This window comes from Rhinolophus sinicus, chromosome 17 (genome assembly GCF_057876585.1).
Source record: "Rhinolophus sinicus isolate RSI-liver-muscle chromosome 17, RSI-T2T, whole genome shotgun sequence".
Taxonomy (NCBI): Eukaryota; Metazoa; Chordata; class Mammalia; order Chiroptera; family Rhinolophidae; genus Rhinolophus; species Rhinolophus sinicus.
The window spans coordinates 81,643,877-81,715,965 of NC_142517.1; the positions used below are offsets into that span (position 1 = coordinate 81,643,877).

Sequence of the window (72,089 nt, forward strand, 5' to 3'; positions counted from 1 at the left end):
CAGGCACAGTAATCTCCTGGGGCTCATTATGATATTGAAAAAGAGGTAATGCACTCTTGCTACATTCTATGTATTTGTGCTGTCAGATTCAATTCAATTTTACAAATATTTCACAAATACTTATTTAGGACCTTAGGTGTAGTGCTTGTGCCAAGCACTACAAATGATGGAAAGGGACTAGAACATCAAATTTATAATTTAAAAGGTCTTAGCCCCCAAAATAAGTATTATGCAAGGTCAAGTATGGCCTAATAAGAATAAATAAATTGCTAAATGTTTCAAATGAGTAAGTATTACTATCCTCCTCAAGATAGACTGGAAATGCATCATAGAAGATGTAACATTTGAGACAGACCTTGAAGAAAGGACACCATTACAACTGTAAATAAAGATGGAGGCAATTGTAAGGGGCATAGATTCTTTATAGAAAAACCCTTATTAGCAAAAGCATGTGCCTGAGTAAAGGGTGTTCAGAAAAATTTCTGCAATTCGTTTTGGCTATAACACAGGGTCCATTAGAATTCTGGAGGAAGAGACTTCAGAGCTAGACCAAGGTTTTATTTGAAAGGACCTCAAATAATGTCAGGGTGAAGAAATCAGGGTGAAGAAGACAGAAGTAGAGATGGAGATAGACATGAAGCTGGGGTTATAAGGAGGTATGGATATAGGTATAGATGTGTGTGTGTGTACACACACACACATGCACGCATATGTGGTGTGATAAAAAAACCTATGGCAAATGCTGTTGCTGAGTGTCACCCAATGGAAAGGCAGGGATCTTCAATAGGGGAAGCAGCCCATCAAACCCTAGTAACAGTGCGTGACAAGTTTCAACTTGTTCAGTGCAGTCAGTTAGGTGTGAGCTACGGTTGAGAGAAGGTGTTTTAAATTGTGCCATAAATCATCCTCCGTCATGACAATGCTCCGTGTCACACATCGCTTCTGGTACAGCATTTTCTGTTAAATGAAAACATTACATCCTTATTCACCGGATCAGGCACCGTGCAACTTCTGGCTCTTACCAAAAGTAAAAATGACCATGAAAGGTAAACATTTTGAATCAAGTCAGGACATCGAGGCAGCTGCAACAATGCAACTAAAGGCACTCATGAAAGAGGACTTCCATAACTGGTTCAGAAAGTGGCAGGAACGATGGGATAAGTGTTTTTGAAGCAAGGGGGAGTCTTTTTTTTTTGGGGGGGGGAGTTAATGGCAATTTGTCTTTTATTGTAATAATTTTTTTTAAATTTAAACATTCATCATAGTTTTTGATCACACCATATGTATAGCCATACATACATATATATGTGTGTGTGTATATATATATATATATATATATATATATATATATATATATGCCAAAAGATGTATACATATTTTAAGAAAGGAAAAAACTGTTAAAATTGTGCTGATGGTAACCACTTTGAGCACCTCTTGTAATTGCAGAAGTCAAACGTGACTTGTATTCATCTTTTGTTATCGGTATATATTGAGTATTACCATTTTAATACAGTTTTCCTTTCTTAAAATGTGTTTTTATTTTTTGGCACCCTCTGTATGTGTGTGTATATATATATATATATTATATTATATATGTATATAATATATATAGTATATAGAACGATCTGCGATCTCTCTCCTCTCTCTGTCTCTCTCTATGTATGTATGTATGTATATATATATATATATATATATATATATATATACACACACACACACACACATACACACACACAATATGGGCATGCACATGAACAAATAAAGAAATGCATGTGTATGTATACAGATCTAGACACATATACCATATGTGCATAATCTAATAGCAATGACAATCCATTAAAAGTTATTGAAAAAGGATATGATTTAATCTGAGTTCTGTTTGTAAAGAATAACCTGACAGCTTTGTTTTGGGAGTTAGAGTATCAATAGGATATAGAAGATAAGTAACAATCTCATAGACACAGATAACAGTGGTTGTGAGGGTAAGCGGGGAGAGGGGTAGTAAATGAGGGTAAACGGGGTCAAATGTACGGTAATGGAAGGAGAATTGACTCTGGGTGGTGAACACACAATATGATAGATAGATGATGTATTACAGAATTATAATTATGCCCATCCCAATTAAATTTTGCGGTCTCCACCTATGTAATTTTACTAACCATTGTCACACCAATACATTTTAATTAAAATAAAGAGTTTTGGAAAACACAGAGGTGGGTAATTTTTAGGTAAGGGTTTTAGTGTATCAATAAGAAAGTGTATGGATTTCAGTATTGAGAAAGGAAGATCCGGAGGGGACCTGAAAATGCGTCACTCATTATACTTTGAATATGGATTGAGATGAAAGCTAACATTTGAGGACTTTTTGGGCACAAGACATTCAAAGTCTTGTTTATTTTCATGTATTTCCCAGCCACCCACTGGGCATTATGATATGATATTATCTTATAATTATCTTATAAAACATTATGATATTATCTTAACATAATTTGAACTTTGGTAATATGCATTTAGAGCCCTCATGTGAACAACACATTCCAAAAAAAAAATTTATATTTACTGATTTCTTTATCTCACTAGCTTCATTTTTTTTAATTCTAAGAAGATTGAAAATTTTCTTCCTGTTCTGCAACTTCTCTTTCCCTTTCTATGCCCATCCCAATTAAATTTTGCAATCTCCACTCTTAGCTTTCTGATTAGTGAAGCTTTTTAGCGTACCCTACAATACACAAACACGGCTGCAAAATGCTTTTCGGGGTATCACAGACAGAGGCAACTTCCCTCTGTTCATTATTCATGAAAGTATACTGAGCTAAGAACATCCTCTTACAATTTGGCCTGATCTTCACTGTCTTAACTTCCTTCTCATTTTTTTTAATCATTGCTTTACCATTTCTGTTTATTTCTCTTTGTGATATAACAGTTGAACCACAAAAAGAAGTGAAATTTGCCATGACCCAAATAAAGTGGAATGAAAGACCTTTTGATGACTAGCAGAATTTCTGGCATTTGTCTCTGTTCACTCAAATACAAACCTGCCTGCACTGCAGAGTTAAATGTAATATGAGTGTTCAGGCTGCACAGCTGTATAAGTATCAAAGTCGACGTAACCAAGTCCTGCTTAGAGGAACTACACTATTTCAGTGCTTAATAATTTCATAAAGCTACATATAAGAATATAAAAGTATGTAAAATGTTTTCATTTGTTTTTAGCTTTAATAATTCTGGTACATGAACACTTGTTTAAAATTATTTGTATATTTTGAACAACATATACAAGTATTTTAAGGAGTATATTAGTACTAACAACTAAAGTTCTTAAAATACTAAGGCAATTATAATTGCAAAAATTTTGAACATTAACCTAAACAGAGCTACATCTCATCTGCATAATTTTGCGACTGTCTCAATAGAAAGAGAACATACATTAGTATGAGATTTAAACATTTCTCCTCAACATTTTTGCCAGTGAATCTGTAACTTTCTTATTTCTTAGGCTGTAGATAATTGGATTTAACAAAGGAATGATAACAGCATAAAAGAGAGAATCCATCATATCTTGGTCATCTGCTTGTACAGATCCAGGACGCACGTACATGAAGAGAAGAGAGCCATAGTATAAAGACACAGATAAGAGATGAGCTCCACAGGTGGAGAAGGCTTTCCTTATGCCTTGTAGAGATTTCTTTTTTAAGATTGTAAAGAGAACAAGTGCATAAGAGACAAGAACAGTCACAATTGTGAACACCTGTATTGATCCAGAGAAAATAAAAACCATCAGAACATTAATTGAAGGGTCAGTACAGGAAATCTTAAACAATGGCAGGATGTCACAGTAAAAGTGATGTATTATGTTAGAATTACAGAAGGTTAATCTGGATAAAAATCCTATGTGAATTAAGGCATGAAGAATACCACCTACAAATGATGAAAGTAGCAGCTGGATGCATAGTCTATTGGTCATAATCACTGGATAAAATAATGGTTTGCATATAGCCACAGAGCGGTCATATGCCATTGTTGCCAGCAGAAAACATTCTGTGGTTGCACTGAATGCAAAGGAAAAAAATTGTGTCTTGCATTCAGAGAGAGATATCATCTTACTCTTAGCTAGGAAGTTGACCAGCATCTTGGGGGTGACTGTGCATGATATCCAATTATCCACAAAGGCTAAACTCCCAAGAAGTAAGTACATTGGAATGTGAAGTTTAGGGTCATTGCAGATGATAGCAATTAGACCAAGGTTTCCCACAATGGTGATGAGGTATATCACCAAGAATACCAAAAACAGAGAGCTTTGCCATTCTGGTTGATATGTAAGTCCTGTGAGAATAAATTCTGTCAATAGTGTTCCATTTTCAGTATCCATGTCATTACTGGATGGCCCCTGAAATGAAATGCGGTAAATGTAAAAAGAACGTTCACTAAGATTGTATAAAAAGAAAATTGGGAAAAAGTAGTTGAAGTAACACCATACATAATCAGAATGCCCTTGATTTATTTACTATTATTGCTATAATACATGGAAACTAATTTGGTGAATTGACATAATGGAAAATGCAATTATTCCAGTTCTAAAATTGTGCAGGAATTAACAAATTTAGAAAGAAAAATGACATTCTAAACATGAGCTAAATTTACTGGTATTCTTGAGTGTGTTAGAGAAACTAGGTGTCTGGGACATGGATTAATGTCTAGGGAAAAGAAGTTTGAATTGTTATAAATGAATGCCATGAGAAGGATTTTGAACTTCATTCCTCAATCAATAATAGGCATGTACTGAAAACTTTTATAACAGGGAGTGACATTGAAAGATATTTTAAAAATTACAATGAAAAATATTTTTAATTAAGTATTTGGTGGTGGAGAAAATATGCTGCGGGGTGTGGGGTGGGGGAACTAAAGTCAGGGACTGATCAGGAAGCTGCTACTATTGTCCAGTAGTTCCCAAACCAGATTATACATTACAATAGTCTGGAAAAATATTTGTACAAAATATAGATTGTGAAGTATTACTGTAGACATTGATTCAGTGGGTCAAGAGTGAAATCTAATAATCTGCATTTAAAAAATGCCCTCTGGTTGATTCAAATGCATATGAAGTTCTTAGTCTATATATGATATGATATTGGGAGTAATGAGGAAGACAAAAAAACAGATCAAAATTAATCAGAATGTAGACTTATTAGGATTTGGTGACATATTAGATGTGAAGTGGTTAGTCAGTAAAGGAGAGAGGAGACACTTATATGTAGATGGTCGTCAAAAATTCAACTTGAGAGCTCAGATGCATTGGATAGTTTGTGAAGAGATCCTCCGCTGAACATCCAGGTGAGATATGCTTAGTAGTATGAGTCTACTGAACCTTACTAGAAACAATGACGAGGAGTCATTGGATAGCTGAAGGCACACTTAGGGATGACCAATCCATTGGAGAGTGTGCCTAAGGTGAAAAAAAGAAAAGTATGGAAAGAAAGTTGAGTAAGTTATATTAAAGAGGTTATAGGTGGAAACACATTATTTTTAGATTGCTAACAACAGATCCCCTTTTTTACCACATGAATCTTGGTGTCAGGCAAAGGCAACCACTCGTTTGGTAGAAGCCAAATGAGCCAGAAACTCACTTTCCTATGCCCTTTGCACCTAGAGTGAGAGGACTTGCTCTAGGTTTCAGCAGTCAAACTCACCCACACTGGATTTGGAATATGGGGAGGGGGACCCAAAGGGACAGGGGAAAAAGAGAATTTTGGGTTTCAAAGTCAGCCAAGGAAGCACTGTCAAGACCCCAACAAATGGCATTGTCAGTGTGAGCTGTGGGTCCCCAAATTCAGCAGCAGTGACAGCAACTCCCATTGAGCTGTTGACTGGCTGTATTGCTTCCTTCTGTTCCTCCTCAATTTTCAGCTGATTCCTCCAATTTCCTAGAATTTCTAAGTTTCAGCCAATTTCCATTCAACTATCTGATTTCCTGTTGCAACCAAGTGCTCTGACTCCAACCAAAGAGAGATAAGGGAGAAACTAGAAAACGATACTGAACAAAGTGATCAGAAAAGCAGAAGGGTACATGGAGAGCTGAGTGTTGTGAACATAAAGATAAGCTACTCAAGATCATAATGAAGAACAGCACTGATTGCTAACATGAATGCTGTGGTAAAACAAGGAGTGAACAGAAGTCATTTACAGTGGGAAATAAGAGATTTTTAGTGTATTTAGTGAAAGCAGTTTCCATTACATGATAGAGTTGAGGCCAGAGAATAATGAGAAATGAATGGGAAACATGGTACACATGGCACACAATGTGAGGGGAAAGTATCTGAATAGTCCACATAATGTGGAGAACAGTTGACATTTGTCTACTGCCTGTAGACAAAAGTAAAAAATTTTTCCTGTACAGCATTTTAATAAAAGTTTTCCAAAGAGAAGAGAGGAAAAGAAGACATCAAGAAGAGAAAGGGGACAGGAAAAGTGGAAAGGGGAAATTTGGGTAGGTGAAAAAAAAAAAGGGAGAGGAAGAGAATAGCAGAGACATGGATAAATAAAGGTAGGAGAGAGACAGAGGAAATGTCGGAGAAAGGCTGAAGAGGAAATAAAGAGGAAGGCTCACAGGTTGCAGATAAATGTTTGTGTTAACCTTGGTTTTCATTTAAAGTTGTCAACACTGGGAATCCTTTCTCTCTTTTTTATTCAAAATTTCAAGTTATTTTCCTATGAAATTTGTGTATGAAAGAGAGATTTTTCATTTTAAATTTTACTTTACAAAATTTGTGTTGTTCTTAATTATACTAGCACTGCCTGAAAGTTCTTTCCAATTTTAATAGTTGCTTAATCTTTGTTGTTACAAATCCTACTGGTTTTACTTCAGAGCACTTTCTTCTCCACCAGTTTTTTTAGTAGAATAAAATTGATCCAAAGATTGGAACCTATTTCTGGCAATATAAATAACCAGTGCCAATAATTATGGTTGATAAATTTATTTTTATTTGGAATGAGCTTCCTGCCATGTAATCCCAAATCAGTAATTGAAAATTCTCAAGTTCGATTTGTGTGTGGGTACTTATTAAGTCATAAAGCTGGAAGGAGCAGTGCAGGAACATTTTCTGCTATATGTATATAAAATACTCATTGAAGTTATTGTCAGAAGTGGGTGAAATGATAGAGGAGTTAATACATAAGTGACCTACCTTAAAAATTTAATCAGAGAATGTGATTAATTAAATAGAAGGGATCTTTTAATCAGAATAACCAGAAAGATTTCTTACGAAAGAAACATTATGACCTGATATTTAAACCCAGTTTAAATTGTTTAACATTCTAGTTTACCAAAACTTATAAAGTCATTCTAGTTATGTCGAAAAGATAAGTCATTTTTAAAGGGAACAATTAAATCTTACAGGTATTTTTCTTATTCAGATTTATTTACAAAAATAAGATATAGAAATAAATCACTAATTGCTTTATGTCTTTCATCTGATTTATTTGGCATCTTGTGAACTGAATCTAAAATATTACATCTTATACAGTTTTAACTCTTTATATAAAGAATAATGAATTATAGAATTCATTTCTCTCTTACCCATATCTTGTAAGAAATTGTGGAGATCCTTTCAAACTGTTAGGCTTTCTAAAGTAGAAAAATATACAATAGCACTAGACTAACAATAACATAGGTAGCAACTCTTTGCACACTGATGCATTTTGGAGTCTTCATTTCCCAAGCTCAGGAAAATGTTGTATATATATTTGATTTAAACACAGGAGTCAGCCAATTATACAACTGTGTGCTATTGCCAGAAGACAAAGGAGTACAGAACTAAAATTCCCCTAATAGCACTCAAGGACTCCCTTTAGGACAAACTAAGCTGTTCTTCTGGGTATTGTAGATTTGAACATGTATAAAAGTCCACGTTGTCCCACAGGAGAGTATGGACTCTGAAATTATAGACATCAAGTCGTACACAGTGCCAGTTGAAATGAACAGTTGAAATTTCACTTCATGCCTCTGTTTATCTACCACAGATAACACTTCTGACATGTTTATGCAAACTTCAATTTACCTAAAAAATTGTGATACTCTGAGTGCTTTGATGAGTATGGTCTTGTCTGAGTTAATCATACATGATTTTAATGAGGCCAAAGTTCTAGCTTCCCTTTAGAAGACAACCCCGAGTTGTCCTCATGCGAATTGCAGCTCACATTCCAGACCTATTTCTCACTAGCCACTCTAAGCTGAAAACTGATGAAAAATCTTACTAGGCAAACGTCAGTGGAAGAAGCAAATGGTAACCAAGACAAAGGACCACAGTGGGAAGTGGCCTAGATCAGTGCTTCTCAAACGTCAATGCCTGTGAATCTCTTGGAGATTTTCTTAAAATATAGATTGTTTCAAAAGGTCAGGGGAGGGGCCCCAAGGATCTTTATTTCTAATAAGGTGATGTCTCTGGACATTTGCCACCCTTAGGGCTTTCCATCATTGGAGAATCCAGATGATCAGAGAGCTATATCATTGGAGAAACAAACAAACAAACAAAAAATGCAAAGAGAGAAGCAAAGAGGAGCTAGATGGAGCAAGGGAGGCCAGCATGGGTGGGATCACAGGGGGTCCGGAGGCTAGGTCAGAGACTTTGTTCTTTAACCCCAATTTAAAGGAAAATGATTGAAGGATTTGAAAATGATGGTGAAGTGTTTATATTTTCTTTTAAGTATTAACAGAGAAGTTGGCAATGAATGTTCATTCAGAAAAATAATGACATTATCTATGTGAAAATCATATAATGTGAAAATAGTAACATTTTGATTTGATATCTGAAGAGTAGAAATCATGTTAACCTCCACCTGGGACTTGATTGGCAGCTAGGGGGGAAGCAAACGGAATATATTTTGGTAGACTCACTGAGCAATTATCCTGTGTCCTTAGAATTTTGCTAGTGAACACCAAAAGAGAGAGACAGAGGAGAGAGAGAGAGAGAGAGAGAGAGAGAGAGAGAGAGAGAGAGAGAGAGAAATAACATAGATAAAAATAAGTCACTGTGAAAACTTATCAGGAGGGTGGAGTAAACAGTTTGTGCATTGATAGCTTCAACATAACACAGACTTCACTTAAACATACTGCTCCCTTTAATTTTGTGCAATTATCTGCTAACTCATTTTATTGCCTGTGTTACAAAGGTCTGCATTGTTGCTCCAGTATGAGTAGTCTTCAGTTTTAGTCATTTTACTAAGTGGGTAATACCATCTCATTGTAGTCTTCATTTGCATTTCCCAAATGACAAATTATATTGAGCACATCTTTGTCTTTATTTGATATCTGTATACCTTGTGTGTCTGTCCAAATCTTTTGCCCATTTTTTACTTGAGTTATACATTTTCTTATTAGTGAGTTTTGAGAATTCTTATATACCCTGGATACAAGGCTTTTATCAGATATAGGATTTGCCAATGTTTCTCAAGGCCTTGATCTTCTTTCCCTCCTATAAAATATTGTACCGATCCATTACACTGATTGGTTCTAGTGAGCAAGAAGTACCAACTACTGTAGATTTACTGGTTGATATTTGCATGCCAAAAGGTGAGAAATAAACTCAACAAAAATTCAGGGTCCATTTGCCTCAGTGAAATTTCTAGGGGTCCAATTGTGGGGGTCATGTGGAGATATCTCTTCTAAGGTGAAGGATAAGTTGTTACATCTAGCCCCTCCTGCACCAAAAAAGAGGTAAACACCTAGTGGGCCTCTACAGATTTTGGAGGCAGCATTGTCCTCATTTGGGTGCATTATTCCAACCCATTTGCTGAGTAACCAGATAATCTGTGTTTTGAGTGCAGCTCAGAATAAGAGAAGGTTTTACAAGTCTAGGTTGCACCATTAGCTGCTCTGCCATTTGAGCCATATGATCCAGCAGAAACAATAGTGCTTCAAATGGTAATGGCAGGTAGGGATGCTGTTTGGAGCCCTTGTCAGGCCTCTATAGCTGATCACAGTGCAGAATCTTAGGTTTGGAGCAAAGCCCTGCAATCCATTACAATTAACTACTCTCCATTTGAGAAATCTATTGGCCTCTGCTACTGAAGAGACTGAATGCTTCACCGTGGGCCACCCACTTCCCTTGTGACCAGAGCTGCCTTTCATGAACTAAGTGTTATATGATCCACCAGACCATAAAGTTGGGAGTGCACAGATACAACATCATCAAATGGAAGGAGTATGTACATGATCTAGCTTGAATAGGTCCTACAGGCCCCAGAAAGTTCCATAAAGAAGTGGCCCAAATGCCCACTGTCCCCACACCTACTACACTGGCTTCTCAATCCCAGCCTACACTTGTGGTCTCATTGGAGTCTCTGGGATCAGTAGCCAGAAGAGATGACCGGGGCGTGGTTTTACTGATGGTTCTGCATAATATGCAGACACCATCTGAAAGTGGGCAACTACTGCTGCATACTGCCACTTTCTGGGACATCCCTGAAGGACAGCGGTGAAGGAAACTCCTCCCAGTGGGCAGAACTTTGAACAGTGAACCTGGTTGTTCACTTGTATAGAAAGAAAAATATATGATTCACTTGCATAGAACGAAAAAATATATGATTATATAACAGTTTGCGGGCTTTGATGAATGGTTTGGATGGATGATTAGAGACTTTAAAGAAATATGACTGGAAAATTGATGACAAGAAAAATTGTGGGAGAGATATGTGGATATTTCTCTAAATAGGCCCCCCAAAATGAAGATATTTGGGTCCCATGTAAATGCTCACCAAAGGATGATCTCAGCAGTGCAGGATTTTAATAATCAAGTGGATAGGATGACCTATTTTCTATGGACACCAACCAACCTCTTTCTCCAGTCACCCCCGTTATTACCAAATAGGCTCATATAAAAAGAGATTATGGTGGCAGGAATGGAGGTTCTGCATGGGCTCAGCAACGTGGACATCCACTTACCACAGTCAGCTTGGCAATGACCATTGATTAGTGTCCAATCTGCTAGCAACAGAGATGAATACTGAGCCCTCAACATGGCACCATTCATTGGGGTGATATATTAGATTCCAACGTAATGGAAGGGGCAGTGTTTTGCTCTTATTAGAATAGACACTTACTCTGGATACAGATATGTAATTCTGCAAGCAATGCTTCTGACAAAACTGTATCTACAGACTTATAAAATTCCTTATCCACTGTAATGGTATTCCAACCAGCACTGCTTCTCATCAAAGAACTCACTTCGCAGTAAATGAAGTGCAGCACTGGTCCCATGATTATAGAATTGACTTGTCTTAACATTTTCCCAACCACCTGGTATAGGATGTTTGATAGAGTGGTAGAATGCCCTTTTGAAACTCAGTTACAGAACCACCTAGATGACATTACCATGCAGGGCTACACAAGATTCTCCAGAAGGTTGTGTGTTTTCTGAATCAGCATCCAATATATAATACTATTAACCCCATAATTAGGATTTCACAGGTCTAGGAATCAAGTGGGAAAAATGGGAGTGGCACCACTCACAATTACCCTTAATGACTTACCAGTATATTTTTTGCTTCCTGTTCCCGTGCCTTTATGTTCTGCTGGTCTAGAGGTCTTAGAGCCAAAGGAAGGTATGTTTTCACCAACACACATGACAATGATTCCATAGAGCAGGAAGTTAAGACTGCCGTTGGGCCACATTGTGTTCCTTATTCCTCTGATTCATCATGCAAAGAAGGAAGTTACAGTAATCCCCCTTTATCCATGGGGGATACCTTCCAAGACCTGCAGTGGGTACCTGAAACCATGGTCAGTACCAAACCCTAAATATATTGTACTAAGTTTTCTCTTGTGCATATATACCTTTTCACTTAAAGGAAGTATTTTAAGGCTTCTCTTTGGTGTATCTGAATTGACAGAATCACTACTACTCTTGTGCTTTGGGGCCATTAGGTAAAATAAGGTCTACTTGAATATAAGCACTGTAATGTGACAGCAGTCAATCTGATAACCTAGATGGCTACTAGGTGACTAATGGGCAAATAGTATATACAGCAGGTATACACTGGACAAAGGGCTGATTCGCATCCATAGGAGATGTTATCACTCTCAGAATAGCTCACAATTGAAAACTTATGAATTATTTATTTCTGCAATTTTTCGTTTAATATTTTTGAACTACAGTTAACTGTGGGTAAATGAAACCTTGGAAAGCAAAACTGCGGATAAAAGGAGACTACTGTGTTGTGATGGTTGGTGTGATTTCTCCTAACTACCAAGGAGAACTAGACCACTACTACACAAAGGAGATAAGGACAAGTATGTCTGACATTCACATTACTTAGGTGTCTCTTAGTACCCTTCCCTGTAATTAGGTCAATGGAAAACTCTAACACATCAATCCAAGCAGGACTTCTAATGGCCCAGACTCCTCAGGAATGAAGGTAGAAAAAAAAAAGACCAGATAAAGACAATTGACCATTTGAGGTGCTTGCTGATGGCAAAGGGATTAGGGACTGGGTAGTGGAAGAAGGTAATTATACATACCAGCTATGACCACATGACTAGCTACCAAAATGAGTAGTGTAATTGCCATGAATATTTATTGCTTAGTTTGGTAAGAATACATTTGTATGTGTGTGTGCATACACACACTTACCTATTTGTATATTTATGTATGCATAAATATATACATAGCAAAGACATTTGTTTTCTTTCCACTCTTCTTCCTTATCATGTAACATAAAATGTGTTGACTTTATCTCATAGTAACTGAGTATTGTTAATTTGACCTTATAGTATTTAAGTTACCAGAAATCTAGGAGCAGAGTAAATATCACTCAAGGATTTTACCTTCTTTTCTGGGGAAGAGGTTAGTGCATTTTCAGTTTTACACAGCATAACTGTATCAGGTTAGGTGGAATTATGACCTTGCTATTGTCTTTATTTGGTTTAAGGAATTGTGTATGGGTACCAAGCAGACAACAGATGGGGACTTGTGGTGGTTCATTTTATGTCTTGACTTGGCCATGGATGCCTAGATATCTGGTTAAATATTATTTCTGGTTGTGTCTGTGAAGAGATTGGTGTTTCTGGAACAGATTAGTATTAAATTAGTGGACTGAGTAAAGTAGTTGGTCCTCCCTAATGCTTGTGGGCCTCATCTAATTCATTGAGAACCTGAATGGAACAAAAAGCCAGAGGAAGGTTGAATTCACTCTCAGCCTGACTTCGTTAATCTGTGGCATTGATCTTCTCTTGCCCTTGGCTCTCTTGGTTCTCAGGCCTTCAGTTTGCTGATAACTATACCACCGGGTTTTGATTGCCTATCACTACTGCCAGTCCTGGTTCCCAAGTAAATAAGAACAATGGGAATGTTACATAGTAATAAATATCAACAAATACAGATCTGTGTAATCCCATGGATTCTCCAGTGAGAAATAATGAAAGTGTCTGGACAGTGATATATTCATTCCCTTTCCTGGGAATAGTGGAAACCCCTCAGGGAAACAAAAAGAAGGCAGAACCTATCTAATCTTGTGAAGTAAGTTTTCAGAAATGTAGATTAATAATATTTGTTTTAAATACTTAATATGTTTCGTATCGTTTAAGGCAAATGTCTAATTGAACAGCTTCTACCTGACATTTTATCATAGTCTATCCTTAGAGCCAATCCTAGTGATAAAAAGAGCAAGAATGATTCACTTTAAGTGTATGGTATTTACAATTGTCATTAAGAAACTTATGAAGGTTAGTTGACATGCAGCAGCCTTCTCAGGCCCAGTAATCTTCTGGAGATCATTATAAGATTGAAAAGTAATAAGGTGCTCATACTGTATTCTATATACTTGTGCTGTCATATGTATTTCAATTTTACAAACATTTCCCAAATATTCATTTAGGATTTCATGTGTGTAAACTACTGTGTTAAGCACTGCAAAAAACAAAAAGAGTACTAAGACTTCCAAATTATAATCTTAAAAAGCCTGAAAAAACAGGTATTACATAAAGCCATTTTGTCTTAAAAGAATAAACTACTGAATATTTCAGATGAGGGACCATACTTATCCTCTTCAAAGTAATCTGGAAATGCATCATGGAAACTACAACAATTGAGATAGGTCTTGAAGAAAGGATAGCATTTAAATTGTAAAAGAAGACGGAGGCATTTTATCGTGGGATGGGGGCTTTTGGTGTATTAATAGAAGCATGTATCTGAGAAGATAGTATGTCCAGAAGACTTCCAGTAACTCATATTGTATATAATACAGGGTAAATTAGAAGAATTGTAGAGGAGGAGTTTGAGTTTAACCAAGGTTTTATTGGAAAGGACTTCAAATAATTTCAGGAAGCAAATGAGGGATGAAGCATATATATGAATTTTTATAATATGTATGTGTTATAATATAATTATATATAGCTATATATAATTATATATATTTATATAGGTATTTTAATATATATTATATATAATATTTACATTTTTATATAGATATGTATGTGTTCGTACATGTATATGTTTATATATAATGTTATCTGATTTACACATAAACAAATAAACATAAAGATGCATATATACAGAGGGTACCAAAAAATGTATACACATTTTAAGAAAGGAAAAAACTGTATTAAAATTACGCTGATGGTAATCACTTTGAGCACCTCTTGTAATTGCAGAAGTCAAACGTGACTTGTGTTTTGTTATCGGTATATATTGAGTATTACAATTTTAATACAGTTTTTTCCTTTCTCAAAATGTGTATATATATTTTTGGCACCCTCTGTATATACATATACCGTGTTTTCCCGAAAATAAGACCTAGCGAGACAATCAGCTCTAATGTGTCTTTTGCAGCAAAAATTAATATAAGACCTGGTATTATATATTATATTATATTATATTATATATATTATATTATATTATATTATATTATATTATTATATTATATTAAAGACCCAGTCTTATATTATAGTAAAATAAGACTGGGTCTTATGTTAATTTTTGCTCTAAAAGACGCATTAGAGTTGATTGTCTGGCTAGGTCTTATTTTCAGGGAAACATGGTATACACAGATCTAGATGCATATACCATATATGCATATCATCTGTTAGCAACGGAGATCCATTAAAAGTTGTCAAAGAGGGATATGGTTTAAATAGAGTTCTATTTGTGAAGAATAATCTGACAGCAATGTTTGGGCAGTAAGAGAGTACCAACCAGATGTAGGAGATAAGGAGCTAGAGTTTTGCAAATCAGAGAGGCTGTTAGTTATGAGGCTGAGGGCCACAGTGGTATCAGTAGGGACGTGTATGGAATCACTGGTGAGAGAGGAAGGGCAGGTGTGGACATGAACACAGATCACTCATTATACTCAGACTATGCAGTGTGACAAAAACTAACATTTTAGGACTTTGGGGGTGCAAACCATCCACAACATTGCTAATTTGATGTCTTTCCCCGATACTCACTAGCCACTATGACATTATATCATCTTAACATTATTCGAACTTTGGTAACATGCGTTTGAAGCCTGTCATTTTCAACAATGTTTTCCAATAATCTTTATATATTAGTGTATTACTTATTGCTTTATCTTATTAATTTCCTCTTTCTTAATTCTAGGAAGATTGAAACAATTTCCTTCCTATTCTACCATTTCTTTATCCGCTCTATGCCCATTCCAATTAAATTCTTCAATCTTATCGCTTAGCTTTCTGAATTAGTAAAGCATTTCATGTTATCCTACAAAGTGCAAACAGCTGGGAAGGGCCTTTCCAGGCATCATACTCATAGACAGTGAGAGACAACTCCCCTCTTCTTGTTACTTATGGAAGCTCACCAGGCTAAGAGCGTCCTCTTATCATTTGGCCCCACCTTCACTGCCTTAACTCTATTCTCATTTTTTCCTTCATTGATTCCCATTATTGTTTATTTCTCTGTGTGATATATGAGTTGAATCCCTACAAGAAATGAAATTCGTCATGTCCCAAATACATTGGAATGAAAGACCATTTAATGATTAGCAGAATTTCTGGGATTTGCCTCTGTTCACTCAAACATAAACTTGCCTCCACTGGATTAAATGTGATATGAGTCTTTAGGCTGCATAGCTGTATTACTATCAAAGATATCAAAATAAGTCCTGTTCAGAGAAACCACACTCTTTTATTGCTTAATGCATTTATGAAGCCACAATGAGAACATATAAGCATCTAAAATACTTTGTTTTCCTCTTTAATTATTTTATTATGACTAAATTTATTTAGTCTAAAATTTTTCTTTGTTTTTGAATAACATAGGCACATATATTAAGGAGTTTATTAGGTACTTCCACTTTAAGTCATTACAGTGCTAGAGCAATTATAACTGCAAAAATCTTGGAACACGAACAAAATCAGAGCTTTATCTAATCTGCACAATACTTTGACTGTTTTAATAAAAAGAGAACATATATTAGTATAATATCTAAACATTTCTCCTCAACATTTTTGCCAGTGAATCTGTAACTTTCTTATTTCTCAGGCTGTAGATAATTGGATTTAACAAAGGAATGATGACAGCGTAAAAGAGAGAACCCATCATATTTTGGTCATTTGCTTGTGCAGATCCAGGACGTATGTACATGAATAGAAGAGAGCCATAGTATAAAGACACAGATAAGAGATGAGCTCCACAGGTGGAGAAGGCTTTCCTTATGCTCTGTAGAGATTTCTTTTTTAAGACTGTAAAGAGAACAAGTGCATAAGAGACAAGAACAGTCACAATTGTGAACACCTATATTGATCCAGAGAAAATAAAAACCATCAGAACATTAATTGAAGGGTCAGTACAGGAAATCTTAAACAATGGCAGGATGTCACAGTAAAAGTGATGTATTATATTAGAATTACAGAAGGTTAATCTGAATAAAAATCCTATGTGAATGAAAGCATGAAGAATACCACCTACAAATGATGAGAGTAGCAGCTGGATGCATAATCTATTGGTCATAATCACTGGATAAAATAATGGTTTGCATATAGCCACATAGCGATCATATGCCATTGTTGCCAGCAGAAAACATTCTGTGGTTCCACTGAAACCAAAGGAAAAAAATTGTGTCATGCATTCAGAGAGAGATATAATTTTGGTCTTTTCGAAGAAGCTGACCAGCATCTTAGAAGCCACTGTGGATGACATCCAAGCATCCACAAAGGCCAAACTCCCAAGGAATAAGTACATGGGGATATGAAGTTGAGGGTCATTCCATATGATAGCAATTAGACCAAGGTTTCCCACAATGGTGATGAGGTATATCACCAAGAACATCAGGAAGAGGGGGATTTGCCACTCTGGTCGATATATAAGTCCTGTGAGAATAAACTCTGTCAGCAGTGTTGCATTTTCCTTTCCCATGTCCTCACTTTGTGTTGCCTGAAATGAAATGGAGTAAATGAAAATGTATCACTAACAATTTATAATAATAAAATATGGGTGTGTGTGGGTGGGATGAGGGTTGAAATAAAACCATGCACATCAGAATTCCCCCTTAATTTTATTACCTCTGTAATAGATGGAATAGATTTTGGGGCATTTGCACAAAGGGAAGAAAATGCAATGATTTCAGTTTAAAAATGTACAGCAATGAGCAGATTTAGAAAAAAAAGAAAGACATTCTAAATGTGTGATATATTTATGGGGATACTACTGAGTGTGATAGGGAACTTTTGTGTATGAAACACAGATGTAGGATTAAGAGAAGAGAATTTTGAAGGGCCTGGGTAATAAAATGAATTGCATGCCATGTAAAGGACCTTAATCTTTATTCCTCAGGCAATAAGCAGGCACCCAAAATTAAGAGATGTGGAATGGTACTGTGAGATACTATAAAAAATAAATATGTGGTAGTGTGAAAAATAGGCTGTGGTGGTGGTGGAATCAGAGTCAGTAATAGTAGTCAGGAAAATGATACTCAGATTACACGTGAGAATTGTCTGGGAAATTGTGCCAAATGTAGATTGTGGGACATTACTGTAGAAATCGATTCAGTGGGTCAAGAATAAGGTCTAAGATCTGCATTTTAAAAATGCTTTCCAAGTTCATGTCAAGTGTGTAGTCAAAGGGTGACATTACATTGGGAATGATGAGGAAGAATGAGAGATACATGCAAAAGAATTCAGAACATAGAGTCACTAGGATTCGCTGATATATTAGATATGAAGAGGATGGTCAGTAAAGGAGAGGGGAGTCACATGTTAACTGAGCAGATGGTCATAAACAACTGAGATGAAGAACTCAAATGCATGAAGTGGCTAGTTTGCGGAGAGAGCGTCCTTTGAGATGTACTTACGGTAATAGTGTGAATCTACTAGAACTTAATATAAATAGTCTTAAGAGTCATTGGAGATGCCTGAGGCATATTTAGTGATGACCTATCCATTGAAGAGTGTGTATAAAGTAACGAGAAGAAGTGCCTGGAAAGACACTTGAAGACATTATATTATTAGAGGTTATAAAGTGGATACACAGCATATATTACTGTGTTTCCCCGAAAATAAGACCTAGCCAGAGCATCAGCTCTAATCTTTTGGAGCAAAAATTAATATAAGACCCAGTCTTATTATATTATATTATATTACATTATATTATATTATAATATACCCGGTCTTATATTATATAAAACCGGGTATATTATATTATATTATACCTCATGTTATATTATATTATATTATATTATATTATATTATATTATATTATATTATATTATATTATATTATATTATACCGGGTCTTATATTATATTAAAATAAGACTGGGTCATATTAATTTTTGCTCCGAAAGATTTAGAGCTGATGGTCCAGCTAGGTCTTATTTTCGGGGAAACACGGTAGATGACCAACATGTGATTCCCTTTTCTGCCACATAGTCTTGATTACCAGCAGAGGTTACCACACATATAAGAAGCCCAAAGATCTAGAAACTGACTTTCCCATCTCCCTTGCATCTACAGTGAGGGGATTGACTTACCGTGTTTCCCTGAAAATAAGACCTAGCCAGACAGTCAGCTCTAATACGTCTTTTGGAGCAAAAATTAATATAAGACCCGGTCTTATTTTACTGTAAGACCCGGTGTAATATAATATAATATAAACAATATAATACCGGGTTTTATATTAATTTTTGCTCCAAATGACGCATTAGAGATGATTGTCTGGCTAGTTCTTACCTTCGGGGAAACACAATAGATTTGGCATATCAAGCCCACCCAACCTGCATTTAGATTATGGGAAGAGGGAGAAAAAGGTTTAGGGAAAAAAAAGAATATTGGTTGCAAAGGCAGCAGTATGAAGACTCCAATAAATATATCCTGCATCTACAATAATGGCAGAGTCAGTGTGAGCTGGCATTCCAAATTCAGCACAGTTGACCCCAGGTCTCATTGAGCTAGTGTAGGGACTTGATTTTGGCTGTTGATTGGATTGTTGCTTTCTTTTGTTCCTGCTTCCCCCCCCCCCCACCTGATACCTCCAATCTCTCTTACACTTCTGTTAAAGCTAATTTCCATTCAATTAACTAATTTCCTGTTACCTGGCTCACACCAAAGAAGGACTTGGGAGAGGAGAAAAGGATACTGAGCAGAGTGCTGAAAGAAGCAGAAGGGAAACTGGACAGCTGAGTTTTAAAAGAGAAAAGATATTCAGGAAGAACGAAGGGAAGTACATGTCAAATGCCAAAATAAATGCTCTAGTAGGACAAGAAGTTATCAGATTTCACTGAGTGTGAAAATCAAGAGATTTTTAGTGGCTTTAGTGAGAGCAATTTCCATCATATGATGGAGTTGAGGCCAGAAAATAAGTAATGAACGGGAATCAAGTGGGTGGAATCATACAGAACACTCCCAGAAAGGTGGAGAACAGTTGGCAGTTTTCTATTTCTCCTAGACGCATGTAGGTTTTCTTTTTTCTTCTAGAATATTTCAATAAATATTTTCAAATGAGAAGAGAATATAGGATGGCATGGAGAGGAAAAAGGGAACAGGAAACGTGGACAGTAAAATGAATTGGTGAAAAGCAGACAGGGAGGTGAGTAACAACTGGAAAAATAACAGACATAGATGGGTAAGTATAGGAAAGACAAGCCAAAGAAGACAGGGAAGTACCGTATTTTGCCATACATAATGTACACTTTTACCCCAAATGTGTGAGGGAAAAATAAGGATGCACATTATACACGGGAGGGCATTATATAGGTACATGACAAAATACGGTAGTATATGAGAAAGGCTGAAGGGAAATAAAAGGAAAGACTCAGAGGCTTGGGGTGAATGTTTCTCTTAACTCTGGAGTTCCTTAAAAGTTGCCAGTCCTGAGAATTATTTTTTTGTTTTTTAAAAAAAACTAAAAGTTTGTTTTCCTAAGGAATTTGTATGTGAAAAAAAGATTTGAATTTTAAATTTTATTTTATAAACTTTGTATTGTTCACAAATATATTGGCACTGCTCCAAAGTTCTTTCCATATTTAAAAATTGCTTTCTTTTTGTTATTACAGTGACTAGAAGTGATCTTCTCTAGAAATTCTGCTTATTTTATTTGAGAACACTTTTCACTCCACCAGTTGTGGGGGATTTTGTTTGTTTGATGTGTGTGTGTGTGTGTGTGTGTGTGTTAGCAGAATAAAACTGAGACAAAACTAGATCCTGAATAGAGACAATATAAATAATGAATGTCAATAATTCCAATTGTTAAGTAGGTTTTTATATGAAATAGCCTTCCTTCTTTCTTGCAAACCTAATCACTAAATAATTGAAAACTCTCAAATTCAATTTATTTGTGGGTACTTATTTATTCATAAATGATGTAAAACATAGTGGAGAGACATTTTGTACATATTTCCTAATATATATATATATATATATATATACTAAAATTTACCTTATGAAATTATTATAGGTAGGTTAACAAAGTAATAAAACACATTAAAGGGAACAATTTTGTCTTACAGATTTTGCATGCCTAATTTTAGCACAAAAATAAAATACATAATTAATTCACTAGTTTTTCCCATTTCCACCTGGCTATTTTGACATGTTTTAAACCCAATCTAAAATATTTATAAATTAAACAATATTTAAATTTTTCTATGTAAAGAATAATGAATATTGTACAAATAATTTCTCTCTTACCCATATTTTTTTTGGAGAAATTGTGGAGATTCTTTCAATCCATTAGTCCTTCTAAAGTAGAAAAATATACAGTAGCACAAGACTGACAATAACATAGGTAGCAATTCTTTGCACACTGATTCATTTTGTAGACTTCATTTGCCAAACTCAGGAAAATATTCTTTATATTAATTTGCTTTGAACAGAAGAGTCAACTAATTATACAACTGTGTGCTTTTGCCAGAAGAGAAACAGTATGCTTTTGCAGAACTGAAATTCCCCTAATAATGCCCAAGGATTCCCTCCAGGACAAAGCTACTGGGCATTATGGAAAGTCCATGTTGTCCCACAGGGCTTTACAGAATGAAGTAATAAAATGAAGTCATTGTAGACAGTTCAAGTTTTAACAATTAAAATTGCACTTTTTGCAACTGTTTTCTACCATAGGGGACACTTCTGTCATGTTTGTACAAACTCCAGTTTATGTATAAATTTTGGTGCTCTGTGTACTTTGATTCATAAACTTTTGTCTGAACTAATCATACATGATTTTAATGAGGCTGAAGTTCTAGATTTTCTTCCAGAACCAATACCAAGGAAAGTTCTCATGCAAACTATAAGTCACATTTTAGACCTATAGCTAACTCCCCACTTTAAGCTGAAATGCGGTGAGAAATCACAATGGTCAATGAGAGAATCTTGGTCAATACCTTCCATTCACTCTTTTAATTGTTTATCAAAAATACTGTCCATTATAGGAAGATCTGAAAATAATGATAAGCAATAAGAAAATAATATCCTGTAATCACCTACAAATACATACTATTAATATTTTAGCACGAGTCTTTTCAATTTTTTTCTATCATATATTATACCAACATCTATACGTCTACATGTTTGCAGATAAGGAAATTATACATATGCATGTAGGTTTGCAATCTGCTGTTCCCACTTAATAGATTTAAAGTCATAGCTCTAGAGAAAGGAATTGAAGTCGCTACTTTGATCCCTCTGCATTTTTCTTTTTCCCTCTCCCAAAGAAAGGAGATACTAATATAATGTGTGAAATGACAAGATTCTGGTAGGACCACATGTTGACGGGGCATCCAAAGGTTAGCCTGTGTCTTTGACTTACCATTGCTTTTCTCTTCTTTTAGCAGAAAAGCTAAGTAGTCCTGGGCGTGCTCCTTTGAAACGTGCTCCAAATCATTCCACTCTTCTTGACCAGAGAAGTAAGTTCACTTGTGGAAAGTTTTAGAGCACCCAGAACCCCCATACCTCATTAGCTGCTCAACTACCCAATTCCTGTCCCATATGAATGGTAGCACATAAGGAGAATGTTAGAAGCCCAGCCATGTCAAAGGGTCAACTCATACCAGCTCCAGCCCTGCTTGCCCATCACCTACACCATCCTCTGGGAGTGAAAAGGCAAAATTTGAAGTCAGGTGTCCCACCGTGGGGAGGAAAGGAAGTTATTTTTTATTGGTTATAGAATTCTGAGTTGGCGGATATTTTTTCTCCACAATTTGAAATATGTGACTCAATTATCTCTGGCTGTGTACTTCCCCCCCCCCCCCCCCCCCCAGTTACCTTCAGACTTTCCTTTTTATCTTTGATTTTCAGGCACTTCAGTTAATGTGCTTAAGTGTTTTTTGTATTTTTATTTTGTTTGTGATTTGATTTGTTTGTTGTGGTATTTATTCTGCTTCAAGTTCTATGTGCTTCTTGGGTCTTTGGTTTGATGCCTTTCATTATTTTTGAAAAATTCTGGACTTATGTTTTTAAATCTTTCATCTGCCCCACTCTCTTTTCCTCTCAGATTCCAATTACATATACATTAGATAATTTGATATTCTTTCAAAGTACTTGAATGTTCTCTTTTTACTCTTTGAGCTTAATTTTGATAATATCTATTGACCTAATTCAAGTTCAATGTTCTTTCTTCCACTGTTTCTAATTTGCTGATGAACTCACCAGAGATATTTTTTACCTTTGTTCTCATGGTTTTTATTTTTGTTTTTTGCAAGGATCAGTTTATTCAAGCAGAAGAGAAGGAAGAAGCTGACTACTCCATAGAGTAGTTGTAGTCTTGTTGGGATTTAAGCCTATTATCAACATCCCTGTAATCAGGGGCTGTACATTCAAATATGTGGGAGGAATATTTAAGGATTTTCTGGGAAAGGGTAAAGATTTCCCTGAAGGGCTTCCTTGGCCATTTTGTGCCTTTTAATAGTCTTTGCATTTCTGACACTGGCAATGGGGTTGGGGGTTGTCTTTTAGCATGCTAATGCATTGTAATGAGCGTATAATGAGTCTTAGGGTAACTGCTAGGTGAAATCTGTTGCTGTGTTGGTTTTAGCTGGTCACAGTCTGTGTTAAACCAGCACCCAGACTACCAGCCATCCATCCCACCTTGGAGTCTGGCCTGGGGTCTGATGATAAGTTTCAGAAGGGTTGAGATTTCTTAGCCTGTGGCCAGCCCTGCATCCACAGCCTGCCTTTCATCTGCCTCATTTTTGCCTCAGAGATTTTATTCTTCCTTATTCTTAAAGGTTGATGAAGGATGGAGATCTGGCTTCTGTAGTTGTTTCAGGCTGTTACAGGACCACTGACCTTACCTAGGGGGAGGAATAAAAATTTCTGGATGCCTGATTTAAGAGGCCTAAAGGAAGAGGCTATAGTGGCTCTGCTATGACTGACTGATATCCTCGCATACCATTAGTTTTACATGGAATCGTTGGAGCCAAGAAGATATAAACTTAACTGAAAAATTAAAAAGGCAAGGACAGAAGAGTAGCAGTAGTAAGATAGTTGTTAAAGGCCTTAAAATGGATAAAAACTAAGTAAAGCTAGGGATGACTCTCTTAATTATTGACCAAATTTTGTTAGGACCTGTGTTTTGGTTACAGCAATAGCAGAAGAAGCCGTGCAGGGCCTTTAAACTTCCTTAGATTCACTAGCAAACAGTCTTTTTCCTCATAGTTTTAAAAAAAATTATTTCTAGCATTTTAGCTTGACTTTTAAAAAATAATTTCTGTTCCTGTCTCTGAAGTTCTCCATCTGGTCACACATGGAAACTTTAACATATTAATCATGATCATTTTGGATTTCCTGACTGATAGCCCCAACCTCTGAGTCATATCTGAGACTTGTTCTTTTTATTTCTGTGTCTTTTAGCATTTCTTTCTTGCTTGTTTTGTTTGTCTCACAATTGTGAATAGTTGATGAGTAAGAACGTGAGGAAATGAGATAGGAAAGGTTATGTAGCCAATGAAGGGTGATTCATGAACCAAGTTACAACTCCAAGCTTAATCTTTTTTGGAAATACCATGAGCCAGTGTAGACCATAAACTTCAAAGTTATATCAACCAAAGAGCAAAGGATTGGAGGGTATTTATTCACCAAGTCCCAGCAGTCATTGGTTGATAAATGTTCTGGAAGAGATTCTATGAATAACATTAATTTCCCAGTTCTTATACTGTGCCTTAAGTGTGGGTAGAATAGTCCTGGCCATCAGAGAAAGCCCTCAGATGTAGATGTACAGTTAGCGAAGATGTGGGCAGGCACCAGCAGTATCTGTGATAAGGAATCTATAGGAATCAATGGACAATGTGATCTATGACTCACACTGAATGAGCCATTCAACACTAACTATTATAATGGGTCAAAGTATCCTTCAAGAAACCCATTCTTGAAAAACTAAAGGTGTGGTTGTTCACACATAAACAAAGAAGTGATGAAATTTGCTTTCATGGATCTAGAAAAGTGGAAAACAGTTTCTCAAAGTCAGTCATTGCATACAATTTGTACTACATAACTCTTAACGTAGGTCCTCTTAACTGGAAGAGACTTTCCACTGGTATTAGCCAAAATTCATGATAAATGTTAATTTATTTTAGTCTTTAAAACCTAAATAAATACTTATAATACAGTTCCCAGTCACATTATTACCATCCATTGGCTCAGTGTTTATGGTATCTTATACACAGGGCAGCCAGCCACACAATATTGTATCGTGAATAGTGCCCCGAGTTGAGCAGTGCACACAGTCTGCTCAGCCATTCACAATCCCTCTGCATACACTTTGTCTCAACACTACTCATGTAACCCATTATTTTTCTATCAATAGTTTATAAGTGTTGTCCCATTGTCTTTGTACTTTCAGTACACCAGATAGGAAGTCAGATACTACTGTACTTTCCTTTGTTAGTAACCCAGTCTCTCTGTCTGGAAGCTTGTAGGTCTTCTCATTACCCCTGGAGTCTTAGACTATTTGCCAGAAGCATATTCTACTTGTAGTTAGTAAACTCTAAGTGATATCCATTATTTCTAGGAAATGGCTTGAGGAGCTGCAGTTTAGACTGAGTGAACCTGACTTGCCCATTCAAGAATCACCAGCTTAGAAGTTGTAAATGCTCTATAGAGCCCTTTCAGTAGTACATTCTTTCCTAAATTAAAAGATAAATACTACAACTTTTGAAATTTTCTGAGGAGTTTTAATATTGTATGACTTTACAGCTCTTGTGTTTTGAAATAGCATCCTTCTTTACCATCTAAACCATTTTGCTCTACCTGGTTGAAGACAGGGCAGGAGACCTAACAGAAGCATGGATGGATTGGGCATTTGGAGCTCTATTAGTATCAAAGATACTTCTGTTAATACCTCCTATTATATAACAATGACAATTTTCTCCTAGTCCTGATTTGATTTGAAGAAATTTTTAATTCAGTTGGCTTCAGTGTGTAGAGTACAGTGCTGTGCTTCAGTCCTCAGCCTTGAATACCTGTTATGTCCACACATCAGGTTTTCTGTATACATTACATGATTCTTCCTCTTAACTCTTCCTTACTGCTCAGCATTACAAGGCCATCACCTGTGGATTTTGCTGCAGATATGGGTAGCCAAAGATATTACAACTTTAAATGAATCACACACTTACCACTTTAGAGTTCTTCTAAATTTAGGACACAGCCAACAAAGAAAGTTACTACACATTCCTTACAAAGCAGTCAATGAAAGAAAAATAAATATTGCATTGAAGGTTTTTATAGTCATTTCAGAAATGAGAATCATTCCATAGTGGCACCCAAACTAACATATGTTTCATCATGTAATTGCAGAAGTAAATTAGTTTTAATTAAATATTAACAAATATGTAAGAAATTATACGAAGAGTGATAGCTAAACAATTTCTCAGTTTCTGCTTTATTAAACAGGTAAAGATAAATACAGTAGACTTCAAATATTTGAGGGGATATATGCTGAAATCTTCCAAAATCTGGAAATTCTTGAATACTAGTTTTGCCTGTATTTTCCTTGATAAAACATGCACTATGTGTTTTCATATATTTGAGTCATACTTTTATTCACTAGTCCACTTTTATTTTATCCCAACTTCCGTTAGTCTCAATAAAATCTACCTATCTCTTACATTCGATGCTTTTAAAAAAATTTCTTTACTACAAAGAAAGTTTTCTTTCCTCCAAGAAGTCACTTCACCTGAGTCTCAGAACAGTTGAGAAGCAATGAGAAATTTGATATGCAAGCTCTGGACAATTGTCTTAGCTCAGTCACACCAGCCTCAAACAAAGAAACATGCCAATGTCTGCAATAGTAAAATTACAAACTACTCTAATTTAGAGTGAATTTACAAAGAGTTAAAAATTGCAAATTCGAAATGCTTAATTTTAAAAGTGATATTCTATTTTTCATAAAGAATTCTGTTTTATATGATATGGAGATTTTCCATTAAAACAAAAATCCATCGAAGCTGACTTTCATCATACAGCAACTGCCATAGACACAGGCCATCTGTTAAAATTATAAAATTATGATTTGCATAACTCCAGATGCCTTGTGTTATGAAGTTTGAAAAGAACAAGTTTGAAATTTGCTTTAAAAACTGTTTATTTATTTATTATTCTCCTCAAGGCACCGATAACCTCTTTGTTTCTCAGACTGTAAATAAAAGGATTTAGCAGGGGAATTATGATTGTATAAAATAAAGAATACATTTTGTCATAATCTTCAGCGGGGCCAGACCCAGGACGCACATACATGAAGAAGAGAGTGCCATAGAACAAGGAGACAGAGAGCAGGTGGGCACTGCACGTGGAGAAGGCTTTGCTCCTGCCCTTTTCAGACTTCTTTTTCAGGATGGCAAAGAGAACACGGGTATAAGAGACCATGATGGCCATAAAAGTGAAAGCTTGTATAAAGACTGAAAATATAAAAATCAGGAGCATATTAACTCCAGGGTCAGTACAGGAAATCTTAAACAGTTGTAAAATTTCACAGTAGAAATAATGTATTACATTGGACTTGCAGAAAGTTAATCTAAATAACAAAGCAGTGTGCATCATGGGATGAAGAAACCCAATAATATATGAGACACTTAATAATTGAATGCAGAAGATATTGGACATCACCACTGGATAAAGCAAGGGGTTACATATGGCTACATAGCGGTCATAGGCCATCACTACCAGGAGGAAACATTCTGTGTTTGCACTGGAAGCAAAAATATAAAATTGGGTGATGCACTCAGCTAGGGATATCATGTGATTCTTAGATAAAAATTGAATCAGCATCTTAGGAGTCACAGAGGAGGAAGAACAAGCATCGGCAAAGGCTAAACTCCCAAGGAATAAGTACATGGGCGTGTGAAGGTGGGGGTCCCTCCAGATGAGCAAAATCAGTCCCAGGTTGCCCAGCATGGTGGTGAGGTAGATGACCAAGAACAGCAGGAACAGGGGGACCTGCAGCCCTGGACGATCTGTAAGTCCTATGAGAAAAAACTTGGTCACCTGTGTTTTGTTTGCCTCCATTATATTCACTCAGGCTGATCACTGCAATGAAAGAATAAGTGAAGAACACAGTTATAAATGACCATGAAAATAACAACATTTTAAATATGCAAAAAAAATAATGCATATTCCTTGTTTATGTATCCCCTTTAATCAGAACATTTACCTTTACCCTTAAGTAACAATTCTTTACAAACAATAAGAATCTGCGATGCTGGTCCTAAAAATTAGGGGGAAATATATAAAATGTAAATATTTTTAATTTGGAAAAATTGATTGCAATTTAATAATTATCTTCTAATTTTAAAATCCTTAAAAATAGAAATCAAACTAAGCTTTTTAATTATACTAAAGATTAGTTATCAAAACTAATAACACAGATTCTAAATAATAAAGCATGTCTCTTCAAGTTAAGAACAGATTGTAATGTCTAATGTCTACTCTATTATTATACAGTATTATCTTAGAAACTGTAATACTTCTAAGATACTAAATAAAATAATATAATAATGATATAAAATATAAAAATTATAGGACATAAATTTATATTTTTGGTGATATTATATTGCTTTAGTAAACAAATAACATGACTTTAATAAGTACCAAGTGGAGGATGAATATAAAAATAATCACTAGATTGTTTTCTATGAAAACAACAACCGACAAAAAAGAGAGATAAAAGAAAAATGTATCCATTATATTAGCCAAAACACTTTAAAATATATTGAGATAATTTTTTAAATATGTAAAACCTATGTGAAGAAAATTACAAAAACTAACCAAAGGGCATTATACAATTTCTGAAGAAATAGACAGCCAAAATATATTCGTAGGTAAAAAGATTTAGTATTATAAATATGTCAGTAGGATTGAAATTAATTTCAATTAGAATCCTAATCACTTTTTAGTATAGTAGCATCAGCATAAAATCCATATAAAACAAAATTATTTTGAAGAGACAAGGAAAATATGAACAGTAAGAAGTCCAGTGTGTAGCAGTATTACAACAAAGCTATTCAGCAGAATATAATATGGCATGGGAACAGGAGAATATAATAGTGAAACCAAATAAAGATTCCAAAGACAGATTCAAATATGTATTGGAATTTAATATATCACATGGGTGATTTTTCATTTGAGAAAAATGATAATTTATTGAATAAATATTATGGCTATATTTGCCTATCTGGGAAAAAAATAAGAATGGTTCCCCTTCCTATGACTGTTTTAGAAAAGCTGCCAGATCAAGGACTTAAAAAGTAAAAAAGAAAAAGCACTTAGAAGATTCTAAGAATGAGCGGCCGGCTGGCTCAGTTGGTTAGGGCACCAGCTCTGAACAACAGGGTTGCTGGTTCGATTCCCACATGGGCCAGTGAGCTGCGCCCTCCACAACTAGATTGAAGAACAATGACTTGGAGCTGATGGGCCCTGGAGAAACACACTGTTTCCCAATAGTCCCCAATAAAATTTAAAAAAATATATTCTAAGAAAATTCATGAAATAAATATAATTTATTTCCCATCTTCACTGAAACTAAAACAAGAAAAAAATAGCTTTAAAATTTTTCTTTTGAAGTGCTATAAGGAGCCCTGGAAACACCGCACAAGCAGCAAGAAGACTGACTGATTTGTCTCTGCTGAAAATTGGCCTTGTGGACACTGAGGGCAATCATTGTTTTCATAGTGGAGGTTTTGTCCTCAATTATCTTACCTAACCGTCTTGCCAACTCCAAGCGCATAATTGATATTTCTAATTTTCATAATTAGGTGAAGGGCCATTAGGCATTTGGGATCTTACACACACACACGCCTCACCATACACTTTAAGGAACCTCAGGAAGTTATTATTGATGACTTTAGCTCATCTTCTCATGATTCCACAAATAAGTTAAAATTTTCTCCAGTTGAAATAACCTCAAACTTCCGAGTCATTATCATTATTTTTTCCATTTGTCTCATTCTTCTATTACTCCAAATTTACTACTAAAAAGAAATCTTATTATGTATGTCTCCTCAACAGTAAAATATCTAGTATTTATGACAGGCATCAATAATTTTCTGTACTGAAAAGAAACAGAAAATCTCATAGGATTGCCAAAATTTTCATTTCTTACCTGGACATTTCATTATCAAATAGGCAAATTAAAAAACTACAAATAATAAAAACTGGGCAGGTCTTGATGTCCTTACTGAGTTCCTGTTAGTCTGGGAGACTGAGAAAAATAGTTGATTTTTGAAGTAAGCTGCTGGGGTTTCAAAGGAAAAAAGAAGAGGAAAAAAATGTAAATTTCCCTCTACCATACTCCCCACTAGGGCTAGAGTCATCTTTATAAATTGCCAAACTGATGAAGCTACCACTGCTGTCATATCCACAGCTGCATCTCCTCTTAAAACCCTTATATAAAGAAAAGTGGAAAGTGCAGAATGAAGCAGTGTTTACCTATGCAAACTTTTTCCTTGGATCAATGGCAGGGACATATTTATTTGTATTCTTTCAAATCTGTTCATAAAAACATGAGAACATTAGAATTCCCTCAATGGAAGTTACCAATGGATTCCCTGTAGGATGAAGGCAAAGTTGTTCTACTGGGCATTGTGAGCTATTCATCAAATCACACCCAAGTGCAACAATTAGAACCACACTTTGTATCATTAGGGTTCACTGTGAGGGCACCTTGAAACTGATTTTGTGCAGTTTTTAGGACGTATTCATTTCCTTTATCTTATTACTCGATGTTGTCACATTCCAACTACCGAATATTTTCTTCAGACATCTCTAAGATTCATCAAATTCAACATGTCCAAATCCAAACGGAGCCTTTTCAAACCCTGTCACTAAACCTGGACCTCAGCCTGTCTTCCTGTTCTCTGTTAATGGCATACTCCATTTTAAAGAAACAAACCTGAGAATCACCTTGATGCTGAATTCCGCCCATCACAAATCTTTGTCAAAACCATGATCTAATCTACAGCTTGTATCTCTTTAATGTCTGTTGACACCATCCATTTTGTTCCAAATTCAAGAAAACTCCATCTCCTGCCTGGAATACTGACATAACCTTTTAATAATCTATCTGTATCTTCTAATATTTTCTTGTACCATTCTCGACATTTGGGCCAATGTCATCTTTATAAAAAGCCAAACTGCTGAGATTCACTCTTCTAATGCCAACAGTCACAACTCCACTTAAAACCCTAAATAACTCCCATTGGCTCATAAAAGAAAGATCAAAATCCTTAAGCCTATATATCCTTCATCTCATCCTAAAACATATCCAATAATGCCCTATCTAAAGATTCTGTTCAATGAAGTTAGTAGATTTTTCAAGAACGTGATTCTGCTATTTCTTTGGCAATAAAATCAATCTAAGAGTTGAAGTTAAAAATCAGAATTTCAATGGATAAAGAAGGTGTGGTATATATACACAATGGAATACTATTCGGCGGTAAGAAAAGATGATATAGGAACATTTGTGACAACATGGATGGATCTTGAGAGTATGATGCTAAGCGAAATAAGTCAGACAGAAAAAGCAGAGAACCATATGATTTCACTGGTATGTGGTATATAAACCAAAAACAACAAAAGAACAAGACAAACAAATGAGAAACAAAAACTCATAGACACAGACAATAGTTTAGTGATTACCAGAGGGTAAGGGGGGTGGGGTGGGAGATGAGGGTAAGGGGGATCAAATATATGGTGATGGAAGGAGAACTGACTCTTGGTGGTGAACACACAATGGGATTTATAGATGATGTAATGCAGAATTGTACACCTGAAATCTATGTAATTTTACTAACAATTGTCACCCCAATAAATTTTAAAAAATCAGAATTTCATTTGTTATTTCTGTATGCGATGTTGCTAAGAAAAAAATTCAGAGTTCATTCCTTTGTTTTTCTAATGTTATAAGAATGAAAAGCATTCTCCTTGAAAAGTGGCCAAGTTACCTGTATCTCTCCAGGCCCATTAGGTTTCTGCCTGACATGCTACCCCTGTGAGAAGAGGAACACACGTGCTTTGTGAGTGAAGCTGATTGAGCTCATGCACCCAGGTAAAAGCCCTGAAATTGCCAACTGTTGGTACTATGTTTTCCTCAGTAACATAAGCAGGCCGTAAAAATTTCCAAGTCTGAAAATGATAAACAAGAATTATGAGCTTGTCCTTTTCACTGACTTGGGTATAGTAGAACATACAACAAAATCTGATCTAGGTATGAAATACTAAAATTCCAAATTTCTCACAAATATGAGAATTTATGGCTCAGCTCTTTTCAGTTGTAAAGGTTTCCACTGAAAGCTATTTGTGGGGTAGTAAATGAGTAAGATTCACTCGGTGAAAAAGGAAAGTACGCTGTCTATGAGTAGCTCTATGGTTTGTGCAAATTTAATACCAAAGTCTTTGTGGTTTCTTGCCAGAGCAATAACTTTTAAAGATTGCATTATATTTTACTCTTGGGCATAGAGGCTTTCCTATCCAGTGCCGCTGGAAGCTTTCTTCTCCCCACCCTGCCTCAGAGCAGTCTGGCCCACTCTTTCTTCTCCGCCTCCTCCTCCTCCTCCTCCTCCTCCTCCTCCTCCTCCTCCTCCTCCTCCTCCTCCTTCCTCTTCCTCTTCCTCTTCTTCCTCTTCTTCCTCTTCTTCTGCTTACTGGGGTGACAATAGTAAAGTTACATAGGTTTAAGGTGTACAATTTTGTAATACATCATCTATACGTCACATCTGTAATGCATCATCTATACATCACCACCCCAAGTTAATTCTCCTTCCATCACCATATATCTGATCCCGTTTACCCTCATCTACCACTCCCTCCCCTCTTACCCTCTGGTAACCACTAAACTATTGTCTGTGTCTATGAGTTTTTGTTGCTTTCAGTTTTACATCCCACATATCAGTGAAATCATATGTTTCTCAACTTTTTCTGTCTGACTTATTTCGCTCAGCATAATAATCTCAAGATCCATCGATGTTGTCGCAAATGGCACTATTTCATCTTTTTTATTTTTTAAGATTTATTTTAAAGACTTTTTTTTATTGGGGAAAGGGAACAGGACTTTATTGGGGAACAGTGTGTACTTCCAGGATTTTTTCCAAGTCTAGTTGCTGTCTTTTCAATCGTAGTTGTGGAGGACACAGCTCAGCTCCAGGTCCAGTTGCCATTGTTAGTTGCAGGGGGTGCTGCCCACCATCCTTTGCGGTGGTTGAGGAATTGAACAGGCAACCTTGTAGTTGAGAGCCCACTGGCCCATGTGGGAATCAAACCGGCAGCGTTAGGAGTTGGGAGCATGGAGCTCTAACTGCCTGAGCCACCAGGCCGGCGTTATTTCATCTTTTCTTATGGCAGAGTAGTACACTATTGTGGCTTCCTTCTAATACTCTTTTACTCAACCGGTACTCAGTGACTTCATTCCAATTTCTGACTTTTGCTGCAGTTGACTTGTTTCACCATTTCTCCTAACACAAATCCTGAGCCTAATGACTGCAATGGACTCTTGAACTCTGATAATTAATGGTGTCTCTTCTTCCCAGGTGGTAGCTTGTTGAATATAGAGATATTAAAATGAGCATTGAAGTGATAAAGAGCTGCCTCTGCCAATTCTGCCTGGTGTAACAATAACACTCCTCACTTGTAAACAATGAAGATGTTTGCCTAGACCAGGGGTGTCCAAACTTTTTTCAACGTTTTTCACCAAGGGCCATATGCGGTAAAATACACAAACAGTCGGGACATTCACTCGAGGTGAAGTACATATTGCCTCACCTGGTTTATTTAAGTAAACTAAATATATTTTCAGAATTTGCTGCGGGCCAATAAAAAATGGATTGTGGGCCGCAGTTGGCCCGCGGGCCACAGTTTGGACACCCCTGGCCTAGAGGATCCTAACTCCTTTACAAGTCTACTCTCCATTGGGCCTGGAATTCTGAGGATTTTTTGCTTATTGGGACCTGTGAGCATTTACAAAGACCATGGAAGTAGAAAAGTAGAAAGGGGAAGAAAATACTCTTTTCTTCTCCTTATCTTCTCCTTGATAAATATATATATATAACCAAGAAATGTATACACACTTTAAGAAAGGAAAAAAACTGTATTAAAATTGTAATAATATATACTGATAACAAAAGATGAATAGAAGTCACATTTGACTTCTGCAATTACAAGAGGTGCTCAAAGCGGTTACTATCAGCATAATTTTAATACATTTTTTTCCTTTCTTAAAATGTGTATACATTTTTTGACACCCTCTGTATGCCTCTCTCTCTCTCTTGCTCTCTCTCTCTCTCTATATATATATATGTGTGAGTGTATATATACATATATATGCACACATATATGTATATATATATAAATATATGTATATATATGTGTGTGTGTATATATATATATGTATATACACACACACATACACACACACACATATATATATATATATATATATGGCATATTACTGAGAGTAGAGAGGTGGAAATGTGTAGGACAGATTTTCCCATGTAAGAAGTAGCCTTATTCGCAAGTATACTACGGAAATAAATTATCTTCCTGAATGTCACACTAGTGTTCAGTATTCAGACGTTTTGATGCTTTTCTCCAAATCTTGGATCTATGAGAAAGTAACACAGCAGTAACTTAAACATTTGTATTTCTCTCCTTATAGCTAGAATGCTAATTAATTACTATTTAACATAGTGGCATAAATTAAAATATTCTACAGTGTCTCTGTTCAGCTGCTATGATTTTGTCTTAATCCAATTAACTGTTCCAATGAAATCAGACGGCCAGTCTTGTATCAATAGGGCAGTTCTGTTGTTTGTTGTAATGGTGATATTCAGTGAAACAAGGTTTTATTGGTTTGGGGATGGTGTGTGGTGGCAGGAGATTTATTTTTAATTTCTCACTTAATTTGTCTTTTTCCTATATTTTATAATATGGCTAATGAACCATAGCTCTTTAGTTCATTGATTATGTTGTCTAATATTAGTCTAATAATAATAGTCACTTCTGTTTTTAAAATACATGAACTTAATATTATTTAATCACAAAAAGTTTTGTATGTGAAATGCCTGCAAAGCAATTTGATCAAGAATAATATAGTTGAAAATTGTTTGGTTTTATGGGAGGTTTTAAAAAGACTTACATAAGCCTCTTTCTTTACATGTACTTCAAACCATTCCCAAAAAGGTCTATTATTGGAGTAAGAGCTCTCATGCATTGACTCAGGCAATGATTATCCACTGAAGTGATGACATAGTAGTAGATTCAACCAAAACATTTCTCCATTCTTCTCTATAGATGAAAAAAAATCATACATTCTGACAAATTAGTTGAGTTTTTCTAAGACTCAATCATCACTTACAATTATCAACCATATTTTTATAACATAGTCATGTAAAGTTTGCACATTTTCCAGTTGTTCATTAAAAACTTTATTGAGTATTATGAATGTGCAAGACATCCTATTAGGTGTTGTGATTTACATTAATAGATATTGAAAAAATACTAAGGATATTTCATTGAATAAACAGATATCCCTTTATCATTTTATTCGTGCATCTAAAATTGTTTTGTTTGCTGTACAAAAAAAGATTTTGCAGCTAACTGCAATAATATACAGCAAAGAATACATTTTTCCCTGTTCTTCATCTGGGCCACATTCAAGAATCACACAGCTGAGAATACAGCATGATAATAGAACAAAATAATAGTGAGCAGTTAGGTACAGCTGTGAAGAAGATGTTACTTCTGCCTTTTTTATATATATATATATATATATATTCAATATGGGAAAGAAGGCATGAGTGTAAGAGACAATGTTATTTATAAGAGTGAAGTTTGAGTAAAGACTGAGAACATAAAAAGAATCAATATATGGATTCATCTGTTTGAAATTTACTGTTAATGTTGATAGATATGTTGTTGCCATTTTAGTATTCATATTTTTGACATTTTTTTCCTTCTTCTTCTTAAAGAAGTCACTCTAATAATATTCCTTATAATACTGGTTTGATGATGATGAACTCCTTCAGCGTTTTCTTATCTGGGAGGCTCTTTATCTGTCCTTCAATTCTAAATGATAGCTTTGCTGGATAGAGTAATCTTGGTTGTAGGCCTTGCTTTTCATCACTTTGAATATTTCATGCCAATCCCATCTGGCCTGCAAAGTTTCTGTTGAGAAATCAGCTGACAGTCTTATGGAAGCTCCTTTGTAGGTAACTGTTTTTTTTTCCAGCAGCTTTTAAGATTCTCTGTTTGTCTTTATGCTGTAATATTTTAATTATGACGTGCCTTGGTGTGGGCCTCTTTGCGTTCATTTTGTTTGGGGCTCTGCACTTCCTGGGCTTGTATGTCTATTTCTTTTGCCAGGTTAGGAAAGTTTTCCATCACTATTTTTTCAAATAGGTTTTCAATTCCTTGTTCTCTCTCTTCTCCTTCTGGTACCCCTGTGATGTGAGTGTTGGTACACCCGATGTTCCAGAGGCCCCTTAAACTATTCTCATTTTTTTTTCTTTTGTCTTTTAGCTGTTCTGATTAGGTGTCTTGTGCTGCCTTATCTTACAAATTGCTGATTTGAACCTCTGCTTCATGCAATCTATTGTTGATTCCTTCTAGTGTATTCTTCATTTTATTTATTGTATTTTTCATTTCTGACTGGATCTTTTTTTTTATGGTTTCTATGTCTATTTTTATGTTTCGTGTCTCTTTGTTGATGTTTTTACTGATATCACTGAGCATTCTTATAACCAGTATTTTGAACTCTGTTTCTGGTAGATTGCTTACCTCCATTTTGTTCAGTTCTTTTTCTGCAGTTTTCTTCTGTTATTTTATTTGGGATGATTTTTTTGTTTCCTCTTTTGGCTGCCTCTCCCTTTGTTTCTATGTATTAGGTATTCTCTATAGATACTATATATATACTCTATAGATACTCTATAGATATCTACAGATATTCTCTATAGATAGGTATTCTCTATAGATAGATCTGTTATGTCTCCCATTCTTGGCTGGGAGTCCTTATCTTGTAGGTGTCCCGTGGCACTCCATAGCGCAGTCTCCTTGGTTACTTCAGCTGGTGCTCCAGGTATGTCCCTTGTGTGGGTTCTGTGCGCCCTCTTGTTTTAGTGGAGCCTTGATTACTGTTTGCACATCAGTGCTTGAGATTAGCCCTCAGGTTGACTGGCTGTGAGGATTGCCCATGACCACAGCATAGGAGCTGCCCTGTAGGGGCTCACCGCACAGAGCAGGGATTCAACTCAGTAGGCTCTGGAACACCACCCTTTGTGTGTTCTACTTATGGGGCTACTCGCATGGTGCTCTGTTGTGGTCTGAAGCTGGCCACTGGGTGTGTTGCTTTTGGGGCTTCTTGGGAGGGGCTCTAATGCATACCAAGGTCAGCCCCTACCTGTGGCCAGCCAGTGGCTACCTGGTAGGAGCTACAGAGCAATCCGTGTTTGGTCACTGCCTGTGCTGAACCTTGAAGAGTTTAGGAGAGGCCTCACTGCTTACTGATGTCAGTTGTCACCGGTACCAGTCCTGGGGCTGCTCAGAAAAAGGCATAGGGAACCGTGTGACCTGCTGCTGTCTGCCTCTAAGGCTTATCAGGTAAAAGAGCCTGGGATGGTATGTAAGTTGAGTGAGGTGGGGTCTCAGGGAGTCTACTGGGGTGGAGTGAGTGTTATTCACCAGGTTAATGTGAATTCAGGTTCATTCTGTAAAAGGCTCAAAGAGCCATGAAACCAGCTGCAGCCTAACTAGGGCCTGGGACCCCTGATAGCTGTCCAAGTAAGTCTGCAACACCAGCCAACACTGTCTGCCCATGAGCTGCTGGAAATCCTCTAGCGGTGCAAGAGTTGGGTGGAGTGGGGTCCCAATGAGTCACCAGGTTGGAGCCAGCAGATTTCACCAGTCCGATGAAAATTCAGATTTAGCCATGGAGGGGAGGGCTCAATACAGGAAAGTTGGCATCTGCCCACTGGCTACATGGGAGGAGAGTTCAACATAGATACAATGACAACTGTCCCTCCAGCCCTTGCTATGAAGCCACTCAACTCAGTTTTTCTCTATATGTCTCTGGCACTTACCAAGCAGCTGTCTCTCCAGGGCAGCCTAAGATGAGTCCCTGGGAGTGAGTCTGTTTGCAGGTCCTTTAATAGGAACACCTGGGTTTCCCACAGGCTTCCATCTAGCCTAGATGGAGGGAATCCCTGCTGATTTTCACAGCCAGATGTTGTGAGGGCTCCTCTTTCCAGCTCTGGTAATTTGGGCTGGGGTACCCAGTGTGGGGCTGGGACCCTTCACTTTTCCAAGGGGGCCCCTACAGTCAAAATATCTCTCCCACACATGTGAGTGTGGAACTAGATCTTTTCACATCTCCAGCCCTCCTACCAGTCTTAAGGTGGCTTCTTCTGTATATCTTTATTTATAAGAGTTCTGTTCAGCTAGTCTTCAGATCATTCTCCAGGTTGATTATTCTATAATTTAGTTGTAATTTTATTGTGGTTATGGGAGGAGGCAAGCACAGTATTTCCCTACTCTGCCATCTTGACTGGAACCTCCTCAAGATACCTCAATTTTTTTAAACTTCTTAATTTTTTAATTTTTATCCTTTTTATTTCAGAAACATTTCTGACAATAATCTAAGTTTTTATCATTTTGTCATGGTGTGGTAGAGCATTGCAGAACCCTATTAACATACAGGTCTAACTCAGTGAACCAAATGACTCACACTTATATGCTAGCCTAAGTCACTATCAATTTTAAATATAATTTGGAGGTGGAGTGTCAGAACATTTTCAAAAACTAAACGTTCAGACAAAAAGGAATTACAATAGTTAGTAAATCAACTGTGGATGATGTGAGTCATCCTGACTGGAGTAGTAACTTCAACTGGACCCATGTCAAAGTAAACATTATGTGAAGCTGAGTTCCTTTACCCAGTGTTCAGTGACCACTTGACCACTAACCCTCTGGTGAAAGGGCAGAGCCATTGCTAATCTCCAAGACTTGGGGACTTGTTTATGCAAAGGATGAAAAGAGAAGCAATTTGAAATTTCCCTCAGGAACTGTTTACTTATTTGCAATTCTTCTTAAGGCACATATAACATCTTTATTTCTCAAGCTGTAAGTAAATGGGTTCAGCAGGGGAATTATAATCATGTAAAACGGAATACATTTTGTCCTGATCGTTAGTTAGGCTAGATGCAGGACGCACATACATAAAGAAGAGAGTGCCATAGTACAAGAAGACAGAGAGCAGGTGGGCACTGCATGTGGAGAAGGCTTAGCTCCTGCTCTTTTCAGACTTTTTTCTTGAGAATGTCAATGAGTACAAGAGTATAAGAGATTATGATGGTTATTAAAGTGGATAGTTGTATAAAAACTGCACAAATAAATATCATCAGTGCATTAATAGATGGGTCATTGCATGACATTTTGAACAGTTGTAAAAATTCACAGTAGAAATAATGTATCATATTAGACCTACAGAAAGTTAATCTTAGTAACAAACTCACATGAATCAGAGGATATAGAAAACCTATTGCATATGATATACTTATCAACTGATTCCAGAGTCTGTTGGACATCACCACTGGATAAAGCAAGGGGTTACATATGGCTACGTAGTGATCATAGGCCATCACTACCAGGAGGAAACATTCTGTATTGCACTGGAAGCAAAAAAATAAAATTGGGTAATGCACTCAGCTAGAGATATCATTGCAGTCTTGTCTAAGAAATTGACCAGCATCCTGGGAGTTACAGAAGTTGAAATGCAAGCATCTGCAAAGGCTAAACCACCAAGGAACGAGTACATGGGTGTGTGAAAGTGGGCATACTTCCAAATCAGAACCATCAGTCCAAGGTTGCCCAGCATGGTGGTGAGGTAGATGACCAAGAACACGAGGAAGAGGAGGACCTGCAGCCATGGTCACTCTGTAAGTCCTGTGAGAACAAACTCAGTCACCAGAGTATTGTTTCCTTCTGACATATCCACATTTGATCACTGCAATGAGAAATATGTGACAAAGAAAATTGCTAAAGATAACACAAATAGTGGTATTTTATTAGCAAATTAAATTATACCCTAGTGTTGTTTTCCATTTAATTAGTAGTTTTTAAAGTTTAACTTTTATCCTATAATAAGTCTGTTTACAAATTCTGTGTTAGGTATCTGCTCAAAAGTTGGAAAAAAATTGAAAAAATGTAAATATTTGAGCCAATATTAAAACCATGTGAGACTACTGCATGTGGAAGTGATGCAAATGCAAAATGATTGCATATGGAAGAGACATAGATTAACAAGGCATAACCACATACTTTTTATTGCAGGGACAAAGGGAAAGCACAGAAATATGTTGGGAAAATGTCTTTTAGCATACAAGGTCGGACAATTAAGTTTGCGAACTCATCCTAGAAAAAGTGCTGCATATCTCATTGCTGAATATTACTATGGTCACCTTCAAAGTACTCCTCTTGGGAAGTTATGCACTGACACCAGCATCTCGTCAACCCTTCAAAGCAATTTTGCAACTCTTTTTCTGGAATGGCCATCAGAGCTGTCATCGTGTTACTCTTGAAGTCCTGAATGTTATCAATATCTCTTCCTTTCAATATTTCCTTTATCTTCAGGTAAAGAAAGAAGTCATTGGGGGCCAGATCAGGTGAGTAGGGAGGGTGTTTCAATATAGTTATTTGTTTACTCCGTCACAGATGGTGCCATGTGAGCTGGTGCATTAACATGATGCAAGAGCCATGAACTGTTGGCAAAAACTGTTACCAAAAAGATCAGGTGTGTATCTTTTTCACGCAGCCTTTTCAGCACTTCCAAATAGTAAACTTGGTTAACTGTCCAGTTGGTACAAATTTATAATGAATAATCTCTCTGATATCAAAAAAGGTTAGCAACATTGTTGCAACGAGTTCGTGAACTTAATTGTCAGATCTTATTTTGCATATATAGGGTTAATAATTATAAAATACACACACACACACACACACACACACACACACACACACACACACCCCTACCTTACAATTACGTGAAAACAAGTTAAACAGCCCAGTGAAACAAATGGGCAGAAAATATGAACAAGCATGTTTATGGAAGAGAAAGTGAATGTGACTCTTGAAACCTATATAATTTTATTAACCAATGTCACCTCAGTAATTTAATTAAAAAACAATTAGGAATATTTTTTTAATTTATTTTTTAAATTTATTGGGGTGACAATTGTTAGTAAAATTACGTAGATTTCAGGTGTACAATTCTGTATTTCATCATCTATAAATCCCATTGTGTGTTCATCACCCAGAGTTAGTTCTCCTTCCATCACCATATATTTGATTCCCCTTACCCTCATCTCCCACCCCCCACCCCCCTTACCCTCTGGTAACCACTAAACTATTGTCTGTGTCTATGAGTTTTTGTTTCTCATTTGTTTGTCTTGTTCTTTTGTTGTTTTTGATTTATATACCACATATCAATGAAATAATATGGTTCTCTGCTTTTTCTGACTTATTTCGCTTAGCATTATAATCTCAAGATCCATCCATGTTGTCACAAATGTTCCTATTTCATCTTTTCTTACCGCCGAATAGTATTCCATTGTGTATATATACCACAACTTCTTTATCCATTCATCTATCGAAGGACATTTTGGTTGTTTCCATGTCTTGGCCACCATAAACAAATCTGCAATGAACATTGGAGCACACGTGTCTTTATGTATAAATGTTTTCAGATTTTTTGGGTAGATACCCAGGAGAAGGTAGGAATATTTTTAAAATTGATGCGTTATTTTCATTTGTCAGATAAGCAAAAAAACAAAATGAGAAATAATATCTGCTAATGATAAGAAAGTGAAAAAAGAAGGATTTTTAATATAACTGGCAAAAACATACATTATAACAGACTTTTGAATCTAACATTATCTGTCAAAATTAGATATGTATATAAATTTTGATCTACCATCTTATACCTGGATATATATATTTGAGAAATAATATCACTCATATGCAAGCGTGACGTGTCACCACACAAACAAATAAGCATTGTTCATGAGGGGGAACCTGGAAACAAAAAGAATACTCACAACTATAGAATGGTTGAAAAAATTATCATACAATCTTGCCGTGGAGTATTAAACATAAAAGAAATGTATTTGAACTGTACTAGTTAATGATGGGAGGATTTTCTCAATGTATTATTAAGTGAGGGAATCAAAATACTTAAAATTTTATATTTTATGGTCCCATTTTTATAATTTTCAAAACATTGTTTATAAATATAAATAAATATAATGATATGAGTATGGATAAAGATGTAGAATAAAATAGCAAGTTGCTAGCATTGCTTTTCTTTCTCAGGAGTAGATGCAGTAGTAGGAATAGAGAAAGCAGAAGAGAGAGTCTTTGTCACCTCTTCTCCCACACACACAACTTATGATAAAAACCATATATACATATATAAAAACCATATTATATGTATATATAATATATATGTATATATATATATATATAATATATATATATATTTCACATGCCCTTTTATAATTTTGTTATATGTGTGTGTCTGTGTTCATGTCCATGTGTCTATCCAGATGCATGTGTGTGCCTAGAAAGATATGGAAAAAAGACAGTCACTAATAGATTAATAAAAATAAGAAAAATAAAATGTTATTGTTATCTTTAACAAGGAGTATTTGTCACTGAAAATTCTAATGTAAAATTTGGAATAAAAATCTGTAAATTTTTCTAGAAAAATATTAATGATCTTTTTTTAAAAAATTAATTTAAATATAGCTGGTATACGATATTATATTGGTTATATTGGTTTCAGGCATGCTATATAGTGATTCAACATTTTTATACCTTATAAGGTGATCAACCTACTAATTCTAGTGATCATGTCACCAGACAAACTTATGACAATATTATTGACTATATTCCCCTTCCCTCTTTATCCATCCCCTCATCCTCTCCCTTCTAGTAACCATCCCTTTGGTCTCTGCTTTTATGAGTCTGGTTTTGTTTTGTTTTGTTTGTTTGTTTTGCTTTTTTAGATTCCACATGTAGGTGATACCATATAAGTACGGTACTTGTCTTTCTCTGCCTGACTTATTTCACTTAGAACCATGATTTTAATTGTTAATGATACCTTCCATTTAAATAGACCTTTGACTATTGAGAGGAGGAATGATTTTTTAAAATAGTTAAAAGGTATTTTGAAATTGTGTAAGATGATGTCCAAGTATAGTAGTCACTTTTTAGTTTTCTTCATATAATATCAGTACTTTTCTTGTTAAATTTATTCCTAAAGATTTTATAGGTTTTACTGCTATATGAATATAATATCTGATATTTTCATGAAGTAATAAGATTGGTTTTCTTTTATGATTTATAAACTATATATATCTGAAAGATAATTCAGTATAGAATTTCCCAAGTATTTTGGAATAATGTGTAACCTCTCATGTTCCTTGAAAGAAGAGAAAATACATTTATCACAATAATAACAGTTGAAATGAATAAAAACTTACTCATATAAAGACATTTTCATAATTTTACAGTCATACGTAAAATACATAGAAGTGTCGCATGACAATGCATTAAAAGAACTAGGTTTGTTTAATCATTGGAGAATGATCAGTTGTTATTCTCCATTTTCCTAAGCTAAAAAAAAATTAATAAATTTAAATTACTAAACACATACCTTCAGGGAATATATTATTAATGTATGTACCTAATAAGATTCATTGGAGTATATTTACTGAAAATGGACTATGTGAATGTTAAGAAGCTATCATTTTCTTTCCAAAGTGGAGATTTTGTCCTAAATAAAATAGCCTTGCTTTCTTTGCAATCCAAATCATTAAATAATAGATATTCCTGATTTCATTTTATATGAATTGAGTATAATTAAGCCAAGTGATAACAAGCTTTGGATTTTTTTCTTTAAGACTAATATGAAGGAAATATCTCTAAGTTAGAGTAAAGGAAACAGTGTTAACTATATATTATATATTTATAGTATAAGGGCCATATTACTGACTTTAACCCTTATTTCATGATTCCATGAAATTTTAAAAGTTGTATATTATAGACAGCCACCAAACTCAAAGGCTAGGATGATCTTCTTTTTGAAAAATTATGAATAAGGCAGATACAAGCTGCAAGGCTATGTCTCAATTCTAAACTCTTTACATTATAAAATAAAATTTAAAGCTGTTGAATCATTCTGTTTATGATTAATTTTTCCCATTTACTTTATTCTTTTATCAAAGCTTATTATTTATAAAATTTTGTGATAAATATGTCTCCTTTCCAATAAGCCATCCTCTCCCATCTGTCCAGATTTTTTGATAGCTGGTTGAGAAAAATCTCAATACCTCACTGGATATTAATTTCTTATGTAGATATCTTACATAAATATATTGTTACATCTAGAGATAAATTTTAAGTAATAAAAAATGTGTAAATCACTGCACTCTCACCCAGTTTTTGCAGAACACTTGAAAATTGGAAAGTGATAGTTTTCCTGACGTAATGTAGAATATACAGAAATGAGGCAGTTATTATGGACACACCGATTCTCATCAGTAACTCCAAAATGAAGGGAGGTAATATTTATTACTTGTATTTCCAAACTTGTTCTATAAAAAACAAAGTAAAGAAAAGAAAGGTATTCCCTTTATGCTTCCAAAGAATTCTCTGTAGGATGAAGTCAAATTCATTCTACTGGGAATTATGAGTTAATCATGTTTTCACCTCCATAATTATCCGTAACAATTAAAAACCGTATTTATAACCCACAGGGATTACTATGGGGACATCTATACAGAACATCAATGAACAGGTTTTGGGAAATATTTGTTTTCCTTTCTCTTGTTTCTTTTAATGATGTCATCATCCAAATATCTACTTTTCCTGTTCCTTTGGAAGTCTGAAAATTACCTAAAAGTCAACATGTCCAAATTTGAAATTAGGATCTTCTGTTATCTCACCCCCAAACCTTCCAATGTTCTCTATTTTGAAGAAAAACAGCACTAAACAATCAGTTATTCAAGCCATAATACAGGGAGATGTTCTTGACACTGAACTCTTCCTTAGGTTCCATAGATCAACCATTGACCAGTTGTAAATTTTATCTCCTAAAGTCTCTCATATCCACCCACTTCTCACATTCTCTATGCACAACCAAATTCTAGCTACACTCACCTCTTGCATGGACTGCTAAAATAACCTCCTAATAATCTCTCTGAGTCCATTAATACTCCCATCCAGTTCATTCTCTACACAAATCTTATAAAATGTAAAACTTGTTATGTCACTACCCAGACTCCACTCTTATTCACTGTTATAGGCTGAATTGCATCCTACAAAAATTCATATGTAAAAGCCCTAACTTCCAGTACCCCAGAATGGGAGTGTATTTAGAGACAGGGCTTTTAAAGAGGACTAAGTTAAGATAAGGCCATTAGGATGAGTCCTAATCCAATTGGTGTCTTTATAAGAAGAGGAAATTTGATGACACAAAGAGACACCAGCTATGACCACACTCAGAGGAAAGACCATGCGAGGACACAGTGAGTATGCTGCCATTGGCAAGCCAAGGAGAGAGGCTTCAGGAGAAAACCAATCTCTATTGATACCCATCCCGTCTCCACTTAAAACTTGTAAATATTTTTTCCATTGCACTTAAGCCAAAGACCAAAATACTTAAGCCTAGTTTTCCCTAGTCCTATATCATAAAGCAGACAAAATATTTAACTACATATACTGTGTGTTGTTTTTTTTCTTTTGCATTGAGTAGCTGTATTGGTTGTAGGAACCCTAGCTGCTTTAAGAAATGGACCTTAGTATCTTAGTGAGTTACCACACAGTAAGCTTATTTCTCTGACAAATAAAATATAAACAGTTTTCTTAGTTGGTTCTATTCTAATTGAATCCTTCCATCTTGTCTCTCCACCACTTCAATACATGACTTCCATGTATGCTGTGCTCATCTGGATCAATGATATTAAAAATATTTACTTGTTAAGACTGAGAGAGTCTGGAAATTCAGGGACTGGTAGGTTGAAAGAAGAAAGGTATTCAACCTCAACTGAAAGAAACCCTCTGAGCAATGAAGGCCCAAAAAAACTCAGTCTTGAGATGAGGGTCAATTCAAGACCACTGCTGTCAACTCATTGTTAAAACCTTTGAATGGATTAAAGTGCCTCAGAGTAAAGGTTCAACTAAAGGTGTGATAACTAGAAAATCCTTTCTACTGGAAGAAATGTCTCAGTCAATAGAGACTAAAAGTGTGAGTCTTACATCTAAAGGTACTGGATGATTAGTGTGAGAGAAAGAAGTTGTTGTAGGGATGACAATGCAAAAAATTATGGAAAATTTTAAGGATTATGATGAGAAAAGAATTGTGGGTGTGGCTACATGGATCTGAGAGGAATCAACTAGATCATGATCAGCAAATTTTTTTCTATAAAGGGACATATAGTAAATATTTTAGGTCTTGTAGGTCATGTTGTCTCTGTTGCAACTACTTGATTCTACTGTTGTAGAGTCAAATCATCCATAGATGACAACGTAAATCAATGAATGAATGTCTCTGCGTTCCAATAAAACTTTATTTACAAATATACATATATACATATATATGTGTGTGTGTGTATATATATATGGGTGTGTGTATACATATATACATATATACATACATATGTATATATATGTATATATATGTATATATATATATATATATATATATATATATATATACACACACTTGTTGAAGAGAATGGGCCAGAAAGTCCTACAGTCTCAATTTCTCTTGTAAAAACATAATATAAATAGAGCCATTTTAAAATAGAGTCAGAGCTTCCATCCCAGAGGAACTGCCTTGCAAGTCTTATGCCTCAAATCTTTGGAATGTAAAAATAGGAAAAAATCACCTTTAGACTGGGCCTAAAGCAACACTGAGTCTCAAAGAACTGTTTGTAGAAAAAACAAGAAAACAGACATTATGACTACCAGACTGAAAAGTAAAACCATTGTTTAGAATTAGTGTCACTATGTTAGCTTATCTGCACCAATAGAAACGGCTTCCTTCTATCAATGTAATTGTTCCCCTTCCCTTTCTCAGAAATACCCCTTGCCTTTGTCTCCTAATCGGAACACTATTTGGGCTTCTGCTAAAGTCAGTACTTCCCGAATAGCTATTCTTTTTTATTTTTTAAATCTTAAATAAATGCTTGTTGCCTTTCACTTTAAAAAGGCCTTTTATTTTTTGGTTAAGAGTCTTAGTTTTCTTCATAATGGGTAAACTTGTATTTGTGTAGTGAACTATTCTTACCAATGTACTTCCAAATATTCTGTATTAAATAGTTATTCAAAGAATGAGACAAATGTGATTTCTTAGGTGTACAATTCAAAAGTGTTAGTATATTTATATAGTTGTGCAACCATCACCACAATCTAATTTTAGAACATTTTCATCATCCCGAAAAGAAACTTTATACCTATTAAAGTCAAGCCCCATGTTTCCTTCCCTCAGTCATGGGCAACCACTGATCTACTTTGTGTCTAGATCTGCCTCTTCTGGACATTTCATATAAATGGTATCATATAATATGTGATTTTACTGACTTCTTTCATTTAGCATAATGTTTAAAGTTTCATTTATATTATAGCATGTAACACCCTTTATTCCTTTATATTGCTGAATAATATTTCATTGCATGACTATACCACATTTTGTTTATCCGTTTATCAGTTGATGGACACAGGTTGTTTACCCTTTTTGGCTCTTATGAATGAGTAATGCTACTGTAAACAGTCATGTACAAGATTGTTCATTTGCACATGTTTTAATTTACTTTAATGTTATAGTAAATAGAATTGTTTTCTTAATTTTATTTTTTGATTGATAATTGCTATTGTATAGAAATATAACTGACTGGTATGTTAATCTTTTATCCAGGGCTGAATTCATTTATAAGTTCTATTTGTTCTTTAGTAGATTCCTTAGGATTTCCTATAAAAGATCATGTCATCTGCAAATAGAGTTTTACTTCTTTTCAATCTGGATTAATTTTATTTCTTCAGTTTGCCTAATTATAAAATTATAAGGTGTATGTTTTAGTTTTCTCTTCCTGTGATGTCTTTGCTTTTGTGATCAGAATAACACTTGTCATAGTCAGTTCAGGTTGCTATACAGAATATCATAAATTGGGTAACTTGCAAACAACAGAAATTTAGTTCTTACATTTCTGAAGCCCAAGGTCAGGGAGGCAGCATGGTGGAATTCTGGTGAGAACCCTCCTTTGGGATGCAGCCTGCTCGTTTATAGTTATGTCCTCACATGCGGAAGAGCAGAGCGGGGAATCAAACTCTCTGGTAACTGTTAGAAGGATACCAATCCCATTCATGAGGACTCTACCCTCATGACCTCATCAAATCCCAGTTATCTTCCAGATGCTCCACCTCCAAATAGCATCACTTTGGGGATTAGATTTCAACATATGAAATTTGAGGAGCAAAATATTCATTCTATAACATTGGCCCTATAAAATGAGTTGGGAAATGTTTCCTCCTCGTCTATTTTTGGAAGAGTTTGTGAAGAATTGGTATTTTTCTTTAACTGTATGGTAGAATTCACCAATGAAGCCATCTGAGCCTGGACATTTCTTTGTGGAAAGTTGTAAAGTTACCAATTCATTCTCATAATAGGTCTATTCAGATTTTCTATTTTTTTTTGGGGGGGGGTAGTTTTGGCAGTTTTTTGCTCCCTAGGAATTTATCCATTTCCTCTAAATTATCTAATTTATTGCTATAATGTTGTCCACATTATTCCCATGTAATTATTTTTATTTCTGTATGACCAATAATGATGTCTCCTTCTTGATTCCTGATTTTAGTCATTTAAGTCTTTTATTCTTGATCAGTCTAGCTAAAGGAATATCAACTTTTTTCCAAAGAAACAACTTTTGGTTTTGCTGTTTTTTTCTATTGCTTTTCTATTCTCTGTTTTATTAATACTTGCTCTTCTTTCCATTATTTCTCTCTGTATGCTTGCTTTGGATTTAGCTTGTCTTTCTTTACCTGGTTTCTTAAGGTGGAAGTTGAGGCTGTTTATTTCTGACATTTTTTCCCCTTGGATAAAGTTCCCTTTAAGTACTAATTTAGCTACATTCTGTAGTTTTGATGTGTGTTTTTTTCTGGTTTATCTAAAAATATTTTCTAATTTACCCTTTGTCTTGAAGCCTATTATATCTAACATTAGTATAGCCACTCCAGCTTTCTTGCTGTTGCTGTTTGCATGGGATAAATTTTTCCGTTTAAAGGAAAAATCTTTTAATCTAAAGTGTATCTCCCATAGACAGCATGTGGTAGTATCATGAAATAATGATGATGATGATGATAACAACGTATGAAAATCTTTGCCTTTTGATTGGATTGTTTAATCCATACGTATTTAATGTTATTATTGATACAGAGTTGGATTTCTGCCATTTGCTTTTTGTTTTCTATATGTCTTATGTCATTTTTTTTCCTCCACAAGTATTCTTCCTTTGTTGCCTTTTTTAGTATTAGGTAGATATTTTAAGTGTGTCATTTTAATACCTTTAATGATTTTTAAGTATATTTTGAGTTATTTCCTTAGTGGTTGTTCTAGGGCTTATAATCTGAATCTTCTTTTATCATGATCAACTCAGACTTATACTAATTTAAGACCAGTAAGATAAGTAAGACTTATACTGTTACAGCTATACAAGTTTTGACAATTAAGTTTGTGAACTTGCCACCGTGCGCTCACATTGGCAGCACTGTACAAACAGCTCGGTAAGGTTTCATAACCTTGGTACATCAGTGTCTCACAGCTGTGTTCCTGTCGATGTGTGGTGGTGTCTTACTGCGTGGTGTTCATTATTGTTGTTCCGTGTTTTTGTGTGCCGTTGCAAGAATGTCTGCCTTAAATTAGAGCAATGAACAAACATTAAATTTCTTGTTGAACTTGGCAAGAGTGGAAGTGAAATCAGGGACATGTTAGTCCAAGTTTATGGGGACTATAAGCATCCTTCTTTTGGTCTCTGGTGCTGCCGAGAATCAGAAATGAGAACTTCTTAATTTAGAGTATGGACTGGGAACCTGACGTCTCACTGTCCTTCTCACCTATGCAGACACTTCCAAGGCACTGGGCTCTCTAGGGGCTGGCAAGGCACATGCGCTGACTGCATCAGGGACCTGGCCCATTCCTTAAAATCGGACTTTAACACTGTTCAAAGCTCTTTACTTCATTCCAGTGCTCATGCAAAACCCTGTTAGTCCATATTAGTATCTCCACACATAATCAATGACATCTGAGACTTAGGTTAGCTGTGCAAGGACTGGCAGCAAGTGCAATATGAAGCCTTCATGGTCGTCAATATTCCTACTATAATTAGATTATGATCACCTGTGTGGAGTTTGGTGGAGTCCTCACCACAAAAAGGGCGCTTGTCTGGCAGATGGAGACCCACCCCCAGGCCTCTGAGCTTCTTTGAAGCCTAGGCCTCTCTGAGGTTCTGGGCTGAGAGCCCATGAAGCTCAGCCAGTGGGAATGGAAATACCTGATGGAGGGAAGAATCCATCAGGCAGGGAGAAGTCATTTGGGGGCCCCCAAACCTTCCTCGCAACCTCTCTTTGAGTCAAACCTCAATACTTGCCTTCTTGAACTGATTGAAATGGGAACCAGAATGCTGAGGCGAGATATCTCAGCACCGGCAGGGTGCTGCGGCTTAGGAGACCAAAAGGCACAGCCTCACAGGGCTTCTCCCCCAGAGCATGTTGGGTAGAGCTTCCCCAGTGAAATACCTCCCCTTCCTCCAGAGGTTTCTGAGCTGTGCTAGGTGCACTGTCTGTGTTGAGGTAAATATGAGTCCCCATCCTCTCAGAAAGAACATGTAGCTGACCCTTGAACAACACTGGGGTTAGGAGCACCAACCATCTGCACATTTGAAAATCCACATATAACTTAAGTTGGCCCTCCACATAGGTGGTTTCCCAACTGCCAGGCGAACCTTGAACAAGGCAGCTTTGAACTGCTGGGGTCAACTGAACCTCTTCGTCAATTGAACTGGAATCAATGGAACTGAGCAAATCAATTGAAAAAAATCCTCATATATATAGACCCATGCAGTTCACCATATACAAAGACCCATGTGTTCTTTGAGGATCAACTGTAATTAAACCAAATATTCCACACAGTGTGGAAAGTGTTGTGAATTGTAAAATAGGGACAGACCCTAGCTTGGGAAGATCGAGGAAAATATCCAAGGGGAAACTTTCTGTATGACAGGAAGGAAAGAGGAAAGAAGGGGTACAGATTTAGGTACTGGTTTTGGTTATGTTGTTTTGGAGCTTTTATGATAGGTTCCCATCTGACGACTTCTCATTCCCCTGTGTTGGTCCAGCACTTATGCTCAACGAGTGAGGAGCGTGGTGAAGTTGTAGGGAAGTGAAATAGTTTTGAGTACTTAGGCGAGAGAACTAGAAAACCACCCTGTAAGCTCCCCCAAGACAGGGAGCTTTGTTTGTTTTCTTCACTGGTGTGTCCCAAGTGCCTAGTACACATTAAAAACTTCAGGAATGAATGGATTCTTTTCAGGCAGTGTTGGAGCTTATGAGTAGTAGTAGAACATAAATGCCTGGTGGCATCAACATACCTAATTGCATCATTTCATCCAAGAGGAATAGCCCCTTATTAGACGGCAGGTCTAAAACAGGCAGACTTGAACTTTTCCAGGCAGGAGAGATGAAAGGATGATGATGTAGGCTGTTTAGTGTAGAGCCATTTGGGTCATGAAGTTTGGAGCAGGAGGACATGAAGACAAAAAAAAAGTGTCACATGGACAGGGAGCAAGTATAAAATGGCTTGTAGTTCCTGAAGGGTTGATAAATTGGCATACTAAGGGCACAGATGAAAGGATAAAGGCTGCCATGTCAGACTATATTTTCAGAAGGCAGGAGGGATGCTAGTAATAAGATGTAGGACATGGCCCTAACTGAAGTGGAATGGAGGGAAACGGCTGTAAAACGAGAAGGGGTAGACAGTGAGAGGCCAGGTTATAGGCGAATCTGTCCACCCGCATGTTGAGACTTTGATGATTCCTCCCACTTCGAGTCCCTATCCTGGGCCCCATCCCACTTCTTTCCTGTCCCAAGGTGTCCACAGAATCAGTATTTCCTCCAATTCCAAGCTTTGGTCAATGGCATCGCTCTGGACAAGTCAGAAATGGGACAGTGAGAGAGAGGGCTGTAATGGACATCTGTTTTATTTTTTATATTTGGTTTGACCCCAGCAGTCATTCACCTTCTGGAAATCAAATCTCTGTTTCCCTCTGAGGAACTCACCCCATTCTCAGGATCAGTCCCTGTATAAGTGGAGTGACCTTTCCCTGACACTCTTCCTTTAAGGTTGGATGTAGAACTCAGGCTTGGCCTAAAAGATTGTTCCATGTTTTTGGCAACACGGATGGAGATATGACCTAACTGGAGACAATAAGTCACACTGGGACATTTAAAGACACTGGGGGGAGAGACATCCTATTTTTAGCTACACCTGAAGCTTGGAGGATGTTATCAGACAGAAAGTTGCACGATGATGCCAGACCAGAATACGGAGCCAAGAAATGGATAGGAGCTAAATCCTGATGGCACCCACAAGCCCCAGTATGAATCCTCCTGCCGAGGGCAGCTTCACTCCCAGACTTTTTCATGGACATGAGTCAACAGATTCTTGTTTCAGTTTTCAAGAGCTGAGGCTCTTGAGTCCATCATGGTTGCCACTGGAATGTTCCATGTCCAAAGCCTTTGGCCCATTGAAAGGCCAGAGGCCGCACAGCCTCTATGCCAGGTATGGGCAATGCAGTGCATCACTACGGCTCCTAAGATAATGGAGCACGATGATCAGTCATCTCAGAAAAGTTTTCAGAGGAGAATTCAATGGGGTTGGAAGGGGCCCACTTGTAGTGGAGCTTTTTTTAAATCTAGGTTACCCAAGAGACCATCTAGTCTACCTGAGACAGGGAGGAAAACAAGTGCTTGGTTGACCGGGAATGACAGGGAGTAAGTGGGAAAATGAATGAAATGGAATTTAAAAATTAACAAGGGGCGTATAAGCTAGAAGGATAGGGGGATGAGGCCAAAGTTTGGAATTTATTCTATATTATTCCAGATAGAGGAGTTCCTGGTAATAAGCTCTATAGTGTGGAAGTAACTGACTGGAATGAAAGTAAAGGAGCCTAAGATGAGGTGATGTAGGAAGTGGGAGGCTGAGTTATTGTCTGCTCCACCCACATGGATGCGAGAGCCCTCCCCTGCCTTTTTACCCTTTCAAGTCCAGCCATGGGCCCCAACCCACGTTGGTCCTTCCCAGGGGCTCCACAAAATCTGCACTTTTTTCTCTAAGCCCAAGCTTCAGGTAATGCAGGTACATAACTTGGGACACGAAGATGCAAGTGTGGTAGTGACAGACGGCTGTGGTGGACATCGGCTTTGTTTTGTTTTTGTCCTTACAGGAGTCACACATCTTGCTGGATAAATGTCCTCAACTGCTCTCTGGGAAACACACTCCATTTTTGAGTCCCAATGTGTACAAGTGGAGCTGCCTTTCCTCAGAATCCTGTTGTAAGTGTGGGTATGTGTGCAGTCATGGCTAATGAAAGCATTCCATGGAGGTCCATGGTGAGCCCCCAAATATCTGCAACCCTGGAACTCACCTCTGGTTCCTGAGCTACAGGTGATCTGGGAGAGATTGATTAGGGCTTCAGCACAGCCTTGAATATCAAAAGGTGACACCTCCATCCTGATAGCTGAATAGTACTCTCTAAAGGCAAGACCTTATATATTTCTATCAAGCATGGATGGAAGGAGGCACCAAGATCACATTTCCCAAAGACAGGGATGCCATGCCTGACGACATCACTGCAAACATTGTTTTACTACTCAACCAAGAGCCCCGTGGCTTTTTGGTCTAAGGCATCGGCGTGCGTGCTGTGCAGTATCTGATCAGCCTCAAGCAGGTGGAACAGACTGAGGAAGCTGGGAGCCAGGCAGGGTCACAGTGCGGGATGATGGGGCATAAACTCATGTTCCACTTGCAAGGTCATTCATTCCCCTCTTCCTTTCTTCTTACTTTCCAACTTACTCTAAGGCATCTTTTCCTTCCTTTTAGCTTTATTTTATCCTGGAAGGTAGGTGGCTGCCTGGTCAACATTCCTGCCACTGAAGCTGAGTGATGCTTTTGTTTTGCAAAAAAAAATTATCAATTCAAAAGCCTGAAGAAATACCCAGGTATGGAAACCACTTTGCTCAGGTGACTTTCCAGGAGGGAAACTTCAGTGTCAAGTGTGTAGGATGCTTCCCCAACACATTAACATGACCCACGGGACAGACTTTTAAGCAGCATCTACGCTGTTCCTAGACCTGCTCCCAACCAGCCCAGGATCCACTGGAGCAACGACCACCCACAAACACACCCACTGAGGGTTCGTTCACTCTACTTGCGATCCTCTGATCACTGACTTCTACATAATGATTAAGCCACTGTTTCTTCTTCACTGATACTTTCTGAGAATAGACCTGTCCTTGACCCTCTTCGGATATACAAGCCATCGTCCCCACATCCCAAAGGATATAAAGCACCCATGAGGGGGAAGGTGTGGGCCACACATGGTCATTAACTAAGCTAAGAGGCAGGAGACACAACCCATCTCCTCACACATCATCAGGGACAAAATAGGCTTTTGGGGGCACATGCTATCTATTTCTCACTAGAGCTGCAGGGGACTGGTCATGTTTTAGAAGCCAAAGGAAGCAGAAAGTAAGAGCTGAACTCACTCTTTCCTTTCCCTAAGCACAAGCCCTCAGTTACCCAAAACCCATGCTCCCACCACAGTACACGCAAACATCAGTATTTTTAGAGAAGCATTTGTTCCCCAAGGGAGGAATTACTTGGGGGTGGGAAATGTTTCTCTGGAAATTCTGGAGACCAGTTTTCTGTCTAAATGGTAGAGACATCTCTGAAAGCAGTGCCTTCAGCACTGGTGAGAGCAGCCAGAGGCCCCCAGCCAGCTTGATGCCTGCAGGTGGGGCTTGGATGGGGCACAGTCTCCCTGTGAGGCCTAGATTAGGGTGCTACTGACATAGAGCTGCTCCATAATGTTGCAACTTTCTGGGGTTGTCTGTCCTTGTGTCTGATTTGTGTAATACTTGGAGAACTCTGGCCAGGGCTTGGATGGGCCACAGTCTCCCTGTGTGGTCCTGGTTGGGGGTGCTTCTGATACAGTAGCTGCTTGAATGATGCAACTTTCTGGGGTTGCCTGACCTTGTCTATGATTTGTGACTACCTGGAGAACTCTGGCCAGCAAAGCAAGCTTCTTGTGGCCATGAGTTTGTATTTGTCACCTTACAGCAGGTAGCCCTGGAATTGATAAGTGGCCCCAGGGGGGACCCTGCCTGGGCCCGTACTTCTGCCTTCTGCTGAGCTTTCCCAAACTTCACTGGGGAGGGAAGGGACTCTCAAAGGCAGGGGCTATCGGCTGCATGCTGATGCCCCAGCTTCTCCTGTAGGAACTTCCCAAAGCCTTTCCTGACTTTCTGACCTTGTTCGTCGCAGTCAAGGCAGCTCTACCTTGTTCTGGGCGTCTGCTCTGTGCAGGTGGTACAGGGCTGCCCTTTTTCTGGGAACTTTCTTGCTTCTTGCCTTCTCTCTCAGGATGAAGACAATGAAATAAGCCTCTCTTTTGTTTCCTGAGTGGTCTTTCAGGAGCAGACTGCCCCTTCTGTGCCGTGGTTTGGGAAGACTTGCTTCCAATTACGTCCTCTACTGCCATGTCCTGAGTAGGAGCATTCTTCCTGCTGGGGTGGGATGTTCCCAGCCCTGGGTCGCCTTCACCAAGCTCTTCTGATGTGGGGCCCTGAGGGCTCACTCTCTTTCTAGCTGGTAGAATAATGTCTTCTGACACCACCTTAAGACATGCTTGGGCCCCGAGGCGCCTGCCGCTGCTCCATACTGACTCCTGGGTCCTGCACATGCACAGGCCACCCCTGGGAGCTCCCGTGTCTACACTGGGACACCCTGAGCATGAGGCAGGGAGGCTTTGTAAGTCAAGCTGTCTGAGGCAGTGGACATGTCACTGGGGCGACCTTGGGCTTCATTCACAGTTATGTTTGGGAGATTCCTGGCTTGCTCACTGTCAGGATGTCACTAGTCTTTAACTGAAGAATATCGAGCTCTCAGCCCTGATTCTCTCCCTGGACATGGGCATGGAAACAGGTTCTGATTTGTTCTCCATCTCTTGGCCCTGCTGCAATTCTACTGTATCAGCAGATATTACACTCTTATCCTTAAGCTTACCTCTGGCCATAGCTTTTCTTGGGGTCTTTGGTGGGGATGTTTTGAATACTGGAATCGGTCTCTGACTTTCCTTCTCTATGACGGTATGTGAGACAGGCAGCAGAGTCTGTCTGGCATCACTTATTCTCTGAACAACCTCTGCAAGCGCATGGTGGAATCAGAGGGTGACTGACTCAGGGCTCCAGGTCCTTCATTGCCCACATGCGAGGTGGCAGGGAGAAGACGATCCAGCGTGGAGGGTAAATATTTCATTCCCACTTTGTCTCCATGAAGACATATAGAGCTTCCTCTAAGGAGCACGTAGCCCCAGATTTGGATTCCACATCAGGTGGAGTCAGACATCAGGTTGTGTGATGCAGTTTGGAATGCAACAACGAATAGGTTGTGGTCTCTTCCCATGTAAACATCTCTAGGGATTCAAGGACCTGGGAGTGAAGGCCCCCTGGCTCTTTCATATGGGCTTCCAGTATCTGCTGTGCATTGGACCCTAAGGAGAAAACTTCCTGGGAGGTACTCAGGCAGTAGTCCCCACCCAGTGCTGGTGGCAAACTCCTCTGTGTTATTTCCGTGTGGGATTTCACAGAAAGAGTCGATGTCTGCTTGAGAGCACGCCGTGCACCATGCACAGGCCCAGGCAGCTGACCCGCATTGATTTCCTCAAACTTGTTGCTTGAATGTATTTTCAGGGCATTTTCCAGTTGTCCCTGAGGTAGACTCTGCCGTGACACCACTGTATTTGCTCCTGACAGACTCACCCCGTGACTGTCCAGGTCTTCCTCAGAGTCATACACCAGATCTTTATCTGAAGAGCTCTCTGAGTCACTCAACAGATGATCTTTTGGGCCATCCTCTGGGCTTTTCCCTTATCCTTCCCCTCATCTTCCTCTAGCTGAAGTATTTCTGAGCCCCTCTCATAAAAGCTTCTGGGTTGGCTCACTCCAACATCGCGTTTTTGCTGCTCTGTCCTTTATATACAGAGATCCATGAGAGTCTGTAATTGTTCTCCGGCTCAGATATGTTGAAGAATCACTCACAGGCCTCATCAGTGACCGAGACTCATGGATTCTGCAGGGCAGGCCCCATTATTGTTGGATGAGTGCCTTTCCCAGGTGATGCTGTAGATTTGCAAATCTCATTGCTCAGAGGAAACTCTTTAAGAAGGATGGCGTTTGAAACCTGGGCCTGGGAGGGCCAGCAGTAAGCAGAGTTGGGAGCTGAACAACAAAACTTTTTGGACCACGCAGCATAAACCCCACAAACCTTCCAGTTGCTTGCAAAGCACACTCTATTCCATGTTGAATTTCAGGTATGATTAATTGTGGGTGCGATGGAAACACACTCCACAGATCCTAATATGGGGTATAGGACCAGATTGTAGGATTGGGTGTATGCATTGAAGGTGGGTCTGGGGTTGATATCTGAGTGAGAGGTAGGAGTTGGAATTGGGGCAGAATTTGAGGGAGGGGCAGAGGACAGAGGTAGGGAATGGAAAAATATTAGGTATAGTCGGCCTGTGGAGGCATTTGAGATTCTATTGAAAGTCAAGATTGAGGAATAGTTACCCAAGATATGGATAGCAAAAACAAGGCCTCAGAGGGAAAAGATGGGAAAATCCAGAAAAGCTGGGTATGATTTTCCACCAAATAATCCTTCCAGGTCCTAGGATGTGAGAGCTGCTGATGGACATGCAGTTTTGTTGGTTTGCCTTTGCTGCTCCAAAAAGGGAGGGCGGCCACTGAGTCATGCTTATCAGCAGTTGACTCTCACATTTGTCCTGAAGAATTTAGGTGGTAGTTGGGCCTAAGCTGTTTTGGAAAAGAATCATTTCTCTTTCCCTTTCCATTCCACATCAGGAAATCACTCCTCTTTGGACCTCTCTCTCCAGGAATTCCAGCATGTCAAAGCCGAGAAACAAAAGGTGACCACACCCTTCAAGGTTGGCTGCAGGGTCTCCCCCAAAAGAGGCCTGTAAAGAATAGAAGGCCAGAAACTCTTGCTTGAAATCACATTGTGCCAAGGTGGAAGGGAATAAGTTTTGGCATGAGCTAGTCTACAACAGGAAAGATTTGCCAGTGACAGGCTGAAATGCTCAATGCCTGTGACTGTTGGGACATAAGTGGACAATGCCCCAGGGCTATCGGGAGATGCGGTCTCTGTATCAGGCTTCAATAAGATGGAAATTGATTTAGTTGAGTCACAGCAAAATTGTAGCCAGGTGGTGGTGAGGTAGACAGCATTGGTGGTACCTGATGGCAAGCAAATGAACCAATGGGATTCCTTGTCTGGGACAAATCTGGTAAGGGGTTGATATCTTGGAAAAGGGAAGGGTTAAGAGGATTGTGTTCAGAGTCAAAGGGGCCTCTGTTTGGAGACGAGGATCAGCTCTTGGTGTGCCATGTGGTGGGATGCCAAAGGGTTGGGGTCGGAGTTGTCCACTGGGAATGCTGATTTGATGGGAGGAAGGCTCTTGTGGCAAAAGTGATCTAACGTTGAGAGTGAAAGAACGTCAGATAAGGAGGTCATGGCTTAGGAGAGAGAATTGGGGGTTGAGATTGGAAGAGGCTCAGGCAGAGGCGCTGGTGTTTTGTCTCTTGGAGGTACTGCTGAGAAGGCAGGGCATCGAGTCTGTTGAATCCAAAGGGGACACACAGTGACTAGCATCTTCCAGGGCCTCCGGGAACAATAGACAATTAACCTCAGCAGTTGCATTATTGCTCATCTGACAGAAGGGGTCTGGACATAATAGTTGATGAAAGCACATGGTATCATGATGCTGGCCCAGGGAGCTGCGAGAGACAGAAGGTACAACGCTTCAGTCAGGACCAGAACAAAGAGAGGAGGCCCTAACGGCCCTGTGGGGGCAGGGCCATCTGAAAGAAGCTGCTGCCCTTCACATTGCCCCACACCCCTGACTTCACAATATACTCAATAGCGTTCACCCCAGGCCTTCATTCACATCCCTGTTTTTATGGCCATTCCACCCCATGACTCTGGAAGGCTTCATTAAATTCCTGAAATTGCATAGAACATGTTACACAGGGATCACCAAAGAAGGGGAAAGACTAGTCACCGTTTCAAAATAGAAGTCAGCCTCTTTTTCTCCTCTTCTCTACTTTTGGAATAAAAATCTCCAACTTGGAAACCAGGAGAGTGAGTTATATGGGATGAAGGGAGAAGCAGAGACCTTTTATAGGAGACCATTGTGATGTTACACTGTAGAAGCCCCAAGAATCAGTAGATGAGGTGAAATCGTTGATGATAATATGAACAAGTTTCCTGTTTGTTCGTTGCTTCACAGAGTGGTTTTCAGCATCAAATGAGATAATGTATGTGAAAGTACCTAACATGCATTATCTCATTTGATTCTCAAAACCGCTCTGTGAAGCAGAGGTCAGTGGTTACATCAGAGAGGAATCCAATCATCTAGGAGGTCAAAGTACTTAAACAAAATCCAGAGACAGACGTTCAGAGCATTGACATTGATTGGGCAATATTCCCTGCTCAGGTCCATCACTGCTCATGCCCAGGGATGGCAGAGCACGACCTGAGAAGTGACTCAGGGTCTGATTGCCTTCCCATGAGCCTCTCCTATGTGGGCTCTGTTTTCTGAGAGGGACTCTATCTAGCAACTAATATCCTCAGAGAACATGGACCTGGGACCTCATGGAAAGGACAGAAAGGGTTACCCTTGGAGGGCTCAGGTGAAAGAGGCAGAACCTTACCTTTTTGTGTCCCTCCCTTTCCTTTTCCTCTTGCCTCTACCCTGATGCTGAGAAAGAGAATCATTTCGGCCATTTCTCTCCATAGGAACTCGGCCACTCATGATCCAAGAATAACATGAGTCTATTTTAATTACTAGAATTTTGTGTTCTTCCTCTGATTAATTTTTATGGGTTCAAATGTTTTCAATTTTTCCTTTATTGAAAAACTCACGGAAGGATTTTGTCAATGAGTCCACACTTGGTGTTCTCAGTCAGAAGTCCTCTGCTCAAGGAGGGCGTGGGATCTGAGGCCTACAGTCGCACCTTTGCTGCCTCAGAGAGGACCCTGCAACCTGGGCAGAGGTCAGGCTCCAGCCTCTGCTCAGCGGCTCTCAGAGGCTCAGCGCTGCCCTCCTCATCAGCCCAACACGGAGGGAGTCTCTGTGAAGTGATGCCTGAAGTGGAAATGTGACCCATGATGAAGTGCTGGGAACTCTGTTCTCCTGCAGAGATCCCATTCTCTCTAAATAACCCAGTCAGGGCCAGGGAATCAGTCTTTGGGGGTTGATCCTGGAATCAGTTCTCTACTACACCCACATGGTCTGTGAGCCTCCAAGGAAACAGTCGCAGCTGAACCCCTAGCTCGGCCAGGCCTGTTCTCCTCGAAGGATGTTCTGTTCCTTCAGATTCCCCACCTCAGGTGTTACTCTGAGCCAGCCACACTCATTTTAAAAGGCGGAACTAGAAATGGACACAACACTGAAGAAAATCTGGTAGGCCTCACCACCAGAAAATCTGGTGGGGGTACCTTACCTTTGGGATGTTTTTGGTTTTCCAGATGGTGGTAAAGATGGAATCTCCACCTGGTAGCACAGAACAGAAGGGGCCACCACAACCCACACAGGGAAGTCAGGTTCACATCTGAAGATATTGAGCCGAAGCTCAGACAAGTTTCAATAAGGCTGTTCAGAAATGAGAAAACATTCCATTGTGTGAATTCCATTATGTGAATCGCCAAGCTGCCTGAGGCAACTGAGCTCTAAGAGTGCAGACTCTGGACTTTATTGCCAGGCCTGCATCACAGTCCATTGATGAGTCACAAAGGGTTGTGACCCAGCCCCTCCCCCACCAGCCCAGCAGATCCCTCCACCCCTTTTGGGCCTGTAGGTCCCTCTGTCCTACCCTGCCAACCTCTTTTTCAATTCATCTTTCATCACATCATATATTTACCTTAATGAAATGCTCTGCTTGTTCCACCTGTAACCCAGATATTACCTGGGTCCCTCTTTACTGTGTGGAGATGTTGACTTTGGGCTAACCGAGTCCACTACCTTGAAAGTCTGAAATAGTGCCTGGAATGTTTGCTTATACCCAGACATTTACATGCAGGGTCATCTATGTCCTTAAATTCATCTATCCTATAGAATATTTTGTCTTACATTAAGCCAGATATAGAACTTAAAATTCTTCTGTACTTAGTTTTCTGAATATTGAATAGCAAATTTAGTTTTTTCCTTCAGTTAGCCTTTACTTTCTTAAATCAGAGGTCCTTACTCAAATAATTAAAATGAATAATTCATATTCAACATTCACAAAACTGAAATTAGCATAAAATAAATGTAAAGAATTGAACCTTCATATGATCTTGGGGGTAGGTCTGTAACAGTTATTTCTATGAAGTTAGAGAAGCTAAAACTACACAAACACTTTTGGGACATGCTACACACACACACACACACACACACACACACACACACACACACACACATCTTTTGACAAACCAATCCAATATTTTCAAAATAACGTATCTTCTCTTTTTATTTCAATCTTTCATTTGTGTGTGTGTATATATGGTTCTTCTTACGCTCTCTAAAATACAGACAGCCCGAGGTCTGCTCAATTCCTAACAGCTGTACAAATCCCTGCCTTTGTCAGTTCAGGCTGCTATAATAAAAATACCATAGACCAGGGGGCTTAAACAACAAACATTTATTTCTCACAGTTCTAGATGCTGGGAAGTCCAAGATCAAGGCCCAGCAGATTTGGTGTTTGGTGAGGCCTGCTTTCTGGTTCATAGACAGCTGTCTTCTCCCTACCATTTCACACAGTATAAATGAGTGTGAGGGAGCTTTCTGGGGTCTGTTTCCTAAGGGCACTAAGCCCATTTATGGGAGCTCCCCCCTAATGACCATATCATTTTCCAAATGCCCCATCACATTGGGTTTAGTGTTTCAACATTTGAATTATGGGGGGAATACAAATATTCAGTCCACAGCACTCCCCGAAGTTTGAGACAGATTACATTTTGCTAAACTATTTATTGATCCCCTTATTCCTCTCTGGCAGGGTGAGACCTAGGACTGTCAAACCCTCAGGGTGGATCTAGTCTTGAGCAGAGTCACCTGATTCTTCTCGTGGGCCCTCTAAATATTACCTTTTCCTAAGAAACCTGCATACAAATGTAATAAAGTGATAGGAAGTATAAAGGAAGGAGGAATAAGAGCATAGTGCAAACACAGAAAAAGGAGCAATTCTTTTGCCAGGACACAGAGGACAGAAGGGCCCTGAAAACCTTCAGAGTGGGTGCCACTGAGATGGGCCTTGGGACGCTGTCTTCCCCTTCTCCTTCCTCCTTCTCATTCTCCTCTTGTTCTTTCTTCAGTCTTCATTTTTTAGAGCATTTTAGCTTCACAGAAAAATTTAGCAGGTAGTACACTGTTCCCATATGCCCCTGATGTCCACCAACACACACACACACACACACACACACACACACACACACACACACACACACAAACACATACAGTTCCCCACTATCACTAGCCAGCACCAGACTGGGACATTTTTAGACTCCATGCACCTACATGGACACATCATTATCACTCAAAGTCCATAGTTTGCATGAGGGTTCATGCTTGGTCTTGTACATTCTATGGGTTTAGACAAATGTATAATGACACGTGTCCCCTGTTATACTATCAAACAGAGTAAGTTCACTGCCCTGAAAATCCTCTGTTTTATGCATATTCATCCCCTTCGCCCATCCTTGGGAAACACTGATCTCTTTACTGTCCCCAGAGTTTTGCTTTTTCAGAATGTCATCTAGTTGGAATTACACAGTGCATAACCTTTACAGATTGACTTTTTTTCACTTAGTAATATGTGTTTAAGCTTCCTACCTATGTTTTTATGGCTTAATAGCTCATTACTCTTTAGTACTGAATAGTATTCCATTATCTGTATGTACCACCATTGTTTTATCCATTCACCCTGGACATTTTGGTTGCTTCCCAGTTTTGGCAACTATGAGTGAAGCTCATAAGCTTTCTTTATTTAAAAAAGAAACCTACTTTATTGAGATATAATTTCCATATTGTACAATTTATATATTAAAAGTATAATTCAATGGCTTTTAGAATATTTACTATGTTGTGCATTTATCACCACAATCAGTTTTTAGAATATGTTCAACACTCAGAAAGAAACTGTTCTCTTTAACCCTCACCTTCAATCTTCTTATTTCTCCCAGTTCTCGGTTACCACTAATCTACTTTCTTGATGAATTTTGAACATTTTATACAATGGAATCATACAGCATGTGGCTTTTTGCATCTGGCCTCTTTGACTTAGCATGTTTTACAGGTTCATTTCTGTTGTAGCATATATCAGTACTTCATTTCTTTTTATGGCAGATAAAGTTCCATCGTATGGAGGTACCACATTTGGTTTTACTAGGGCTGACAATTAAGTTCGCAAACTTGCCACCAGGCACTTACATTGGCAGCACTGTACAAACAGCTCAGTAAGGTTTCATAACCTTGGTATGTCAGTGTCTCACAGCTGTCTTCATGTCAAAATGTGGTGGTGTCTTGCTGTGGTGTTCATTATTGTTTTTGTGTGTTTTTGTGTGCCATCGCAAGAATGAGCTTCAATTAGAGCAACGAAGAAACATTAAATTTCTTGTTAAACTTGGCAAGAGTGGAAGTGAAATCAGGGACATGTTAGTCCAAGTTAATGGGGATAATGCCATGAAGAAAAGGGCAGTGTACAAATGGATTAAACATTTTTCCTAGAGGAGAGAATGTGTCGCTGATAAAGAGAAGTCAGGACAACCAGTAACAAACAGAGCTGATGAAAACATTGCAAGAATTCATTGAACTGTGTGTCAAAATCGTCAGCTGACTGTGAGAAGCATAGCAGACATAGCAGACAAGCAAGCATAGCAAACATCGATAGAGAAACAGTTAGGAAACTCTTGGCATGAGAAAGGTGTGTGCAAAACTGGTCCCGAAGGAGATCACCAATGAATAAAACCAAAGGAGAGTCGAAGTTTGCCAAGACCTTTCGGAAAGGCAAGACAATGTTTTGAGTCATGTTATCACTGGTGATGAAACTTGGGTTACCAATACAACCCTGAAACAAAGCGTCAAAATGCACAATGGAAGTCAGCCAAAAATGTTCTGTCAGTCCAAATCAAGAGTCAAAATGATGTTGCTAAACTTTTTTGATATCAGAGGGATTACTCATTATGAATTTGTACCAACTAGACAAACAATTAAGCAAGTTTACTATTTGGAAGTGCTGAAAAGGCTGCGTGAAAAAGTTAGAAGACCTGAACTGTTCTCCAACAATTCATGGCTCTTGCATCACAACAATGCACCAGCTCACACGGCACTGTCTGTGAGGGAGTTTTTAGCTAGTAAACAAATAACTGTATCGGAGCACCATCCCTACTCACCTGATCTGACCCCCAATGACTTCTTTCTTTACCCGAAGATAAAGGAAATATTGAAAGGAAGAGAGTTTGGTGACATTCAGGACATCAAGTGTAATATGATGACTGCTTAGGGCCATTCCAGAAAAAGTTCCAAACTTGCTTTGAAGGGTGGACTAGCTTCAAAGGGTGGTGTCGGTGCACAGCTTCCCAAGGAGAGTACTTCAAAGGTGAGCATACTGATATTCAGCAATGAGGTATGTGGCACTTTTTCTAGGATGAGTTCACGAACTTAAGTTTCAGACCTTGTATATATGTTACAGACCCATTGTTACAGTGGTTGCTTAATATAATCTTATGGCTCTTAAATTAGCTGAGAGATAAAAAGGAGAGAAAATATCTATTTATAGAATTTGTCATAACCTTCTTAATTACCATTTCTGGTTATCTTATGGTACTATGTGGTATAATTTCCTTATTGTAATTGAGTTTTGTTCTCACAGGCTTTTTTTGTGCTCCTCAATGTCAAATATATTACATTTCTATATGCTACATTCCAAGAATTCAATTGTATATATATATCATTTTATGCAATTGCTTTGTAAATCAACTCACAGAAGAAAGGAGAAATGTATTTATACTGTCTTTTGTAATTATCAACATGATTACCTTTACTGTCAGTCTTTGTTATTTTGTGTGGCTTTAGGTTAGCATTTGGTGTTCTTTCTTTTCAGCCTATAGAATTTCTCTTATTAAGGGAGATCCCTGTGGCATGAGTTTTCTAAGTTTTTGTTCAGTCTCAAATTTTTTTGTTACCTTCATTTTTAATTTAAGATAGTTTTACTGTGTATAGGATTCTTGGCTGAGAGATTCCCCCCAGCATTTTGAATATGTCATCCTGCCACATTCTGGTCTCCATTGTTTCTGATGAGTAGTCAGCTGTTAATTTTATTGTTGTTCTCTTGTATATAATGAGGTGTTTTTCTCTTGCAAGTTTCAGTATTTTCTCTTAATGTATGGTCTTAGGTATTTTGACTATGATGTGTCAAGAAGTGGATCTCTGCATTTATTCTACTTGGAATTTGTTGAGCTTCCTGTTGTGTATGTTGATGTTTTTCATCAAATTTGTAAAATTGTGCCAATTTTGGAGATGCTCTCACATCTTCCGTGGGCAGAATTTCTGTGCAGTGGAACCAAAGCTGTAGTAGGGTAGGATAGAGAAGTCATTCTTCACCAGATTTTATTCATATTCTTCCTGCAGAGAGGGAGTTGTAAGGGTTGGGAGAGGTTGGCAAGAACAGGTGCTGCTACTTGGCTGTTACCAGTGCCCATACAATCTTCTGGACCATGGAGCTAGGATAGATAGAATTTTCCAATATTTCCTGGATGCCAAATCCCCTCAGAATAGCTATTCCACTCCTTGGATCTGGGGGAAATGGGAGTTGCCACTCAGCTTCTGAGTCTGCTGGGATTGCGCTTCTGCAACTTAGACCCAGATGGAAAGATGGGTGTAGTACCTAGCTCACGTGTCATGGCCTCCCACAGTTCTTACTAAGTTTTAGTATATTTTCTTAAATAAATGCATCATAATTTATTGTATGTCCCTTGGTCAAATCTAGAGATTTGGAATGATTGACTTGTTAATTTGAGCAAGTTCCTCACATCATTCTGTTAGTCTCACTCCAAGAAAGATGTTTTTTATCATTCACATCACATCATATAGATAAAGAAATTAAGCATTTGCCCAATTGGATTGACATCACATACTGCTTTTATTCCTTATATCTGTGTGTAAAAAAATAAAAAATTTAAAAACCAAAAAAAAAAATAAATAAAACTGAGTAGAAGTTACCCTTTTTTAAGCAAGTTATCCTCACTGTAAAAGAAAGAAGGGTATGACCTTATCTTTAAAAATCTCATCAGTGCACAGGCAAGCACTTAAAGATTTATGTAACAACCTTGCCCTTGTTCATTGGGCTTTCCCTGATAACCCCCCATAACTGACTCCCCACCCCCCAAATCTTGATGGTATTTGAGGTGACGGTTTTGGCCATTTCAGGGGATTATTCAGTTTTCCTGGGTCTCTCCCATGTAGACCTGTTATTAAAGTTTTGTGTGTTTTTCTCCTGAAAAAACAAAACAAAATAAAACAAAAAACTTAGCTAAGACTAGTGTGATCTACTAGTCTGTGGAATTTCATTTGCATCATTATTTAAGGCTCAGGAACAATAACAGATTTTATAATTTAAATCTGTTATTCTTTCTACTGTAGCATACTGCCTTATCTACAATGAGATAAATACAAGCTGCCTTCCCTTATTCTGAAGACTGATTAATGGATCAATTCAAATGCCATTTAATATTATTTAAACATGGTTTAAGGAATAAATATTCATATTTAAAGTTATCCTAAGGATTGCTTAAATAATTTATAGTAGAGTATTTCTCAAAGCATAGTCCAAAACCTGTGAGAATCATAATCATCTAGATGTTTATTATAATGCAGAATCTCTGATTCTATCAAAGATCTGATGAATCAAGTAATATGAGCATGTGCATACTAAAATATGAGAAAAAAACTAGCATTTTTTTTCCCTTAAGTTTATGGTAGCTAATGTTGCATAGAATAATTGCAAATGTTAGATAGGTGTATATAAACAGAGTAGATACTAGACACGTTGTAAGAGCTCAATTGATACTCAATGAATTATCTATACTGCACTGTAATATAAATAAAATTGCAGAACTATCTAACATAAATGAAACACTTGCTATAATATGGAACTCTGAGGTCTAAGAGGTCATCATTCCAGAAAGAACTACACTCACTTTATATAAGTAGTCTGTGATTATTTGATGATTGTCAGCCTTTTTTAAGGATGTATTTCTTTCCAGAATACCAAGTTTGTATAATTTTTCTCTGTCAACAACCATTTGAAGATTTTCTCCTACCCTCTGATACAAGAATATTCTAGATCTCATTAGTAATCAAAACACAAAATATTGAGCAGGAGAGGTACCATAGGAATTAGATAAATCCTCCATTTTAGGTAGTGTCATTATGGTCATCAAATAGGAAAAGTTCTGACTTAATCATAACCATCTCTTTTTTAGCAGGTAGTCGGTCAATCTTTAAGAAGTAATTATTGTCAAGAATGTGGGTTGCTTGCTACAGTTTCATAAGATATCTGGGTCAGAGACAAAGGCTTTATTACTCACAGAAGTAGCAGTATTCAGATTGTCTGCTTTTGCACCAGTTCCTCGAGACTCAATTCTCAAATACTAACCTGATATTAAGTGAGCCAAGTATACATGTACGTGTAGTGGGTTGTTTTATTGGAGAGAAACCCTGAGCTTAAGGAATCTGAATCTTTTATAATGGGCAGTAAATTAACCTGCTCTTTGCTCTGGTGAAAGACATAATCTCTGTCTTCCAAGGTTGTGCAATATACAAACATGTTTGAATAAATAGATAGTCCAGAAGAAAATAGTACCTCTGCTTGCAAGTCACACAGAAACATGAAAGACCCATGAAGAAATGTCTTCCAACAATCATCACAGATAATTCTAAACCCTGGATGGACATAGAACAATCTGAGGAGCTTTGGCCTAATCTTTAATGGGCCTAATCTTTAGCAATTATGATTTATCTGGCTTGGATGGGTCCTGATGTTAGCATTTCTTATATATGCTCCAAGTGATTCTATTTTGCAACCAAGAATGAGAACCACTGATCTATATCTTTTATAGGAAGATGTGGTAAAAGAAGGCAAACAACACAAGGTCTAGACAATGACTTTGCATTAATTGTATTACTGCTTATCTCTAGGGTCTGATGAGTGAAAGAATCGTCCACCCTTTAAACTGGTAGATACTGAAATACTCATACTCACGTGGGTGATGTAGCAGCAAGGTGGTATCCAAATCATCTTCCACCATAAAATATAAAATTGTTAAGAATTCAAATGTCTGCAAATAGCTTACAGAATCTAATGGAAAATCCAGGAAGTTCTTCCCAACCTTTGGAGGAAAAGAAGAGGAGTCCAGGAAGCATAATGAAAGGGTGACCTTCACCCCTCAGCTTCTACCCTGTTGAAGGAGAGAAGCAGGGAGAGGATATATGGATGACCTTATTTCCATCCAAATTCTTGTTTTTATTTGATTATTTTCTTCTACTTTCCTCTCCTGCACACTCTCAGACTTTTATTCACAGTCTGCTTTTTTTCTCTGTGCCCATTTTCTTCCTTCCCAGACCATGATCCTTCTTAGACATCTACTGTGTTTCCCAGAAAATAAGACCTATCCTTCTTAGACATCTACTGTGTTTCCCAGAAAATAGCTGGACCATCAGCTCTAATGAGTCTTTTGGAGCAAAAATTAATATAAGACCTGGTCTTATTTTAATATAATATAAACCGGGTATAATATAATATAATATAATATAATATAATATAATATAATATAATATAATAATATAATATAATATAAAAGACTGGGTCTTATATTAGTTTTTGCTCCAAAGGCCGCATTAGAGCTGATGGTCAGGCTAGGTCTTATTTTTGGGGAAACACAGTATTAACATGTAGTGTGGTGGTTAATAGCAGAGATCCCAGAGCCAGATTGCCTGGATTTAATCCTGTTTTCAGACACTACTTGAGATTATTTACTCAATCTCTTTATACCCCAGTTTCCTCATATCTAAAATGTAGACAATATAATTTCTACTTCCTAGGGTACTATGAAGATTAAATGAGGAAATACTATAAGATACTTAGAACACTGCCTTACATATGTCATGTTAATGATTGCTAAATAAATAAATCTTTACATAATATCTCATATCATAAAAAAGTTAAAAATGTATAAATTTTATAATCAAATTTTAAAGTCAAGTAACAACATATGTATTCTTCTATATTCTGGGATTTATGTTAAGCTGTGCCACTTGAAAACATCCAACTTAATCTCATTAATGACTACTTAAAAAGCAGCCAAGCAAGAAATAATTTCTTTATAATTTCCTAAAAACTTATTTTAACCCTATGCTCCTTCCAATCAAACATTTTATTGACTGGAAGGAAGGAAAGGGATACAAAAAAAACCATAAATAATTTTCCAGACTTCATTGAATAGTCATTTCATTTATGCCATTTTCATTCTACTAAATCTAGCCAATACAATACCAGTAACTATAATTAGAGCAACAAAGTGCCTAGGTGATTGGAAATAAGTACACTTGCACCATAAATAATTTAGAATAAATCTTTGAGTCTACTTCTTTTCAGTGTCCTGGGATTTACACCCTTTGGGGAAGGCAGACAGCTTAAAATGCTGGGTATCAGGAGAACCTAAAAAAACATTTACCAATGAATAGTACAAGAAGCCATTGCCATCATCTAATGCTACTTGAAGACATTTCACGTTAACATGAAATACAAAGAAAGTAATTTGATAGAATGATGTTCATAGGAAAAAATATTGTAAAATGTTGAATGGAGACATTTTTACAAAAAGAAAAAACAGAAGGAACATTATGAAAAGCAAGAAATACAGATTGGAGAATGAAAGGATGACGACAGCAAAATTTATATGGACTGGTAGGAAGCCACTAAGAAGATATAATAATAAGAATTTTATGGCAGAATAAATTAAACAAATGATTCTGGAGGCAAGAGTGTGGGTGTAGGATGCTTTATAAAGGAAATTCAGTAACTGCTTGCCTAAGAAGGTTTTATAATAAATATTTTGCTGTTTTCTTAGGTGTACCTGGGAGAAGATGTGTGAACTGAAAATATACAGCAAGCAGTATGTAGATTGCAAGGAAGATCAAATAAAGCAAAACCACACGGATTTTTGTTAATATAGTATGGTCTAGAATAAGTGTGATATATTTTCTTATTTTATTATTTTCTTCTTTTTTTTCTTTTGTTGATAGTTACAGAAATTTAAAACACAGTACAGTACAAAAATTTCTCCCTGAATTTGACAGCCCAAACTGTAGTTATATCCATTTTAAACATTGTTTTTCTTTCTTGCAAAAGAGGTTTATTTTTGAAACTTTAGAGGAAGTCACACTGGCGATTCAAAAGTTGAGAAAGTTTCATGTCAGTAATAAGAATTCAATAGTATGTGCATTTCATAGATTGAGAACCGGTCATTTCTAAACATACTTTGGGAGTCAATCAACTACTGCCAGCACTTCATACCACAATTGATTTGTGAAGGGCCAGGAATCCTGACACTAATGGAGAGTTTAGGAAGGCAGAAGGAAATGAGAATCCCCAGCTGACAATGATCTGATTTAAATCAGGATTAATAAGGGTTGCAGTTAATAAGGGTTGAATTAATCAATACCCTATATAATTTGAATCTCAACTTAAAGTCTTTCATTATCAGCCCAGCACTCATTTAGAGATGTTTTGGGAACTGATGGAAATGTCTGCTAGTAACACTCATTGCTTCTCATAAGAGAATTGGAAAGTTATTTAGTGAACCTGTTATCAACTTTCCTCTCACCAAACTTTTGCAAATTTCCCTTGAGTAGTTTCTCATTATCTCAAATGAAAACCATTCTCATGGTACCTTGTTAAGTGTTTGTTTTGTTTTTCCATAAGAGCAAAAATGATCACTTTCAAGGCTGGTATTACAGAGGACTTGACATTTTTTACAGAACTAGAACAAATAATCCAAATATTTATATGGAACCACAAAAGACCCCAAGTAGCCATGGCAATCCTGAGAAATAAGAACAAAGTAGGAGGGAGCACGCTACCTGATATCATTATACTACAAGGCTACAGTAATCAATCAGCATGGTATTGGGATAAAAACAGACACAGAGATTAATGAAACAGAATAGAGAGACCAAAAATAAATCCATGCCTATATAGTCATTTAATCTATGACAAAAGAAGCAAGAATTTACATTGAGGTAAAGACAGTCTGTTTAATAAATAGTGCTGGGAAAGCTGGACAGATACATGGACCATCTTTTTATGCTATATACAAGAATAAACTCAAAATGGATTAAAGACTTAAATGTAAGACCCCAAACCATAAAACTAGAAGAAAATATAGGAAGTAAACTCTCAGACATCGACCTTAGTAATATTTTTACCGTATATTCCCTTGGATAAGGGAAACAAAAGAAAAAATAAACAAATGGGACTACATCAAACTAAAAAGTTTTTTTTCACAGTAAAGGAAACCATCATCAAAACAAACAAACAAAATTGTTCTGCTGAATGGGAGAAGATATTTGCCAATGATACATCTGATAAGGGGTTAGCATCCAAAATTTATAAAAAACTCACACAACTCAACACCAAAAATCCAAACAATCCAATTTAAAAAAAAAAAAAAAAAAAAAATGGGCA

The 72,089-nt window shown here is 37.4% G+C and overlaps 3 protein-coding genes and 1 pseudogene across 3 annotated transcripts; all 4 read right to left on the bottom strand.

The window, feature by feature from the left end:
• Positions 1 to 3,439: 3,439 nt before the first annotated feature.
• Positions 3,440 to 4,375, bottom strand: LOC109460776 (olfactory receptor 5H2-like). The gene has a single exon (XM_019756488.3). It carries the CDS (start codon positions 4,367 to 4,369, stop codon positions 3,440 to 3,442), a length of 930 nt encoding a protein of 309 aa, XP_019612047.3. The 5' UTR covers positions 4,370 to 4,375.
• A 12,055-nt stretch (positions 4,376 to 16,430) lies between these two features.
• Positions 16,431 to 17,363, bottom strand: LOC109460775 (olfactory receptor 5H2-like). The gene is given in 1 exon segment (XM_019756487.3): positions 16,431 to 17,363. A coding segment is annotated over 1 exon segment (930 nt). The 5' UTR covers positions 17,361 to 17,363.
• Positions 17,364 to 27,011: 9,648 nt separating this feature from the next.
• On the bottom strand, positions 27,012 to 27,935 carry LOC109460768 (olfactory receptor 5AC1-like). Its single transcript, XM_019756476.3, has one exon. It carries the CDS (start codon positions 27,930 to 27,932, stop codon positions 27,012 to 27,014), a length of 921 nt encoding a protein of 306 aa, XP_019612035.3. The 5' UTR covers positions 27,933 to 27,935.
• An 11,037-nt stretch (positions 27,936 to 38,972) lies between these two features.
• LOC109460767 (olfactory receptor 5AC2-like) lies at positions 38,973 to 39,894 on the bottom strand (annotated as a pseudogene).
• Positions 39,895 to 72,089: the final 32,195 nt, after the last annotated feature.

What these genes read in the sequence shown, in the direction of transcription:
- LOC109460768 (XM_019756476.3), bottom strand. Translation starts at nt 27,932, where the DNA reads ATGGAGGCAAACAAAACACAGGTGACCAAGTTTTTTCTCATAGGACTT.
- LOC109460776 (XM_019756488.3), bottom strand. Translation starts at nt 4,369, where the DNA reads ATGGATACTGAAAATGGAACACTATTGACAGAATTTATTCTCACAGGA.